Consider the following 55,000-nt stretch of genomic DNA (forward strand, 5'->3'; position numbering starts at 1 on the left):
GGCCAGCTGCCGCTGAGCGTGACGTTGGGCGCGAACACGCCATTCATCAGGCGCAGCAGGCTCTCGCTGCCGCTGCCGCGGATCATGCCGAAGTGCACCGCGCTCTCGAACGTCTCCGGCAAGATCACAGCGTTATCCGCACGGATGAAGTACGCCAGTTGCTCCACCGACTAGACAAAGACCCCAAGGAGGAGAAACAGGTGTAAAGCCAAACACAGCCATCACAGAGATACTGTAGGTGTGATTGCTAACGGACCAGGGAGGATTAGCCTTTATTCTAAATAGGCTTATACTTAATAATTAGCTAATGCTAAATAGGCTTATGTTCATAATAATTATCTACCGGTACAGTGTAATTAAGTATATAGTGTACTGTGCTTATTCTTTTGTAAGTCTATACCTTTACAAGATGTACTTCATGGTGTGCACTAAATTCTTGCACACTAAATTTTACAGTTATAAATCAATATAAAGTAAAAACATTTTTGATGGGAAAGAGAAGAGGTGGTGCTGGTGGTGCCTATTCAATTACAGTACCAGTGTTTCCCATACATTGACTTATTTGTGGCGGCCCACCACAATATCAACATTGACCACCACACAATGATTTTCCAGGTTGTACTAAATTATGCTTAAATCAGGTTAGCATCATAACCACGCTGTGGTAATTTGTTAAAAACTCCAACCACCACAAATGGAATTCAATTCTCTGAAAAACACTGAGTACCAACAACAAAATCAGCCTGCAAAACATGCTGAGATGCTGTGGTGGCAGGCCAGTGCCATGCGTAAACATTTTTAATATGAAGGGAACACACATGGCAGAGCTGGCACCTAATACATACAAATCATCCACATCACCGGATTCTGTTAGTTAGTCCAGGTCATTACCTGTGATGGCATGGCAAACTCGGTCTTCAGACCGGCATACTGGTCAACGTACACGACGAAGAGCTTCAAGGTGTTGTTGGCGATGAACAAGTCAATCTCCTCGTTGTGCTCGTCCTTCCAGGAGGCCTCCGTCACACCAGGTAGTGCCACGCGCCTTTTGAACAGATCTCTCTACTCATACACACACACACACACACACATACATACACACACACACACACACACACACACACACACACACACACACACACACACACAGTACACACACACAGTACACACACACACACACACACAGGTCAGAGGGCCCGTGGCTAATTGTACGCCTATGTCCGCTGACATTACCAGCAGCAGCACCGGCACCACTGCCACGTTCGGTAGTTTAAAGCTTAAATGCATAAAAGGAAGAAGGGTGCCTACCGCAAACCCCCGCCCACCCCCACCGCACCCCCCAGGACTCTGAAGCGACGGGTCCCCCACAGAGGGCACGCGGCAGGGGGGGTCAGATGGGTCAGGGCTCGTAAATGCCAAGAGTGGCACTCCCGCAAGACGGGGATAATTAATTCGAGTAATCTCCATTGATGAAAGAGCAGAAATGGCATTGGGGTTCAACGGCCAGCCACGCCTCTCCTCTCCTCTCTCTCTCTCTATCTCTCTCTCTCTCCATCCTTCTCTCTCTCTCTCTCTCTCTCTCTCTCTCTCCCCTATATTCCCTTCGGCTTTTATGTTTCCTCACTGGGCCGATGCCACCGATTCTTATATGCTCTACGAGGATAAAGGTTATCTTTAGGAATGAATGAGCAGCTTTTAGGGATGGGCAACTGCTTGCTTTGTGTGTAACAGCTACACATTTCTTTTTATTTTCCCCCTATCATACTTAAAGCTGCTATAAGTAATGTTTGTGAATCTTTCGAACTTCGACCCTATCATCCCCAAGGAGTCCTGCCCCTCCCTTTAATGGCAGGGATGCCTACGGTCACCCTCAAGCACATTGGACTTTCTTAATTTAACTTATATGGACCCTTTCAAGAGCATCATAGTTGGCCCCACAAGACTTCCTTTTTAACATTCCATATGTTATCTTAATGCAGAGGAAGTAGATTGGGGCCCAAAATGGAATGTTCAAGCATTGTTTTTGTTTTTATTGTTGAAAGGGTCCATAGTGTATTTAGTATTTAGTTTTGTTAGTTTTCTTATCTGTCTTATCTTCTACTGTCTTTATTGTACAGTGGAGTTTAGTTATATGTTTATACTTATACTTATGTTTACCATTTCTGCTGTAAGTGCATGTTGTGTGTTATGTCTGTATGCTACTGAGACCCTTGAATTTCCCCTTGAGGATCGATCAATAAAGTATCTATCTATCTATCTATCTATCTATCTATCTATCTGTATATCTTTGGAGGCTAGTTTACTGGTTACTGAAGTTGGACTGTGTTGAATTTTTTATTTCCTGAACGCAAAGCTCAGGAGGCTTTTTGGTTCCCTCAGTGTATTTATGTTAAATAATACATGTGAACATGTAAAGGAAGATAGCATAAGTACTTCAAAAATGAATCACTTAGCAACCAGCTTCATTAAAAGCTTGAACTAATTCATTAACTACAGGCATGTAAAAGGGAAAGCATGGCCCTAGCTGTCAAGAGGTGGTAGCGTATTTATACTACAGGTTAATGTGTGTTCTCAAAGGTCACACGTGGTAATGAGGCTAGCTGGTGGAAGCTTCTAGTTGGTACTGTGCATAACGCCAAAGGCCTGATTGATCGCTTTACCAAATCCAACAGCGAACAGAACATCTATGTTAGGGCTGCATCTGCAACTGAAAAAAAAGAGGCAGCTGGAGGAAGGAAAAAAAAAAAAAAAAAGAAAAAACGCACAAAATTAGTAAGCATGATCTTCAAACCAGTGGGCCCCAGTGAGAAAAGGAGAAATTCAGATTACTGCAGGATAGAAATCCTAATCAGCATAATGAGAGAGAGAGAGCTTTATGAATGCACATATTCAAATGGAGCTAATGAAGCTTGAGGGAATGGAGTGAGCGAGGCGTACCAGGGCCGTGGCGTACGCGTCCACAGCCTCTTCTGAACCAGCCGAGGCCGTGCTGTCACCGCCCGCTCCAGCTTGGTCTGTGCTGCCCAGGTCTTCTGACGAGTACACATGCACACGTGTACACACACACACACATACACACACACATACACACACATACACACACACACACACACACACACACAAACAAACACACACACACACACACACACACACACATACATACACACACACACAGACAAACACACACACACACAGACAAACACACACAGACAAACACACACACACACACACACACACACACACACACACACACACACACACACACACACAGAAAAACACACACAGAAAAACACACACACACACACACACACACACACACACACACACACACACACACACACACACACACACAGACATACACAATCACACACACAGATAGACACATACACACACACACACACACATACACACACACACACACACACACACACACAGACAAACACACACACACACACACACACACACACACACAATCACACACACAGATAGACACATACACACACACACACACACACACACACACACACACAAAGACAAACTCACACACAAAATCACACACACAGATAGACACATACATGCAAGCACACACACACACACACGCACACACACACCATTAGTTTACATCACATTTATGCATTCATCCAAGTATCAGTATCATATGCGCATATGAGCTCATATTAGCATACATTTAAAGTCACTAAAGTTATTTAATTAATTAGTTCTTCTATTAGATAGTGACTCAGAATCTTTGCCATCTCACTTTCATGGCACTGTTTCAAATCTTAACATGTAAACAAAACATTAAGATGGAAAAGGCATTGCAAGATCCATCAAATTGTGTCTGGATCACTTGTTAAACACGCATTCTTTCATCAGTCTGGTAAATGCTAGCCTTGGGCAACAGCTGTAAGTGCAGAGACCATTCATTTTTCAGGAGACATGCATTTCTCTTCTTTGATGACTCCTGTTATGAGAAAAAGAATGCACTAACACCAGTTGCCACAGGGTAAATGAATGCATATGATTCCATGCTCAATTCTGTGCTTAGGCACTGACTGACGTCATTCATAAACCAATTAAAAATCAATTACCTCCTCTTTAAAAAGGTCTGTATGTCGGCAGACAGAAACAGTCAACCATCTAGCCCCATCTTGTGTTTCTGAGTTTGGAGTTTGGAGTTGATTGAATTTGTTACCATTTGCTGGTTAATTAGTTTAGGATAGGAGAAACAGATGGGAGTCTCCCTTCTCACTCTCTCTTTCTTCCTCGCCCATGTGCACACACACACACACACACACACACACACACACACACACACGTATACTCTGTACCTTCATTCAGTGGCTGTGGTGTGGGCACCCCCTGAGCCGCTGGCGTGGAGCTTGCAGCCTTCCCCTTGCGTCCCTTCCCTGAGCTGGAACGCTTTGACTTGGACGAACCCTTTCCCCCTGAGCGAGGGGTCTCCGCATCGGCCATAGCGATGCCAGCAAGCAGTAAGCTGCTTACGCTATTCTTCCCACAATGCTGGCCAGCACCGTCTATGGGACAACAGGAAGGTTTAGTCAATGACAGAAAAAAAGGATATTATTGACAGCATGATGTTTCACTTCGGGGCAGTATAGACCCTTTCAAGAGAGTTCCATTATCAGCATCATAGTTGGCCCCACAAGGCTTCCGTTTTAACATTCCATATGTTATCTTAATGCAGAGGAAGTAGATTGGGAACCAAATAGAACGTTCAAGCATTGTTTTTGTTTTTATTGTTGAAATGGTCTATAGTAATCAGTGTTCCGTAATCAGTGACAAAATTTATATACGTGTTCAGTAATCAGTGGCGAGATTTCCTCTAGTGGAACAATGAATAAAAAATGTGCCACTTACAATGCTGATGACACAACTTTGTTCTAGACGTAGCATGGCCAGTAGCAAAAATGTAAATTGGCGAGCTACCAGCACGACATGTGAACAATTTGGGCTTCAAAACGCTACTGCCCAGGGGAACTAGCTAAGAGAACTGGCTATTTGTCACTGTCGCTGGGTGCAATATGTATTCTAAGACTGAAAAAGTTAGTCCAATTTTATATGCTTCTTTAGTCATTAGCGAGCAAAAGCAAATGACACAACAAATCCACCAAAAGAGTGGCCCTTGAAGACCCACACTTATCATGATGAGGAAGAGAGCTGGGGAAATTACAACAGGCCCCTTTCATCCTGGTCACTCTCTTTTCCTGCGGTTTCCATCTCAGTGGAGAACAAGAGTGAGCGGCTCTAATGACCCAAACTGCCCGCCAACTGCACTGCTTCTTCCTTCAAGCCAAAACAAGGAGCCCTCTGCCATTTCCTCACTTTAAACTGCTGCATATGCCTCTACTATTGCCAGAGCACTTACGTACTTTATGGCTTATTGCACTGCACATCTTTTTTTACCTGTGGCTTATTTGTGTACTGTATAAGGCTATTTTCAATGTATATCCCTCTTAATATGTATATTTATTATATGCATGCTTACAGTAAATGAATTATATTCTTGTATTACGTTGACACGAGCACCAAGAGAAATTCCTTGCACTCAGTCAGTAACCTATTTGGCGAACAAAGAATCTGATTCTGATACTAATGCACACTGATGTTACCATGGACCAGAGTCAAATAGCATACAGCAATTGTTTACAGTCTATGGGTAATACCCAGGTGAGGTACTTGGTATAGGTGAGTAAAAGGGCAATTCCACGCAAAACTGTCACATCCATAACGCCAACACAATGCCATGGTATTTAGTTGCCGTTATGGACATGACAGTTTTGCGTGGAATTGCCCAATATCATCCATGCTTTGCCTGGATTTCAAGTCATAACAAAAGTTTCCCTTTTACTCGATACTTGCTTGGTCCACTGGCACAAGCCCTGTAAAGCTATTCATCTGTGGGAAAATGTGGATGTAGAATGTCGTGCCTATCTGCAGTCAGTGGATGAGTCATTAAGACAAACTCCTGCACAGCAGCTCTCCGTCCCACCATCCCCGGGCTTCCCTTAAGGCAGCCGCTTTTTGGCAAAGGTCATCAGAGCAGCAATCAAATAACACAAGGGGCGCCTCATAAATCCCTGCTAATCCCAAAAAAGGCCTCCAAATATAAAGACTTTGAGAGACCACAAACACGTCTGGAGCAGGGAGACCTCCCAGTCCAAATAGCCTAAAGCACACAGAAGCTGAGAGCCAGGGAGAGAAAAGGGGGACTATGCCTCTGTGACCAGATGAAAAAGGAGACGACTGGTTTCTCTAAAGAAGAGCGATGGAAGTTTCTAGATGAAGGGCATATCCTCAGGGAAAAGCCTTAAATACCAAAATGACAGTATATCATATTAAGAAATAATTTCATTATATCATCATGAATAGTAAACCAGCAAACAATCTTTTAGTTATTTTCAAAGCACTAAAAATAAAGTGTCCAAACAATATTTCATTGTCCTTGTGCACAGTTTCTGGCATCATATTAGAATGATTCATTTGTTTAGACTAGCCAACATAAAAGCCTGCTCTTATTCCTGCTCTTACTGAAAATGAAGCCAACGGAAAAAACGACAGCGGCAAATTGTTGAACAAAATGTATGTTTAGTGTGTGCAGTAGATTACTTACTTCCAAAAAACAAGCAGTGTTATACTGCATACACTGGGAGAACAGCCAGATGACTCAATTGAAGGTCTGGAGGCGAAGGCCAGGACGTCAGTCTGTAAGACAGTTAGGGAGGGATGGGGAGGGGGGACGAAGAGTCATTCATAAACTATTTATCTTTTATGAGCTGGTGTTGTCGCCATCCCTAAAGATCACTTGTCAACACTTGCAGTTCCTCTTGCTTTATTGAAGCTTTGATTCAGTTCCTAGGTTGTCATTATTTGAGGATGATGTGTAATAAAAGAGATGGGTTATTGAAGGGGAGGCAGCTGGAGTAAGTAATAAAACATTTACTGAAAAAATAGCCCTGGAACTCTCGAATTCTCCCTGGGTTGAAATGCAGGGGAAACAGTTGACATTGATCAATAACATTAATATGAGCCTCTGAAAGTGCGGTGGAACTTGAGACTGTAGAAATACAGAATAACCCAACAAGACACACCACAGACACAATAGACAATGGACAAGCCTGTGAGATCATGCAAAATAACAGGATTTTCTTTTTAAAGAAAATTACTATTTCTTCCCTGTTATAAAACTGACAGCTAAGCCTAACTACACTCAAACAGTGAGTTTTGACGTTTAGCAGCTAGTGGGTTAACATTATCGTACGCCATACTAGTTAACGTGAATGTAAACTTCCCCCTAAGTTACTAACGTCTCCGTTGACAGGTGTGTTAACGATGGTAAGTAACGTTATGGTAACCTACGTTAGTTAACACCTAATATATTGTCTGTAACCTGCAAATTCCCACTCTTATGTAACGTTAATATAAAGTTAACTGTTACTTGAAATTGACTTACGTTATTAACGTTAGCTAAATTAACCTTGACGTTAGGCTTTCAGCTTCAAGTGTCCTTAACGTGTGTTACCTTTGAAAAGAGAATAAGACTAACCTCACTTTATCTTTACATTTTGACTGTTCCCGTCGATTCCAAATACATTCCCGTTTCAGTCGGCTTTTTCCGACCGAGTTGGTTTAAAAACAGCTGTATTTCAAAAGCCACTGTTTAAGTTTGATAAGGACAGCTAACTAGTTAACGTTAACGTTAGCTTCCTGACAACTTTGCAGTTTGCTACTCCGCGTGTGTATATGTAACCATAGAAACGAAGCACGCGAGAAGAGTGGTTGTGGATGGTGCGGTCGTTTCAGCCCTCGCTCCCTCTCTTTCACACACACACACACACCACCACATACACATACACATACACACACACACAACACTGCCCGTCCAAACAGCAAACTATTTATGGGGGAAGAATGTAATGCATGTCATCAGTAAAAATTGTGGGCACCTCAAGTTTAAACGTGAAGATGATCTCTCTCTGTCGCCCTCAGCAACATTATATCTGTTACCTGTTGGTTGACAGACAAACAACAGACAGAAGGAGATGGAGGGCACGAGCGAGGATCTCACACTGATTAATAAAGAAAATCGTTGGGCTACTTAACGGTCAAAATTCCAATAGGCTACTGGAGCAAGTAGATTCGAAGCGAATTGGTAAGGGTCCTTGCTTAAAACTATACAATTACTATGAAATGTATCTATTTTCCAAATTATTGTTTATTCATATTCCTAATTGTTTAGCTACTTTCTATTGAGTCCTAAAAACATCGGCGAGTTAAAATATTACATAGAGATTTGACTCAGAGAAAAGTCACGTTGCTACTGAGAGTGTTGCACATGAAATAAGATACAAGTGTGTAAATAGGCCTACTTGAGTTCGTTTGAAAATGAAGGCCATGAGGCATTTTTTCTGTGTAGACAGCTAGCTTCTAGTCCACACCTAGGCCTACCAAACCGATCTTTTTCCCCTCCGTCTTCCCTGGAACCATATCAAGAATATTTGCGTCCGGAAACGAATCCATCTCAACACAACACGTTACTTCATATCCCAGGCCTATAGGTGGCACTGTTTCTAATACAGACTTTGACCAGAGAATGTCTAATAAGGGATGTCTAATAAGGGGAGAACCAGAGCCCTTCTAAGGAGAGCCTCCCCACTCTCTATTAATCCCATACAAACCGAATTTGGCTGCAGTTCACCAGAGTTCACCTAGATGGCGATCGCGGGCGAGTCCAAAATACATGGGGTCCTATGGAGCTACATGGCTACATTTGTTGTTTTCACCTATTTAACAACTGAAACCCTCAGATTTTATTTTATTTTTCGCAAAATGGATATGGATTTTCAATCAAAAGTGAAATAATCCGGGAGTCATGTCCTTTCGTTTTCTTACAGGTTGGGTCGTTGTTGCCCATAACACGCTAGCATTGATGCTATGCTATGCTATGATCATGCTAATGAATGACGTCATTGGCACGTTTGAAAGGCTTTTTAGAACAATTAAGTGACTTTAAAAAATATAATACTCAACCAAGTGTATTGTCTTTGCCTCCCCTTTCAAATACAATATTCAAATTACTTGAAAAAAAATTATATCCCGAGAAAAGTGGATTTTGAGGGGTACAGCTCCATAGACCTCCATTCATTCTGGACTCGCCCGTGAGCGCCCCTAGATGCAGTACCACACCGGAAGAGTTCCGAGAGTGAAGGTTCTCTCCTTATTAGACATTCTCTGGGAGAACCTTCACTCTCGGAACTCTTCCGATGTGGTACTGCATCTAGGGGCGCTCACGGGCGAGTCCAGAATGAATGGAGGTCTATGGAGCTGTACCCCTCAAAATCCACTTTTCTCGGGATATATTTTTTTTTCAAGTAACTTGAATATTGTATTCGAAAGGGGAGGCAAAGACAATACACTTGGTTGAGTATTATATTTTTTAAAATAATCTCCTTTACTTTCTTTGGTTGTAGTACGCGAATCGATTCACATTAGTTTTGGCTATCACCGCAAGTGCATAGGCTACTAAACGCTAGGCCTACCCTAGTTCTAGGCTATTCCGTCGCCACATTTATAATATTGCTATAATACCTTCGTTAGTAACAGTTGATACTTTTGCCAGCATCAAATTGCGCATTCGCATAAAGTGCGCATCTAGGCTTAACATGAGTTCTAAGCGTCTTTGTATGCTCATATCTGACTTCACTAGACTATGAATGCATTTATTTATGTTGTAAGACATGTAAAATAAATGAATGACACCGGCACTACGCACAAATTAATTTAATCTTACACCGCACTTCCCTAATAATTTCTGACTAGTTCTCTCGCATCATTGACAGTAGCTAGAATACATCAAGAAAACACAGGGAAAACACTGTTCAGTCCACCAAGTCATGATAAGCTATTGGCGCTGCGCAGCACCAGTTGTGATATTTATCCTACCGAGTGTAATCGTAGGTAATGTCATACATGAAAACTAGTATTGTTTGGCAATACTATAAGTGTCAGTCCAGGGCAGCTGAGGTGTGGCGATGACATCATCAATAGCCTACGCAAGTATGCGGTTTCGCTGTCCAAACGAACTCGCAAGGGCTACGGTTTCAGATGTTTCCACCCTGGGACCAGGTTTCAAAAAAGTGCGGTTTCGGGCAGTGCGTTTACAGGATTCGTTTGGACAATCGGCCAAGACGATGCAAAACCTGTGCGTTTAACCCAAAAAGCGTCTCCGTGTGGACGGGGCTAGTTAGCGAGCTACTTATTCAAATGTAATGTAGCTGCTATGTCTTTCGATCCACTGTACTCCTGTCTCTTCACCCTATCCCCCACTCCCAGCCTTACGGATGGGTGGTTAGGCGCACACAGGCTTTATTCCTAGTGAGAATGTTCCATTATCGAGTTTCATGAGTTGTTCTGCAAAGTTTCAAATAGGAGTCAGACATTGCTTTCTGTCTTGTCTTCATTCTGTAATGACACAAATAGCTTTTTCAGTAGTATAGTAGTCTAACATTGTGGTTCAAATGCATATGCACCTGTAGGATTAGGCTACTTCCAGACATCTGAGTGCCTTCAGAGTCCCAATAAAAAGCTGTCTGCCATCGCTTTTGCAATGTAAGTAACCCACCGCTCTGAACAGCCACAGCCACATTTTCCGAGTGCATTTTCAAGTCCTTTTTTCCCCACCGCATTTGAATTCCTTAGAGTTCAGAAGAGAGCCACCACCGACAAAAGACAGCAGGGGAGTTGAAGTTCATGGCCTGGTTCTGCAATCTTTTATTTAAAAAAGGGAGATTAAACATTAAATCCTCAGTGCGCGCAGCTCTGATAATGTCACTTAGACAGTCAACTCTCACCCCATCTCTCCCTAACACTCCTACAGGAAATATGCCCAGGGCCTGCCATACATGTAGCAAGTACACAAACACATACACACTGATAACCTTAAACACACACACACTCTCTCTCTCTATCCAAGGAGAGTTCACCCTTTGGAATCCTTGTCATGTCCCCCAGGTCTGTCTCTGAATACATTGTTGGACTCAAATTCAATTTAGCCCTCAAGGGCAGATATGGCTCCAGTACACTTACCCCCCCCCCCCCCCACCCCCTCCATTTTAAAACAGGGCACTGTGTTGTATTTGAACACCCACATTGTACAGCAGAAGAGCCAGTTACAAAGGTAGGCCTACGGGAAGACAGGGCACTGAAACAGCTATTCAGTGCAGGAAATCTCATTCAGTTATACAGGAAATGCTTTACATTCAGACAGGCCTTTATTTGCTTCTGACAGTAAAGGTCCTTAGGCAGATGCGTGTTTGAAACAGGCCACAGCGTGGATGCAGTGTGTGTAGGTGTGTTAAATTGTTCCGTATGAGTCGAATAGAGAGTGAGGGCAAGGCAGTGGGGGGCTAATACGCCAGTGACTAGAGACACTGTTCATAGACAAATAGCTTCAGGCCTGTGTGTGTGTGTCTGTGTGTGTGCGCGCGCGTTGTTACGGCCCTAGTGTGTTTCGGCCGTCTGTCTCGTGTTTTGCCTTTGCCCTTGTTTAGGTCCCACCTACTGCTGATTGCCAGAAAGGGAGTTACTAATTGGGGTTGATTGGACAGCCCTTAAAAGACCTAAGATGGCGTTAGTTCAGTGCCTTTGAGCCCGCCAGCATCCACGGTTGTGTGAGAGCCGTGGATGGCTGTGTGTATTGTGTTTATGTTGTGTATTGTCATGAGCTGTTGTCCTTTTTAGATTACTACAGTGGTAGTGTGTGCCGAGTGTGGCAATTACTCCCAGTGGGGAGAGTGGCTACGATGTAGCAAAATACTGGCCTAGTGTGGCCAGGGTGTGCCGGGTTCGGCAAAACTACTCCCAGTGGGGAGGTTAGTGTTTGCATGTTTATGTGTTTGTTTGTTACTATTTGGTTTAGGCCTAGCCGTCTTCATACTTTTGGTGTGATTGTCTGTTTGAACTTTTATTTTGATTTATCAATAAACCGGTCATCTCAATCATTTACTTCCTTGTTTGTGTTTACTGTTCTCCTTTATTTAAGTTAACTAGTTACACACCATATGCCCCTAGGCATTTTAACATCCAGGCGTAACAGCGTGCATATGATGGATATTTTTTTGTCTCATTGTTATGACTTGGCCATGCTATTAAATATTGTTTCTTTGATTAAATCTTGGAACGTCCAGGGTTTCCATACTTGTGTTTCAAGGCCCCCATGCCTGTCCACTGACATCCTCCTGTTCCTCATCAGAGGAGAGAAACACTCAGCCAGCAGTGGAGCCCGTAGTCAGCAGCCCGCCCATGTGATATGAACTGGCATGGATGGTTACCATAAAGACAGCACTGCGTCCCCATGTGGCTCAGTGTCACTCGGTTACTTGTGCGCCCAGGCAGTGAAGCCTGCAGTCCACGGGTCACTCCAGGGCTGTACGCCTGCGTCTCGTCTGATTTATTTGTCAGTTTCAGCGCATATCACTTATCGTTATCATGACCCAATGGGGTGTCACAGAGATTGCTCCTAAGTTAGATTGCTTTGCTTCCTGCAGGCTTAATTGTCTAATTGCTGTGCTTTTTGGGCTTCCTAAAAAATGCCATAATTTGACAAACGCCTGTTGTGTAATTACAAAATCTAGAGGCCTGCGAATGCATTTTTATAAGTCACTACTGCAGTGCTGTGGGTTTGTGTCTTAAAAACAGCAAATGTAATATGGAAAGGTTTTAAACATCAGTTAGAAAGAAAACTGCCGTAACTCCTGAGACTTAGCTTGTTTCTTACCTTCAGGCTTTGTGTTACACGTCCTGTACATTTTGCACTGCAAATTGCAAAGTTTCTTGTTTTTTTTTTCCTCCTCAGAGAAAACATACTTTTCAATTTTATGTCTTTCCCCTCCAGTTGCAACTTGCCTCCAGAAATACTAATGTCATCTTAAAAGTATGTGTTTGACTGAAAAAAGTACTAAGGCATCCTATGGGCTCCAATGTAAAAAGAAAACCCTTTTAATAAGTAATGCCTGGGCTGAAACTCCACTAACTTCTCTCTCTCTCTCTCCCTTTCCTTTTGCCTTTTTAGATTAATGGTGGAGAGTGACTCTTTTTTCACTTCTTCGTTTTATTTCTCAATAATTCATTTTGAGAGGGAAGAAATACCAGTGGGTTACTTGTTCCAGGATCTCAAAGAAGTTTGTGGGGGAAGTTCAAGCTCAGCCAGAGCCTTTACGTGAGATATTGAGCACTTTCAAGGTTCTTTACAGGTTAAGATTTATTGAGATGTCGGTGTGCTCTAACCATAAAATTTGCTTTAAAGTGAGAGGCCCAATTATTGTTGACTAAGAACAACAGAAATAGTGGCAGGCATTTGTCAGAGAGCAGGTGCTCCTTTTTGTTATTAAGATAATTTACAATGGACAGTTCATTAAAAATGTTTTAAAACATGTTTCATTTGAGACTAACCCATAGAGGCCATTTGTGCCGGAGGGAATTCACTTCTGCGATGATCATAAACTATATGATACATAAAAAAGATGGCTTAGCTCTAAAGAATATAAATTCTAATGAGGACCCTCTTATACAAGAGCCTGTTGCGCAAGAGACAATGAGTTGTGAAATCATAACATGAAAAGGGGAAGGCTTGTCAATATGCCTTTCTTTAGAGGGGTCTAGCATATCATATAAAACTACTCCTTATCAATGAAAATAAATGCTTTCTTTCATTATGTTACAGTTGTCTATAAACCAAAGCAGACTTCATTGAATATCTCAGGGAAATAATGCACGTTTGCAAAAGGTATTGAGTCAGTTGAAAGCATCAAATTATGTGATAAGTATGTCAGACTGGTGGGAGTGTGCATGTCTGACAAATATTGTGTTATCAAGAAATGAAAGTGCCTACACCCAATTTAGCTTTTGAAAGACTACAGGGGTGTTTTAGGACACAAAAACATTACATGGTACCAAAAGAACCCCCTGAAAGTTGGCAATACTAATCTAAGCCAAGCCTTAGTTCAAAAACACATACCGGTAATTCTTGATTACTGAGATAAACTTCTCTGTGCAGCAACACTTGTATGTGTATAAGAATTGACTGGTTGTACTGACTATTTGTTTCCAAGATCGTTTGTGATGGTCTTCTCCCACGAAACTGAGCATTCATAGTTTCTCATACACTCTATTCTATGACCCCTCGGTCCAGAATGTCATAAAACAAACGGTTATTAAGATGTATGACAGTGTTGGTCCTGAGAAACACATCCATTGTGTGTGTGTGTGTCTTTATGTCTTAGTTTTACTACTTCTTACAATTGCATCACTATCTTGTTTCACACAAGTGACACAACCCATTTATTTTTACAGCCTGACAACAATGCTTTCGGTCTCACTTTGGTCATGTTCTTTAATTGCATACTGCAACCCTAGTATTTCCAAATTAACCATGCATAGCCCATAAAAGAATTCCATCAACACACAATAAAAATGTAATAGTTTATTTTTTATTGACACACTGAGTTATTATCTACCTGAGGTTCAGAACATCACCACCACCGCAGTCATTAAGCCTGATTACTCCTGCTAGACACCTCTGTCCCTATGTGGTCATAAGGTCAACATTCATACAATTGTACACCGACTCAACACTAATACACAACACATTTTACATATCAAGTAGCCGATCAATAAAAACACCTGTTTAAATAGCACCATTTTAAGGATATTAACAATGTGGAAATAAAGAAGGGGAAAAAAGCACATCATTCAGGAGTGACAGGTTGCAGCCCTGTGGGAGTGCGTGTATGAGTGTGTCGGCAGGCCGGGGCTCCGTATCGATCTGTTGTGGCGTTAAAGGATTAAAAGGTTTGCCGTCCGTCTGGGTTGTTGACAGGGGTTCCGAGTCATTAGTGCCATTAGCATTAAGCCTGCCCATCAATAACTATGTGGATGAGCCATCTATTCCCCAGGGGGTTTGGGGAGGGTAGAGGGACTGCGACACTGCCCACAGCCCAGAAGAGTTAATCAGGAGCAGGCATGGCCCTGCCAGCTCTCCCCTGCACTGTAGGATAGGGTACCCATGATTTGACAGCTTGGCAGCAGAGTATTTTTTGATAGGATTGGGGGTGAGAGTCGGGATCAGTGCTTTGATTTCAGCACAATCAGGGGACTAGAACGCAGTTCAAACAGTCACATCAATGTGATGTGACGACGCGGGTGTGTGTGTGTGTGTGTGTGTGTGTTGAGTGAGTCTATGCGTGTGTGTGTGTTCAGGGAGTCTATGCGTGGGTGAGTGTGTATTTGTATGTGTGAGTGTGTGTGAGAGGGAGCCACACATGCTGTTTTGTGTTGCAATGTAATAAAATGAAATTATACCGTTTGACGGTGTCTGTGTGTGTTCCTATCGTTGACCATCACATTGTTCTCATCTTGAGTGGTTGATGGGGCAGTGTGTGTTTTAGATTGAGTGGTTCCATATTCGAGTGGGCATGCAACTCAACCCCACTGCTGCATACGTACTGTACATACTGACCCTACTGGTGTCCCAGCGACTAAGCAGACAGTTGCTGTAGCAAGTTAGGTGTGCCAAGAGTCTGCCTGCGAGCGGCCCAAGGTGTAGATGGCAAGTGAAAGTGCTGGCACTGGCAGTCATCTGTGAGCTGTGAGGGACTGTAATGTTATTGGAAGTAATGGCCGCTTGAATGGGACGCCCAGTCCCAGGGCTCGTGAGCAGCTGGTGAATTAGTGACACACGGTGACTGAGGCTCTTGGCCAAGCTCGTATACGGTTGCAGCGGTTCCTCAGCTCTGCAGTGTATGTGTGTGTGTGTGTGTGTGTGTGTGTGTGTGTGTGAGTGATGTGTGTGTGGTGTGTGCTGCTGTAAGTGGTGGCAGTGCCTAAAGCTCGTCGTGCAGGCTGCGCCCTGCGGCCGTGTCCACGGCGCCGATGAGGAGCAGCGCTCCTGTGGGCTTGTCCGTCACCATGACGATGAAGGAGTGGTCTGCGTAGAAGAGCTTGGGCCTCTCCACCTCCTCATCCTCCTCCTCGTCCTCCCCCTCTTTGTGACCTGAATGGGGGGCCAGCTCCAGGGACGCCCAGTGCATTACACCTCCCAGGTGAAGCTTCCCCTTCGACCCCCCCAGGCCGGAGAAGTCGGCCTTCCCCTGGTCCCAGGCGTCCGCCAAGCCCAGCGATGACAGGGCAGCCTGAGTGTGAGAGAGAGAGAGAGAGAGAGAGAGAGAGAGAGAGCAGTAAGATGCCATTCAGTTAACACAAGGTTCCTAGACATTATGGACACAGCAAAAATGACATTTTTAAAACCCTTTCCAATTGTTTTCACTTCTCATTGGTAAAAGAGGCTTAAACATATTGGGGGAACACTAATATTGTTTTCAATATGTTAAAGGAAATAATTTGAGTGAGTAACACAATTCCTCCATATTTTGGGAGCTGTGTAGGCCAGTGGTGAGAACAGTTTTTTCTACCTCCTAACCCTGCAGCAAAGGATTGTGGGAAACAGCCCTTTCTAGGGCAGGTAAAACCATAACTGCAGAACAATGTGTAAAGAAACAACTGGAAGGAGAGGTGGTGAATCAATACTCTTTGAGCTATTCCTCTGTCTCACACTTAGTTCTCAGAGTGCACATATTCCTCAGCTTTTCCCCTGCTTCTTAAAATGGTGACAGATGCCCTTGTTTTGGAGCTGCGGTACAAACTGGGCGACAGCAGCCACAGTGGCTGGCAGCTACGGAGGGATGTAGTGTGTGTGTGTGTGTGTGTGTGTGTGGGGGGGGGGGGGGGGGGGGGGTAAGAGTCCTGGAGAAGAGGGATGGGGAGCATGAATAATTTAGAAACGATCCCCCTGACCCGCAGCTCCTCCGTTTGTTTTTCTTCTGATATGAATTCGGCAGGGAGATGCCGGCTGACAGGTACTTTATATCTGCACAGATGAGGTCCGGCATAAACAGCACTCTCCTCCTCACCACAGAAAGGTGAGAGAGGGTGGGAAGAAGAGAGAGAGAGGGAAGGAGAGAGATAGGCATACACACACACTACACACACAGCCTATCTTATCACGTTTTATGTTTCTGTACTATCAATATTTCAATGTGTTTCTATATTTCCATGTTTTATGCTTTGGCAACGCTTTTTTTATGTTTAAACGATCATGCATATAAAATGTATTAAATTGAACTGAGAGAGCGTTACGGAGGGAGAGAGAGCAAGAGAGCGTTGAAAGAGTCCAGGGGAGTTCTGAGAGAAAGAGCTAGATAGTGTCAGCAGAAGACTAGACAAGTTTGGACCATGGTAGAAAGCTAGACATTGTCAGCAGAAGACAAGTCTTGGCCATGGTGGGAGAGAGCTAGACAGCATCAGAAGACGAATAGGCCAGTTTTGACCACGATGAGCTAGACAGCATCAGAAAACTACTAGGCCAGTTTTGACCATGGGAGAGAACTAGACAGCATCAGAAGACGAATAGGCCAGTTTTGACCAAGGTGGGAGAGAGCTAGACAGCATCAGAAGTTGACTAGGCCAGTTTTGACCACGGTGGGAGAGAGCTAGACAGCATCAGAAGATGACTAGGCCAGTTTTGACCACGGTGGGAGAGAGCTAGACAGCATCAGAAGACGACTAGGAGCGTTTCCATGAGCTGGAGAGTCGGCCCTCTGTGATGCTGCCAACAAGTTGCCGTTGTCAACCAGCCGCCTTCATTTGACATGATAATGAGTAATGTTATTAGACAGGGCACAGACCTTATCTTCTGTGCTCAATCGCCTGATATACTCCACAGTTAAGCCATTCAGCAGAGAGGCTGCATATAATTTCAAAGGCTTCACTGACAGACACAGCCTAAATATGTCCATACTACTGTACATGCAGTTTGGTAGAGTGGCTGCGTGACCATCCCACTTATCTTTAGGCCAGGTACAGGACAAAGTAAACAAAGGCAAAAAAAAGAGAATGATCGCACACCGGCGTAGTTCGCCAACTTTAATTAAAAAACGGCAACGCTTCGACCAGGCAGTCTTTAATGCCTGCAAGAACACCCTGCCGGGTCGAAGTGTTGCCGTTTTTTTAATTAAAGTTTGACAGTGCTCGGGTGTGCAGACATTCTCTTTTGTTTTATCCAAATATGTCCACACACAATAATGGCCATTAAAATAGTGAAAATAATGTGGTTTCCTCAAATATGCAGTCACCTCAACTGTCAACCTCAGAGAAAGCGAGTGATAAAGAGAGAGAGGGGGGGGGGGGTGTTTACAATGATTGTACATGGAAATGTAGCCCTATATTGTGGCCATATATTGCCCATGTACAACTGACACATGTTTTCTCTTCTACTGTATGTATGATTTTTTTTTCTTCTTCCTGTTTTTCTGTTTCCTTTTTCTTTTATTTGAGTTCTACTGTTGCTGTGACTGGTTTGGCAATACAGTGTATGATTTGCCATGCTAATAAAGCACAATACAGTGTATGATTTGCCATGCTAATAAAGCACAATTGAATTTGAGAGAGAAAAAGAGGGAGTACAGTGAGACAGAGAAAAGGAGTGCGGTCACACCAGGTTGTGGTCAATCTGCACTAACCTGGTAGGACCTTGCATAGTCCTCTGCTTTCCTTTCACAGATGTCCCCACATGCGCGCGCGCGCACACACACACACACACACACACACACACACACACACACACACACGCAGTCCTGCTGCTCTAATGCACTTGTATTGTCCTCATCCATTATTTCTCCCCTCTTCTCCCTCCTTCCTCTCTCTCTACTTCATCACTGTCTTCCTCGGCTGCTGTGCCACCTCGCCAGCATGTTCATCCCTCATCTGCCCTTTCTGCGCTCTGTTTTATCCCTCTCTCTGTACCTCTCTCTCTCTCCCACTCTCTCTCTCTCTTTCTCTTCATCTCTCCGGCACACTCCCTCCATCTCTCACCCTCTTTTTTTTTTCTTTAATCCGCCTGTCAAACTTTGCACTTGTTCTCCAGTCAACAAAACACTTCTTCTTCTCTACACCCCCACCCCCCTGTCCTTCTCACTCTCTGTTGTCATTATATTAAATGTATGTTCTCATTCAGGATTATTTTCGCAGGACTGCAGTGTCGAAACAAACGCACTGGAAACGACAGCTGTCACAACAGCTCAAGACAAGCCAAAATTACCATAGCTAATGAGCACCACGTTAAAAGATGGATGCTACATTCCATTCAGGTTCATGCACATAGGCTGCATAATGTCTGCTCTGTAGTCCCTGTTGCAGGGACATCGGGCTCTGCTGCTCGCTCGTGGCTTGCGCATTGGCTGAGAACGGAGAGCGCACTATGCTCCGGTGTTGTTACCTCATGGCACTATTCAGGCGGGACAGTCGGAGTCGCTGCCAGCGAAATACATTTAGCAACTGCATGCCATTACAACCCAGCTCGTGTAAGATTCAGAGGGCCTGGAAGGAGGCAGAGTCATCTGTTCTGTTTTTAAAGAGAGAGGATGAGAGAGAGAGAGAGAGAGATAGAGAGAGGAAAAAAGTGAGATGGAGAGAGAGGGAGAGGCAGAGATGTGCTGGCTTGAAAGGGAACTTTTTGCAAACTTCTTCAACGTGGGCAGTGTATTCGTGCATCTTTTTTTTTTTTTTTTTTTTGACGCACGCCTCATGAAGATTTCAGCTCTGCCATTTGTGAAAGATTCAGCAGCGGGACGTGCAATGCCACATGGAGTTGCGGCCCTGCTCTGACTTCTCCCCTCCGGCTCTGGCGGGCGGAGGCTCCAGAGTGCTCTGGTCTGCCCGTGCAGGCCTGACCTATAATGGCTTGTCACAGCAGCAGGAACATGGCATCCAGTTTCCCTGCCGCGCTCCCTGTCACTAGCCATTACCCTCACAGGAAACCTGAACAGACTAGTCACCATATTGATTAGGCATCTCTCTCTCTCTCTCTCTCTCTCTCTCTCTCTAATATATATCTTTCTATCTTTATACATATCTCTATAAATATATATATATATATATTTCTCTCTCTATAGTATCTCTCATTTGTTTACTTGTTTTTGAAGATTAAAAAGAAAGAAACACTGCTGAATTTACTCACTGTGAAGGCTTGTGTTGTGAGGAGGTGGGTTCATTTTAAAGTGCAAACAGATTTTAAATACTGATCATGCCCATCGCACTTTGATAAGTGGGAGTGGGGGTTGATGGCAGGCAGGGCATGAGGGAAAGCCATGGGGAAGATACCCATGGTTAAAACTGAGCCCACACACATGCCTCTAAGACCATGTCCAAGTAATAGACCTCTGAAGTTCGCCTACAACAAATCTTTGAGATCTGGTATCTGGCGATTTTTCCAATGGGAAAATAACATGGGGATTTTTAATTATCGCACCTGTTAAACTCTCGCGGGGACGAAAAAGTCTGAAATGCAGCCTTTTTCCTGAACACACTTTTGTCCTCTGCCTTTGAATGGATACTGTGATCTCCGGTAAATGTAGACGGCACACTTTGATTTTTGCTACCGCAGAGCTAACTTGCAATGCAACTTGCAATAGGTAGTTAGCTTCAATTATTCCACTGCTTGGTTGAATTTCCCATTGTCCTACGTAATTTAGAACGACCATTAACCATATGTTATTTGCACACCTATGAAGTAGATCCATTTTTTTTGCCGTATCACACTTGTATATTAATTCGCCGAAAGTTTAAATGAACTGTCACGTTGCATCCAAGCTGTAAAATGCAGACGTTCAGAACATGGCAACATTGTAGCATATGACGGAGGTGGCTTTTAGCTAGATGGATTACAGCAGGCTAAGTAAAATAGCAATGTTTCAAAGCTAAAGTTCATCAGAATCTTGGGATATGCCTGCTTGACAACGGGAGAGATAGAACTAACGACTGGCCTTTGGCCGTAGCAACCATCCATTTAGAACTAGTAACGGCAGTTTGTCCTGCAAGTTGAGAAATTAGTTGATATGTGTCGGAAGAAATTAGTTCTACAAACAAGACAGTTTTAGCGATTAAAACGTTTAAATTGTAACAGGAAATTAACACAACGCAAGTGGCAACAGTGGAATAAGCGGGATAATGGACTCCACGGTGGTCTGTTCACAGAAATTAATGCACTACGAGGTTTAAACGGCCCTCCGCTTCGCGTCTGGGCCGTTTTACAACCTCGACCGTGCATTAACTTCTGTGAACAGACACCCGTGTCGTCCATTATCCCTTACTTAACACCCGGATCTCCTTATATGGGCAAAGATGGCCATTTCGGTTCTTTTTTGTAGGCGAACTTCAGAGGTCTATGTGACGCTACCAGTGATGCAGGCGTGATGGAGCAGTGGCAACCTCACAGACTGACCATCGGTTGACCCGGGTTCGATTCCCGCCGTTGAGAGTCCGTGTGGCTTTAGATAAAAGCACCTGATAAATATCAGTCAACTTCAGCTACAAGTAATGCAGAGTAAGGTTGAAACAGTTGGAGTAAGGTTGAAGTTGGTGAACAGTTTTATTGGTGGACTATCATTGGCATCACCCTCTGAGTCACAGCATAGCACAATGTATCAGGAGTGTTTGATCGACCTAAAATATGAATTTTGACATGAAATGGTCTTGATGAGAGACGGCCTTGTTGGGGATGACAAGAGAATCTTCTCAAGATTTCTTTTCGCAAACTGCATCAAATCCATGCTGCATAGACAATCCTGGCTTTCCGTCTTCCCACTCACAAGCCGACATAAATCTCCTCCGCCATAACACTCTCCTGTACAGGGCTGGCAGCGTGAGGCTGCAGGCCTTCACAAATCTGAGATGAATCATCATCTACAATCTCCTCCACAGCCTCCATTTTAGAGTATGTACAATTTGTTTTTTAGCCTGTTTAAATGGCAGAGAACAGACAGGCCCTGTGGCTTTGATAAGACACAGCACACGGCGAGCTTGCCTCCCATATTAAATGGCTAGCGTGAATGTTTTAATTAATTTCTGGCAAGACTCGAGTCTGCTTAGGAAACCTGTTGAGAGTGCAAAAGAGGAAAGGAGCAGAGGCGGGGGGGGGGGGGGGGGGAGAGAGAAACCCAAAAAATGCTGAGGGGGGGAGAGAGAGAGAGGATGGTGCTCTACGGCTGCTGCTTCTCAACTTTGGCATAGACGGTGTGTGTGGTGTGTGTGTTGTTGGGGGGTGTGGTGTGTGTGTGTGTGTGCGTTGGGGAGTTGTGTGCGGAGGCAGACAAATAGAGAGCGCTGTGATGCGTCACCTCCGATGACGCTCCTCGCTAACGCAAAAGCACGTCTGGCAGATGGAGGCGAGGTGGGGGGGTGGTGTGTGTGTGTGTGTGTGTGTCAGGGTTGCAGTGAGGGAGGGCAATGTGGGGACACACACAGGGGGAAGGAGATGACACAGACAGAAGCCAGCTCTGAGTGTGAAAGAGAGAGAGAGAGAGAGAGAGAGAGAACCTCTCTCACAGCTCATGGAGTGGGGAGGCGCCGAGCTCAGCAAGAGAGCTCATGTTTTCCTCTTTTTCTCTCGCTCTCTTTTTCTCTCTCTCCTTTCTTTCTCTTTCCCTCTTTCTGTACAACACTCTTTCTTCCCCTATTCTCTCCCATAGTAAAACTTTCTTTTCCTCTGTCTCTTTCACTCTATCTCCAACACCCTGTCTCTTTCACTCTCTCTCTCGTTCAACTCTTTCTTCTGAAGTTCTGCACTCTTCTCTCTCCTCCCACTTTTTCTTTTTTGGGTCTGTTCTGTTCTTCCTCTCTCTCTCTCTCTCTCTTCTGCCCCACCACCATCTCTTCTTCCCTTTATCTCCATAATTCATCGGCGTCTGCTGAGGCTGCATGCTACACAGCTATATGTCCAAGTGAAGCATAAACATCAACAAGATCAACATGAAAAGGCGTGACTGCCGCCCATGAATAATGCAGGAGGCAGAGAAGACACTGGAGGGGCTGCTGCTCACAACAGTGCACCGTGCAGAAGTTGGGGACACAGAGGGGGAGAAAAGTGTGGAGAAACGTGAAGGTTGGAGTGTGTATGTGTGAGTGTGTGTGAGAGAGAGAGAGTGTGTGTGTGTGTGTGTGAGAGAGAGAGAGAGAGAGAGTGTGTGTGTGTGAGAGAGAGAGAGAAAGTGTATGTGTGAGTGTGTGTGAGAGAGAGAGTGTGTGTGTGTGAGAGAGAGAGAGAGAGTGTGTGTGTGTGAGTGTGTTTGTTTGTGTGTGAGTTTGAGGGGGGTTGGGGTACGGTGCACGTGTACGGTGTCAGCCTGGCGCCCCAGATTCCACACACATGTTTTATTCAGTCGCCTAAAGAGACACCTCGAAGAAAGAAAAAAAACAAAAGTGTTGAAATGGAAAAATGAAACGTCTTCTCAAATAATTCTCCGCCTGTATCACTAATGTCTTATTCACACATTTGCACTGTCTCTTAGGCCCTGCCACACCGTCAATACCAGAATATATTTCCCTCTCCCCAAACAGCCTGGCCAGTCCGAGTTTACAACGTTTATCAGCTCATGAAAAACCATGAGTGCTTCCGCCCAATTTATTTTTAGCCTTTCCCTACAGTAATTCACGCTTCTTCATTCTTCACCCCCCCCCCCCCAAACACACACACACACCAGTGAACAAACACCTCACACCTTTCCACACAGACATTATGGCCTGCCATTCCGCACACACATTAATTAATCAACCAATAATGTGTGAGACGACGATAACCCTCCCAAACTCCAACACCACCTCCTCTCTTCCTCTCCTTCCCTCGCCCTAACATCACCTCCTACTCAACTTCCTTCTCCCTAACATCACCTCCTCTTCTCCCAAACTCCAACCCCACCTCCTCCTCTCTTCCTCAACTTCCCTCTCCTTAACATCACCACCTCCTCTCCCAAACTCCAACCCCACCTCCTCCTCAACTTCTCTCTCCCTAACATCTCTCCACCTGTGTGTTTCTGCAGTATGTGCGCCTGAAGGAAAGTAACAGAGGGGTTACAGAACTTTCATCATTGGAGTAGCTGAGTGTGTATAAGGGTATAGTGTCTGTTTGTTTGTTTGTGTGTGTGTGTGTGTGTGTATTTAGAGGGGAGTTAGGGGTCAGGCACCATGACATGAGGGAGTCTCACGTCATGCACTGTGTGCCTTTGTCTTTGCACACATGGGTGTGTATCTGTGTGTGTGTGTGTGTGTGTGTGTGTGTGTGTGTGTGTGTGTGTGTGTGGACATCTTCTAGAGGGGACAGAAGTGCTTGGCGGCGTCTCGGCTCCATCATCAGGCTCCGGTGGTGCACCCGGCGCGGCTTTGGGCAGTGCACGGAGGCGGCCCTGACAGGCGGAGGTGTAAACATTATTAACGCGCCGAGATGGGGCCATGTTTGCTCACCTCCAAACCAATCACAGGAGATGGGGGAGAGAGAGAGAGAGAGAGGGGAGAGCGAGGAGAGAAAGAGAGGAGGCAGGATGGACCTCACCAAACTCACAGCACAACCCCAGGGGGGTAAATGGAGGAGAGAGTATTACAGAGCTTTCTGTAGTGCTTCCTGACCTAATGCTAATGCTGAGAGAGAGAGAGAGAGAGAAAGAGAGGGGAAATATAGAAAATGAGGAAGGGAAAAGTGGGGACAGAGACAGACAGAGGTCAAGGAGAGAGAGTCAGAGAAATGGAGAGACAGGAAGAGAGAAAAAAGGAGGATGGGAGAGAGAGAGAAAGAGAAACAGATAGAATCCAGGAGGGAAAGGGGGAGAGAGTGAGTCAAAGAGAGGGGGAGGGGTACAGAAGAGCTAAGAGCTATAGGTGGAGCATGAAAGGCAGACATGATGGAATAAGGGCAGAAGGTAAAGCGAAAGAAAGCAAGAGATAGCTGCTGCTGTAGACAGTACAAAGTACAGAGAGACATGATCAAAAAGAGAGGGAGAGAGAGAGCGAGGGAGGGAAAAGGAGGGCGGGTTGTAAGGGCAGAACATGAAGACAAGATGGAATAAGAGCCAGAGAGAGAGAAAGAGAGGGAGAGGAATGGGGAGAGAAGGAGAGTGGGGCAGGCTCAGCAGGGAATGCTGTCAGAGGCTAATACTGCTCCTTTCATGTCAAGTAGTGAACGATGGAGCGCTGGCCTCTGGCACTCAGCAGCAGCAGAAGCAGTGGTAGAGATGGGCATAAATGTCTGTCTGTGTGTGGAGGGGTGTGTAGGTGTGGACGTCTGCGTGTGTAGTGGGGTGTGTGTGTGTGTGTGTGTGTGTATGTCTGTGTCTGTGGTGTACGTGTGTGTGTGTGTGTGTGTGTGTCTGTAATTGATGTGTCAGTGTAACTGTCAGGGTGCACATGCTTGTGTGTGTGCGACTGTGTGTGTGTCTAAAAGTGTCAATTATGTCAGTAACTATGTGTGTGTGCACATAGAGAGAGGGAGTGAGTGTGTGTGTGTGTGTCTGTGTCTGTGAGCAGTTCACTGCGGCAGTTGGAGGAGGGGAGGGGGGGGTCTTGTCATGGTGAGTGCGATTTTCCAGCTTGTAGATTTGAAAAGGCCTGACGTGCCCCTATGGAGGGACCTCCCTCTGATGATAATGTCAAAAGTGTGTTCTTCGGGGTGGCCAGACACGCTACAACATGGCAGCCTGAGTGTCGGTACACATCCGATGTTGCGTGTAGTTCTCGCCAGCAATCCGTTTAGCAGCTCCACCTCACGCACACACACACACACACGTATGCACGCACACACACACACACACACACACACACAGTGAGAAACACACACACACACAGACACGGACTCACATATACATTCACACACACACACACAAACACACACACACACAGAAACAGACACACATTCACACACTGACACACAGAAACAGACACACATTCACACACACACACACAGACACACAGAAACAGACACACATTCACACACACACACCCTTTTTTTGTGGCTTAACGACACAATGTCCTCACACCCCAGAAGCCTTTCAGGCCACTCTCCTCCCGGGAAATAGCTTCACCAGGCTTTTCCTTGTATCTGTCATGTCGAACTAACCTCCATTCCTGTCCGTTTCTCTCCCTCGTTTTTTTCTTCTTTCTCGTTCTCTCTCTCTACCTCTCTCTGCAACTCTCTCTATTCCACAAGCACTCTTTTCTCTCCTCCTTAACTTCAGCAAGACTATTTCTCCTTCTGGCCGTCTGTCTTTCCAGTGCAGGTTAACGCCTTACAGGATGCTGCTGCTGAGGCACCTTCCAGACTCCTCCTTACCCAGGATAGCGCCCCTCATCTGGGCCGACCCCCCAGCCAGGGGCCCCCCCACGCTCCAGGTGGACGCATGCCTGGAGGTGGCCCGCCGGCTGCGCCCTTGTTTCGGACCGCGCGGGCTCCCCAAGCCCCTGGTCTTCCGCTTCCTCCACGGCCTGACCACCCCGCCAGTCCACGCCCCAGACACGGCCTCCGTGCTGGGCCACATGGAGCTGGAGGACCCGGCATCCCGCGCCCTGGCGTCCGCAGCCATCGCCCAGGCTGGAGAGGTGGGGGACGGGGCGGGCATGGTGCTGCTGCTGGGCGCCAGCCTCCTGGAGCAGGCCCAGGTGCTGCTGGTGCTGGGGCTCACCGCGCCGGAGGTGGAGGAGGGCTACCGGCTGGCCTGCAGGTGGGCGCTGGAGGTGCTGGACGGGGGAGAGCTGGTCCGCTCGGCCCTGGAGGACCCGAGGGAGGAGAGGCAAGTGGCCGGCGTCCTCAGGGTCCTGCTGTCCACCAGAGTGCCGGAGATGGCCGACATGCTCGCCGAGGCCGTGGCGCGTTGCTGCGTCCAGAGCTGGACGGAGAACAGACAAGGGCTCGTGACCTTTGAACCCGACGCTATCCAGATCACGAAGACCATCAGTGAGGGGCCTTCCGACCAGACTTCAGAGGAGCTGCAGCAATGTCCAAAGGAAGAGAGTGAGGAAGAAAGTAAAGGAGAAAACGTGGATGAAAAGAAAGAAGTCACAAACTCAACAAGGCAACAAGTTCAAGGAGAACTGGAGGGAGACACAGAGAAAGAGGAGACAGATGCGGAGGAAGAGGGGGATTCGGTGGCATTTGAGGAAGAGGGGGATTGGGTGGCATTTAGCTCAGACAAAAAAGAAGACAAGCCAAAGAGAGCCCGGGAGAGCGGCATCGTAGGGGTGTCCGCAGGAGTAACGGAGGGACAGGACAGGAAGCAACAACTCATAGATGGGTTTCTGTGCGACTACTTTGGCCTGAGACACTCGGAGAAGGTGCCCTCAAAGCAAGCGTATGAGCGCTCGGCGGGGGTCTACCACGAGCTGGAGCCGGACGAGGAGGACTGGGAGATCCTGAGCCTGGCTCTGGAGGACGTCCATCTGGAGGGAGAGGAGGGAACGGACGCAGGACAGGGACTGGGGAGGTGGCAGACGGAGGAGGTGAACCTGCTGGAGAGGCTCCGGGCCCAGGAGGACGGGCAGGAGAGGGAGAGGAGGAGGAGGAGGAGGAGGAGGAGGGGCGAAACCATGAGATGGGCAGGAGGCGTAGGAGGCGCGGTGCTGAGGAAGAGCACGGCCGCCTGCAAGCGCCTCTTCAAAGGGCTTGTCCGGCTTGGCAGGAAGTACCTGGCGCCGAGGGGTCGGGGTCGCCACACGGCGGGGGTCCAGAAACACGGGCGGAAACTGCACAGGCTCATGGGAAAGCTACGCGGGCCTGGCGGTGCGTATGGGAAGCGGCAGCGCCCGGCGATGAACGCCCGCGTCGCCAAACTGGACCCTCAAGCGGCTAGGCCCGTGCAGGCGAGCATAGCCAGTCGGGACGCCGCGGGCGAGCCCAGCCAGCAGAGCGTCACGATCACGCTGCACAGCCCTGACCGGGATCTTTTGGACCGCTGTGAGTCGGCCATCCGGGCCTGCCTGCGGCTCTACGGTGCCATGCTGTCCGACCCGCGGCTGGTGTCCGGCGGGGGGGCCGCAGAGGCGGCGCTGTCGGTCCGGCTCTGCGAGTGCGGGCTCCGCCTGCCGGGCCTGGAGCAGATGGCCGTGCACGGCTTCGCCCAGGCCCTGCTGGCACCAGCGCGCGTTCTCGGGGAGAACAGCGGGACGCCCGCCGACATGGCCATCACCCGGCTGCACGAGGCGCTCCGCCAACGCTGCCCACGGGGGAAGGGGCCCCACAAGAGGCTGGACGAGGAGGACGGTGACCTGCTGGAGCCACTGGTGTGCATAAGCAGCGCCCTCAAGAAGGCGACAACAGCGGTGCTGTCCATTATGTCCGACCTCCACAGCAAAACCCCAGGAGAGAAAGGAACCGATTCAGAGAGCCCAGAATTCTCACCGGCACCGGAGCCAGGAAATCAGCCTTTCCAACAGGCATAACAACGCGACAGGCTACAGTCCCAGAGATCTGATGATTAATAAATTACATTACATTAAATTAGATTGATTTTGATTGAGGAGGATTAAATATATGACTGAAAGAAATAATGTTAGTGTAGTTTCTTGATGAGGTAAGAAATCTATACTCTCTTTGGGTCTGGTCCAGGCTGCTGACATCCTTGTACTGCAGAGAAAACTGTAGTTTTAGCCCTTAATGCGTTTACAGAAAGGTAAGCCAATAGAGGACATATGAAGGCAGCCAAAAAACATAACACTGACTGGGTTTACATGGACCTTATCCTGGTTATTAATGGGTTTTGAAGTTTTCTGATTTTGTGTATGCACATGCTAACATCATATCCCGATTTCAGAAATCCGAAAGAAACCTGTAGTAATACTGCAGTATACACCAAAGACTGCACCACAATAGCATGTCGTCTTTTGTAGCCAGTCTTTTTGTAATCAGTTACCGGGACACTAGTTTTTAATCAAGTGATATTATTATTCAGGGATATTAAATATTCAGGGATATTAATAACCAGACTTCCTCTGGATCCATATCCTGAACATGATCAAAGTCTAGATAAGCTTTATATCCAAGATACCGCAGTGCATGTTCACGCAGTCATTGTTGGAGTAGAAGATACAAAGTGAATGGCAAAGCAAAAAAAGAACAAGATACAGTATGTAATGTGTGAAACAGACTCAGATAATGCACACACTTGCTACACATTTGCATTATTTATGCTAAGGGCACTCACAGCTTGTCCTTATCACTTTTAGAAACTAACCATTTTAAATTTGTCATTTTCTGACAGCTTTTTTTTGTCACCAAATGTGCTGAGCACATTGTGGGCAAAAAAGTCCCCTGTGCTGGTGCTTGAAGGCTGAGTGAACAGGTGGCATTCACTTCCTGCAGGGAGAGGGCATTTACTAAATGTCAAACCTTGAGAGGCTGTCGACAGACAATCCAAACACACATCAAGTAATTTAAAAGAGAGATAAGTACTAAACTAATGTCAAAGTAGAGAAGGGTCAAATTAATTGAAACAGGAAGGTAGAAGCAGTACATGTATTTATCCACTGCCAACTGTGCACGCTGCCAGTTTTATCTCTACATATTAGTTTTGGTTCTTTCAAGAGGGGTCTAAAGACATATCTGTTCAGTATACACTTAATTAATTAAGTGGTTCTTATGAGTTATGGTTTGTATATATGGTATTTGTTTATTTTCATTAAGCTATTGATCATTGATATTACATTGACATTATTGTTTATTATTGCTATTTTCCTTAATGTAGTACCACATTTTAAAACTGTTCACTGTTAATTTTAACTATTGTATTGTGTTTTATTTGTATGTTTTGGACAAAAGTGTCTGCTAAATCCCATAACCATATTAAATACACAGTTATTTTAGCCACACTCAGTCAGGACCACACTCAAGTAGTAACAATTTACAATATTGTGTGGAGAATATTCAGAAGTGCACACCAATGGCTCTTTTCCATTAAGGACGGGGCTGGCCCAAGGCCGGTGCGTAGCCTCTGTGTTCTGTTTCCATAAGGAACTGTAACATAAACAGTGCTTAGCAATGACACCGCGCGAGCATTATGTCAAATGAATTACAAGGATATTTAAACAAGTCATAAATTGTAAGAAGCAATATCCTTAATTCTTTTGCAAAAGTTTTTATCCACTGCAGTAGTGTTGTCACGATACCAAAATTATGACTTCGATACGATACCTGCCATAAATATCACGATGCTCGATACTAAAACGATACTACGGCGAAATCCTAAGATATCTGGAGAAGAAAGGACTCATACCTCCTCCAAGTGTATTGAGTCATTTGTGTTGAATTTAGTGCACTTTTATAGTGTGTAGGTCAATTCTGGGTTCTAAACTTCCTACATAATTATTATTTTTTTATAGTCAGTAAAATAGTAGGCCTACTTTGTGTGATTAAGTCCTTTATTGTTTGTTATAGTTCATTTACATTGTGTTGTGGCAATAAAGTAGCTTTAAATAGCCAAACTAGGCTAGATCAAGGTCAGTGTTAAAATTACTGCATGCAAATCACTGAATGCTATGCAGAGGGGCCTAATCTTTAGGCCATCTGATGTACAGTATAGGCTACCCTAGGCCTTCCCGTGTTCATGGGATTTCTTTGACAGTTGCAAAGGGGAAAATATGAGGATAGTCTTCTTTGTGCCCAGTGTACAAGTACGACGTTCCAACCACTCAGGTCCTCGTCAGATAGGCCTACACCATTACCTGTTGCAATATATCTGTGTACATTCCTACATTACGTCTATTTCTTTGATACCATGATTTGCTACCATGTACTGTAACAATAAGCCGCTATTATTAGGACTCAACACGCTTTGGTGGTGTTATGCTGTGGGCTTTAATAAGCGCATTTCGGGTAGCCTATCCTACATCTGGGCAATAATTATTGAACAAATTGCAGTCTACATGCCATGACAAATATTACCAGTAGTAGGCTGCTACTGACCGAACATGAAATAGATCGTTTACAAGTTATGGTAATGTTATTCTGGCGTGAACATTGTGCTTTCATCGCGTTAGCACCCTTGATTACAGCTCGTTATGTCTCGTCAAAATGATTACAGCTCTGTCTCGTCAAAATTCATTGATGAAGGAAGGTTCGCTTTACCCAGAGAACCATACTCGTTTCACTTAGGCTAGACTAAAACATAAGAGAAGAACTTGGCACTAACCATGTAGTCGTGTTTTCTATAGCATATTCGTTAACCTGTCGTTCTTTGAACTCTTTAAAAATGTTGGGATATATCTGCGAGGTGTTTAGCCAAGTTCCATGCGTAGCCTACTGCTTTTAAATTACTTTGTGTACCTGATGGCTTGCCTTCACGCGATGTATCCGAAATAGAAAAAGCACACCTTTTGTTTTATCCACAAGGCCTAGAACTGTCGGCAAAGAACTATGTTGACGTTGGCTGCGCACTCACTCACTCAGAGCTGCCTGCTTGACACGCCCACTTGCCTAGATGCGTGCAAGGAGCAGTGGGAGCAGCAGTTGACACAGACACAGAACGTTATTATTTTAATAAAGTATCGATTCTAAAAACGTCTGAAATCGTATCGTTTTTTGCGTGAAGGCATCGCGATACCTTTTTAGTATCGATACACCGTGCAACACTACACTGCAGATTGCATTTCTTCACAAATGTAGACCCTTTTACTGTTTATAAACAGCGATGTCTTACTCCAGGGCCGACCTGAGGACGTCTGGGCCACGGCCCCAGTCCGGCCTCAATCATGGAAATAGAAAAAGTCTGAGGCTTTACCCCAGACACCGGGGTTTTACCCCATAGTGCAGTGGTTCGTAAACTTTTTGTCAGGCGATCCCCCCAAAAACATGGGCCAAGTCTCGTGACACCTTTCTCTAACCAGGGGAATTTGGTTTCGAAATGTTGCGAAATGGGTATTGGAAGCAGAAGCAGAATATGTTTTTTCTCACAAGTAGGCTATGTCAACACCAAAGGCATTAATGTCTATGGCAGCCTTTGACTAAATACCTTTAGAAAATTTCTTCAATAAAATTTCTTTAATCGAGGCTGCAAATCATTTCGCGACCCCTCCAATATTTTTGGCGACCCCCAGTTTAAGAACCACTGACATAGTGGAAAAGGGCCATGAGTGTTTGTGGCCGATGTCTTTCAGAGAGGAACTTTAGTTGGAGGTGACTGGTAAATAAGTTAATAAGAGCATTATCTGAAGAACTGGCAGGCAGTCCATTGCACCCTACTGTAAACTCTAAATGAAGAATTTGGTTCCAAAACGCTATATCTTTTTTCAAAACATTAAAAAGTCAGGCTATTTAATTGTGTATGTCAGGTAATATCAATCAAACGGAAATGTACTGAAAAATATTTATGAAAATGGATTAAAATGCTGGATACAGCGTTTTGGAACCAAACTCTTCAAATGCTACACTGGTGTACAGTAAAGATGCGTGGATGGGCTATTATTTCAACCGTAACCGCATAGCAAAACTTATCATCCATCCGCCATCCATCCGCACCAACGTTTTTTGACCAATTTTCAAAACCGCACCCGCCCGCCATCCGCTGGTTGTTTTAATGTATATGGGTGATGCGGTGCTGCTGACGTAAGGCTAGAAAGCTCTTGCCTGTTCTAGAAAGACTGATCCAATGCAGCAAATATATTAAAAGGCTAAAGTCCTACATTGGCTATGTTGTAGCCTATCCCCAGAATATCAGCAGCAAACTCAGTCTCTGTCTCGCCAAAGTTTCCAAATAAAATGCACATCGGCCTGTAGCCTAAAATTTTATCATTGTAATAAAAAACGCAATTTGGCACATCATTTCAACATGCTGCTATTTAGCCTACTAATTAATGCCTATTGTACTTTATTTTTTGCAAAAAGAAAGAAATCCTTAATAAAATAACAAGTCATTCACATTATAGGCTACTTTACGCACTGTCATGTCAGGGTGACACTATGACAAGCCTGTTCTGAAGAAGACTCCCATTCATTTTGACTGCATGGGAAGAGAGCGTGTCTTTTTCAGACAGACAGCGCAATTCATTTTATAACAGCAGGCCGATCGGACAAACTATGGCGCCTCGATATTAAAGAAACGCCGACTCTATTCATTCCGAAAGTCCACCGCACAGCAGTGCAACGTGCATGTTCACATTTTTAGTAACAACCGCCAAACTTGCTTGCTTGCCTTACACATCTAAGTTTTCCCACTATTTTTCTTACCTTCTTTTTTCCGCTGTGGATGTTACTGAGCTTGTAGAAGTTTTAGCTCTTACGTTCTGAACATCTCGCACTGCCATTGCCCGATGTCAGTTCTGAGTCATATCACTCCATAATCTGTCTCCCTTTTAAATGCCTATTCCCTGAATGGTAGGCTACAATGACTATGTGTTTTATATATACCGTATTTTCCGTACTATAAGTCGCACCGGAGTATAAGTCGCACCAGTCAAAAAATGTGTCATAAAGAGGAAAAAAACATATATATAAATATATATATGTTGCACCTGAGTCGCAGGACCAGCCAAACTATGAAAAAAAATGTGACTTATAGTCCGGAAAATACGGTAATATCGAAACAAAATAACCCAGTCAGTCTTATCTACGAGATGTTTAGGCCTCCTCCAATACTGGCAGCTGGGCAGGTTGCAGATTTGCTTAGTGGCCTACCAAGGCTCTGCAACGAGATGCGACATGGGAGATGAATCATCGGTCAACTTGCACTGTAGCCTATTCTACTTTCTTATTGCACACTGGAGAGGAAAACATGCTGGTAGGCTATGATAGGCTACTTAATTTAACCTTTGTTACCTTTAATGTGTGTGTGTGTGTGTGTGTGTGTGTGCGTGCATGAGGGGTTGCTCAGTGAAACATCGGAATACACCAATTCCGCAACACCCTCTCTGATAGATAAACAAAGCAGCATGCATAGAAGCAACTAGGCCAAACTGCCTGATGAAAATTTGACTATTTCAAAGTGTGCTCGTTTTTTTCGGATGTAGCTAACACAATTTAACAATGTATAGGCTATATTTTTTTCATTTCATTGGTTCAACCGCCACCCGCCCGAATTTAATTAAAATATTATATTTCTTCACGTCATCCGCCCGATCCGCGGTTTAACCGCGGAGTCCGCGGCTGTAACCGCGAACCGCGCATCTCTAGTGTACAGTGCCTAGAAAAAGTATTCACCACTCTTATTGTCCCCTTTTATTGCTTTAATAAATGGAATTCTCTTTCAGACTGAACCAGATTGTCCTTCAGGATTTCCATATATTTTGCTGAATTCATTGGATAAACTGCCTTTACAAGCCTTCCAGTGCCTGATGCAGAGAAGCATCCCCACAGCACGATGCTGCCACAATCATGCTTCAAATTAGGGATGGTGTGCTTGTGGTGATGTGCAGTGTTTGGTGTCCACCAAATATAGCATCTAGTCTGATGGCCAAAAAGCTCAATGTTGGTCTCATCAGACCAAAGAACCTCTTCCATTTGACCTTGGAGTCTCCCACATGTGTTTGGTTGAGATTTGATATGAGCTTTGTCACTGTCCCATAAAGCGTTGTGTTGTATAAAATTATCCTATGGGTTGTAGACATCATGATGAGAGAACGAGTTTGAAACTGTAAAGCATGTATTCATATAACCTTAATCATAATCAAGTAATACACTGAAGTTATTCCTAACCATAATACTCCTATAACATTTTAAATAACAAGTTTAACTAATACTATTAACATACTGAAGCTATTCTACCAGAATTCCCCCTACGTGCGCTCTGTATCCCTATGTCTCTGTTTGCTGCCCTGTGTCTCATTTTGTTGCACTGTGTCTCATGCTGCCTTAGCCTAGGCCTTTTGAGTCGGCCTTGAGGCTGCAAGATAACGCTTACACAGGGCGAGCTCTACTCATAACAACCAGTAGGAGAGTGCAGGGGGGCGAACGATATTTAACCCATGCACAATGTATGACCTGTGATCACTCTATACTGTACACCCCTGAACTTTCCATAAACTTAAGGTGAAAAGTTCGTTTGGGGTAGTGTTGTGTCAGCATTTTGGAGGGGTATAAGTAAGAGAGTTCTACCTTTGTTCGGGAGTGCGATCGTGCGATCCACTCAGGCTTTGCGCTATGTAGTCATTAAAGGAATTTTTGCACGGAACTCTGCCGGACTTTTGAGCCTTCTTTTTGGGAGAAGTTTTTGACTTCAGCACTTATAATGGTGTATTTTTGTTACGTTGTGGGCAAGATGTTTGGACTTAATTTCTGGCCCGAGTCTGAATATCTGCCACGACATTTGGCGAGCCTAGCCAGGAGAGATAACGAGACACCCGAAGCTTGGGGGGACCAGCCTGCACTACAAGACACCAAAATTGAATACGAAGTAGAGCGTTTTGTTTTCTGTGATTTTGTTGAGTGTGTTGGAGTGCAGGACTCCACCCAGGTTGACGGTAAGAAATTGTCTCTCCTCCAAAAGAACCTAGTTAAATTGTTAAACATAAAATTAAGAGTATTGAAAAGAGTCGCTGGCAGAGTTTGGTGCAAAATATATGTGTAATAACCCCGCATGTGTGTGCTTATGTTTTGTAAACTAACAACCGTATTGTGCAGTAGTAGGCTATGAATGAGAAATTAGGAGTGCTGTTTGGCATCAGATCACAGTTTTTGTGCTTATCAGACGATGACCTTGAATATCCCGGACAGAAAAGTGCCTGAGCTCAGTGAAAAAAAAAAAAAAATATATATATGGTTAGAAATGATTGAAACTGTTTGGAAGTGGCGGCATAGGTTATCAAAAGGTTGATTGATGTGTATACCATTAGAAATTAAGGCGTAAATAATTAGCAAGGATCAGTTTTGAGAGCGTGTGGGCGACATCGGGTGTGCGCATTCTCATAAACCATAAACTTTCCTGTCGACTGAAAATGCATGACAAAAGATATAAATAGGTCTTTCAGTCTTCTGCAATCCCTTTGTATGTCCTGAATTACATTTGAATAGCTTAAAAGATGTTTGTCTCATCTTTCCCCATGAAATAGGTGAACCATAGTCATACAATTTGTTCCAAGTTTTTTTTTTTTTTTTTTTAAATCTCTTTGTGCTTATTGCCCCCTCCCTATATACTGAGCCTTAAAGGAGCCGCACCATTTTTATACCATACCAATTGGATAGATATTTGAAAAGAATGTAAAAAAAAAAAAAAAAAAAAAAAAAAGCAAAAGTTTAAGAAAATGAAACAAAGCTGAGCCTAACATCTGAGAGTAAATGTGGATGAAGAGCAATGGATGGTTAGAATATGGATGAAGAGCCTATTAGAAAAAGCTTATTTGTGTGTTTAATTGTGTCTTGCATAAATGTTAGCTACTGCTGTGCTTGAATACCAGCTGTTAATTCGCTTTTGTAGCTGTAAGTTAGTTCACTAATTGACACAAATCTAATTATATCCCTGATCTTTGCAAATGAAGTGTAAGATTAAAGGGCTTTTGTGAGACGGGACGCCTCTGCTATTAGCTCTTGACGAATAATGGGTCGGGTGAGAGCTATAGTTCAGAACCTAAAAAGATATAATCGCGATGAATTCCGCACGACAAAGATGTCGGATTTCGGGATTGTCGCTTGATAGAATCTTAATCGCGGACTAACGTTTCAGTGACATAAGGGTCGCATGAGAGAAGTCACGCTGAGTACTGCGGTGGGCTGCTCATAGACATTGATGTTGTCGTGGGATAGCTGCCGGCAGGTAAAAATTGCCCTAGTCGCTCAGTAAATTTTATGTTTCACATGAGGACAGGTTTGCAATAGTAATTGCTATCCACTCGAGGCGCGCACGGGTGGAGAGGCTGGAAATGGCACACCTCATAGTAAGCTAAAGGATAAGAAGGTATTTGTGTTGGTATTGAAGGGCATTGGTGCGGGGAATAATTGGTGAAATAAAGGTGAATCAGATGTGGTATTACTGCACCTTACTGTAATTGCTTTTACTAATTTCAGTCATTTGAAATTAGAAAAATGTATGCTACAATTACTAGTGTTGCTGAGCATATGTTGTTATGAGTTATTGTTGAGTTTAGTTTGTATTTTCGTTGGTTATTGTTTGTTGGTTATGTTTTTTGAAACAAAGTAATAGCCTGCCTGGTGTGTTGTGGTACTGTCATTGGTTAGTGCAGCGTAAAATCAAAAGAAAAAGCAATTGATGGAAAAGAGAACATTTTGGCTGGAGAGATAACTTAGAAACGTGAGTGATATAAAACATTTTTAGAAAAGGTTGATGTAATATCTCATACTAACCAATGTAAGTGCATGCAAACCGAGGGCAAGTAAATGTTTCTGTGTGTCTGAGAAAGTGAGTTTATCTAACTTCTGATTGCTGTAGAGGTCTCCGCCACTGAGCCCTGACTCCCCCTCAAGGAAACCGGGAAAAGACTGTACAGCAAAAGTTAAGCCCAGTGCCTTGGACAGAATTTGTGCTGTGTCCAAGTGTATAAGCGGGTGTACCCGGGTTGAGGTGGAAGCATGACTCATGTGCGGATGGACACTGAATTGAGAAAATGGAATTGGAACTTTTGACCAATTATTGTGTTTAGTCACCAGTTTCAGTTAACTTGATAGAAAGGAAAGGATAGTATAACAGAAAAGAACATAAAAATGAATATTGCATTCTAGAAAAAATCATAGTCTCAATTGTTCCGGTCAATATTGGGAATCACAGTCGTTTGCCACAATTATGCCATCCATCTTCTGAACTTAAAGTGAGTTTAATTGAAATGTTGAATACAATTTAACTGAAGAACTAAGATTATATACAATAAAATAAAAATGTTTTAAAAGGTTATCCTTAAAATAGTTACCACAGTGAAAGGAATGTACTGAATTGATAAATCTAAGAAAAAAAAAAGAGTAGAGAAAGGAAATTTCGAAAAATACTTTGATTAAGTTGTTATTAGGATAAAAATCTAAATTGAAATAACAAATTGACTAACTGCACAGTGTAGTGTCTGTTCTGAGATACCATCATAATTTGGGGAATGATATGAAAACCAGGGTATTCTTTGAAACAAATAGAGTTAATGTTTTAGATAAGGCAGGGTACAGAAGCAGGGAAAGATTAGAAACTAACCACTGACTAAACACAGTTTTGAGTCTGTCTACAGGCTGTGTGCCCTCTGAATCCGAGACCCAGGCCCTGATTACAGCCGACCGACATGTCACCCACACCAACGTCTATCCATGTGATACCAATGCTAAGACTGTTTCAGAGACAGTTAGCCACTGCTGCCAGACTCAAGGGGGAGGAGCCACCTCGACAATAGGAGTGGACCACAGCAAGAGGGAGGAGCATTTGCCTTCGCCTGATACTGCTCACTGGGCCTGACTCCTTTTCAACCGAGCCTCATTTTGGAAAAAGGAGTGAAAGAACACAAAAAGGCAAACAGCCTCAGCAAGTGAAGTAAGAGACTACCAAAAATACACCAACTATGGCTGGAACTGTCTTTATGGCATTCAAAAAAAAAAAAAAAAAAAAAATCATACTCATCAATCATGAGTGGGAGAGGGACTATGAGGTCCCCACTTGATCAACAAATGTCAACTGTCAACCAAGGTGCAGCAAATACCAATGCAACAAGTCTCGATGTGGCAACAATTAAAGAGACAGTATGATCGTTGATGAAAAGGAATGAGCATGGTGTGGGATCTCATCAATCTCCAGAGTGGCTGTCAGGGCTGGATCGGACCAGAGGTACACTTCAGTTGGACATCCACCAATATTCAAGTCACAACTAAAAGACGACACACATGTACTAACCCCCACCACACCTTAAGAAGGGACAGAACGATTGACGGCATGTTCTTCAAGGATACTGAGGATTGAAATGTAAGCCAGGAGTCTTTAAGGATGCTCTGGCTCAAAATTCAAATCATTTTTAATCCATGGTTCTGGTTGCCAGGCCAGTCCAGAATCAGTCTAAATTTGCATTCATGGCTTTAGGATGCCATGGATATGAATCCATAGCCAGTAATCCCCAAGAAAGGGTTCAATCTGATGTGTCATTGAAGAAGATGCTCTACTAGGGCTTAGAATAATACACATGGTCAACACACATTGATGATTAGGGAAACTGAAAGGGCAAGTAAAGGCCAGAAGAATTAAGTATTCTTCAATATTGATCTAATAACTGATTAAGGAGTGATGGTATTAAGAGCAGTAGGTAATAATGGACACTTTGCTGTGCTTCCCAAATCTCATAAAGAGTGAGAGTATGGCTTATGACAATCTATATACAGTAGGAAAAACTACAAACAATAATAGTGTAACAGTTGCCTTATAAAAACAAAACTTTCATTATTTTTAACTATGATATGATAAATGTCATATGCTGAATGAACAGACAAAGAAAATTTTAACAGAATAAATTTGATAAGCATTAAAACACTGTAGTGCTATGAGACATGTGTAATGTTGTGGCGCTCTATAAGTGAAATTAAATTGAAATTTAAATTAAAAGTAACAGAATAAACCAAAAAATCGAAATAAATCTAAAATCATAAATAATCGCTTTATAATAATCAAAAAACATAAACTATTTACAAAATGATAACTCTGTGAAATAATTAATTAGTTACAAGGAAGGTGGAAATGCGTGAAAAGTTGGTAGGATGATTGTGATCGCTTAGTATTGATTGACGGTCAACATGAGAAATAAGGATGTGGGTAGTAGGGAGTGAAGACCCAAAGCAACAATATTTCAGAATAACTAATAGCATAAAACCTTGCCATCCTACTGGAACTGTTGGACGCAACAGGGTGGGGCAGATTAGCTGTTACTGATTCAGAATGAGGCTTGAGTGAGTGACAGGTGAGTGAAAGATGTAAGAGTGAGTGTGCATGCAATGTGTGAATGGAGCGACGTACCTGGGGTCTTAATCAGACTGACAACCAGGAGAATACGAGACCTATCCCACTTTTTGTTGACATTGAAAAATGTCAAAAGGAGGGAGGGATAGGAAATTTGAATAACAGTATGTAGACATTGATTGCTACGAAATATTACTGTTATTAACCATTACTAACTATTAACTAACTACTATTACTAACTATTAATCTAAATATTAATCTAAATATTAATCTGTGTGTCATATAATCTAACATAATCTAACTAACTTTGGTTAAATTGTTTTACAGACTTGATAACGACTTAAAGAAGGACTTATGGGCTAAATCTAACTGATTGTATGAATTTCTTCATCTGAAAATCTTCCAAGTTCCCAAATGGTTTAGGATTTGTGTGGCTGTATGGGTTGTGTGCTGTTTCTTTTTGTTCTATTCTGCTCTCTCTATAAATCTGACCAGGAGCGCTACATTGCTTGAGCGAGGTGTGAGAATTTGAGAGTCTGGGGGAGTCCACCTGTAACTGTTGCTTTCAGCTCAATGCGGCTACAGTCATCTACTCCAGTGGCAATGTCACACAATGTCCACAGCTAGATGACTTCAAACTACGACCAGAACCCTGCAACCAGATGATCTCAACTCAAAACCTCTACACCCAAATGACACCAAAGGATTTCAACTTCACTTCCATCTCCAGTCCACGCCCCAAGCCCATTCCCTATTCCTAGCCCATTCCCTACTCCAAACCCATTAACATACCCCAAGCCCATTCCCTACTCCAAACCCATTAACATACCCAAGCCCATTCCCTACTCCAAACCCATTAACATACCCAAGCCCATTCCCTATTCCTAGCCCATTCCCTATTCCTAGCCCATTCCCTACTCCTAGCCCATTCCCTACTACAAACCCATTACCACCCCAAGTCCATACCCTGCTCCAAGTTTAATACCTATTCCAGGTCCAGCCCCAGTCCTAGAACAAGATTGCGCTGGACTGGGATATGCGATAGCATGAAAGGCCAATAGGGAATTCTGAATTAAAGCCAAAGAAACGCGATTGACATGAGAACACAATCACCTAAATCCAACAAACGGCTCAGATGAGGAAGATTCATACACCGCATTGTACACATCTAGGGACGGTAACACCAGTTTCTGATCTTCTACTCTAAGATAAAACCATCAAGGAAGAAACAAACAGCATAATACCAAAGAAAGAGAAAATGCCATTATAGAAGTAACAAAGATCCCATTCATGACCACATTAATGCCTGTAGCATAAGCAGGGCCCACACCAAAAGAACCATGAAATGAACACAAGGTACCAGCAACAAGATCAGTAGGAGAACCAACAACTCAACGACCAACTATGCAATGTGACTTTGCAGCTTATAGATTTAACCGTGCTGGTGAAGACCATCAACAAATGGCTTTTTACCTTCAACAAGCAAATCATGAGTGTGATACTACATTAAGTAGTCAGTATGTTGTTTTTAAAGACCTATTGTACATATGTTCAAAACTATCCATAACTCTTTTGTGTTGAACGAAAAGATACAATCAGTGTGTATGAAAAGTGTGTGTGTACTAGTACTGCATTATCTTGTGGGTGTATAACATCAAAACCATATGTTGTGTGTATACCATGATGACTTAGTCAAAAGCGAAAATACGACACGGAAATGCATGTTCACTGACATGTTAATGGTGATATTCCTTCTTACCTCTACCCATTTTTGATACTCTTCAAGTGTACAAAGTCAGAGACAGTAGCCAGTATAAGAATTAAGAATCAGAAAGGAAGGATAATTTTTTAGTTTGTGAGACTATGCAAGTCTCAAAGGAGGGAATGTTGTATAAAATTATCCTATGGGTTGTAGACATCATGATGAGAGAACGAGTTTGAAACTGTAAAGCATGTATTCATATAACCTTAATCATAATCAAGTAATACACTGAAGTTATTCCTAACCATAATACTCCTATAACATTTTAAATAACAAGTTTAACTAATACTATTAACATACTGAAGCTATTCTACCAGAATTCCCCCTACGTGCGCTCTGTATCCCTATGTCTCTGTTTGCTGCCCTGTGTCTCATTTTGTTGCACTGTGTCTCATGCTGCCTTAGCCTAGGCCTTTTGAGTCGGCCTTGAGGCTGCAAGATAACGCTTACACAGGGCGAGCTCTACTCATAACAACCAGTAGGAGAGTGCAGGGGGGCGAACGATATTTAACCCATGCACAATGTATGACCTGTGATCACTCTATACTGTACACCCCTGAACTTTCCATAAACTTAAGGTGAAAAGTTCGTTTGGGGTAGTGTTGTGTCAGCATTTTGGAGGGGTATAAGTAAGAGAGTTCTACCTTTGTTCGGGAGTGCGATCGTGCGATCCACTCAGGCTTTGCGCTATGTAGTCATTAAAGGAATTTTTGCACGGAACTCTGCCGGACTTTTGAGCCTTCTTTTTGGGAGAAGTTTTTGACTTCAGCACTTATAATGGTGTATTTTTGTTACGTTGTGGGCAAGATGTTTGGACTTAATTTCTGGCCCGAGTCTGAATATCTGCCACGACAGTTGACTGGTAAAGAACACAGGCAATAGTTGAGTGATCTGGTTGTTATGGTGTAGCATAAGTTACCTGCAGGTTCAGTGATCTGGTTGTTATGGTGTAGCGTAACCTACCTGCAGGTTCAGTGATCTGGTTGTTATGGTGTAGCGTAACCTACCTGCAGGTTCAGTGATCTGGTTGTTATGGTGTAGCGTGACCTACCTGCAGGTTGAGTGAGCTGGTTGTTATGGCGTAGCGTAACTGCAGGTTGAGTGAGCTGGTTGTGTTGGTGCAGTGCTGCCTACCTGCAGGTTGAGGGCGCTGGTGAGGTTGACCTTGGGCAGGGACATGGCTATGCTGGTGGTGGCTAGTTTGCTGTGCCAGCTCTGCAGCTGCTCCAGGGTCAGCAGCTTGTCCAGGCGCTCCAGGCCCTCCACGTGGAAGGGCAGCAGCAGCAGCATGCTGGACTGGCCCCCCCACAGGCCCACCTCCAGCACCTGGACCATGTTCTCCACGTCCTCGTAGTGACGGTACACACCTGTGGGAGACACATGCAGTACCAGTGATGAATGAGTGGGTGAGTGAGTAGATGAGTGAGTTGATGAGTGAGTGGGTGAGTGAGTGAAAGTGGGTGGGTGAGTGGGTGAAAGTGGGTGGGTGAGTGAGTGAAAGTGGGTGGGTGAGTGAGTGAAAGTGGGTGGGTGAGTGTTATTGAGTTGGTTATATGGTTATATGTTGTCATGCATAATGCATAGAGTGTTACAGTATGTTATTATTTTTATTTTGCTTTGGAATCCTGTAAAAGAACAGTCATGCTTATAAGGCCATTTGAATTTGAATAAGTGAGTGAGTGAGTGAGTGAGTGAGTGAGTGAAAGAAAGAAATGGTGAGTGAGTGGATGAAAGAGAGAGTGAGTGAGTGGATGAAAGAGAGAGTGAGTGAGTGGATGGATAAAAGTGGGTGAGTGGGTCCATGTTGACTAATGGGGAGTATAATTCCAGCCATTCTGGGTCCAGGTAATTTAGTCTCAAGCTCATCCTCAAGCAGAAGAAAACTACAGGTCAAACACAAATGGACGGCCAGCTAGATGAGGGCATTTAAACTGACAAAAAGTGGATTAAAATTACAGATGACAAATAAGGGAACTTAAGCATGGATATCAAGTTGGCCAGATCTGCAGGAACTGATACTGGTGCTGAACCTACCATGGGCTTATACTGCCCTACACTTAAAGTGTAAAAAATAAGGTAAAATCTGAAAAAAGATGTTATGACATTTTCACATTTCAAAATCAGTGTTATAAGACACATGAGATCCCTGATGCTGGGGAATACTGAAATAATATGAGAAGGTCTCTTTAGAACCATTGATATTCTCCAGTGGATGTGAGAAAAACCATCTGACCCGCCATGACCTTGATTCAGACGGAATTAAAGATGACACTTCTAAGTGGAAGGTGTGAGTGGTGTGGTGAGAGTATCACACAGCATTCAGAGCAGAAACATTTTTTCATATATTCCAAGCGCAAATCATGCACTTATATATTTATTACGCTCTCAAGCACCACATCAAAAGTTTAAAAGTCCTCTCGCCACTCTCACAAAGGTTAGCAACATAAATGTTAACAGCTTTGCTTTAGAAATCGAATCAAAGGCGAGGTGAGACACCGACCGGTGTGTGTAGAAGCTGAAAAGGCCGACATGATTTAAACGGCTAATATGTTTTTTCTACCTTCACCGTTGTTTATTTCCCAGGACAACTGCCAGGCAATTCTTTTTTTTCTCTCTCTCTCTCTTGCCATATTGCTAAAAAGTCCAGCATGAGAAGAAACAACATCAATTTTTTGAAAGATGGATCAATGAAACCATGCGGCTCTGGGCCAGAGAGGAAGTCTACAGAAAAGTGGCCTAAAGTGTGCTCAGTGTGATTTCGCCCAACTCCTAAAAAAAACAAAACAACAAAAAAACACTTTGCCCACAGAATCTTTAACAAAAAATACACACCGACCGTCACAGGAAGTCCAATTTGACCTTTTTACTAAAGCGATGAACGTCTCAGGAAGAAAAAAATAAATACAAATAAATCAGATTTGGAGCAGAAACTGCATGCACACGGTAAAGGTTGACACACCTTGCATCATTTATTCTTCCATGCACTCCTCTGCATCTTAATCTGTGAGATGTGTGTACAGAGGAAACTGTTCGGCAAAGACAAGTGGAGTACTGGATGTGTTACAGATGCATAGGGAGGCCTACAAATGCATTGGTGACCCATTAGTATGGCTCATATGTTTTTCATTACAAGGAAAGCAAGTCTAAACTGTTGCTAAGTTGAATGCGGATGTGTTATAAATGTGTAAGAAACTTTGCACACTGATACATCTGAAATGCTTTATTAAAATCTTTACAATGCTGAGAAAATGTAATTACAATGTTAAAAAAGAGTGTGGACGCCTAGGATGCTGCACAATTGTGTGTCATTTTGCATTTTATGTTGGAGCTGTTTTATATTAGCTTTTCAAAAAAGGCCATCACCAAGAGGAAATAAAATTACAAGGCTGAGTTTAGGAGAGGTAGGAGGTTTTCTAAAGACCTGGACAGAGGACGTCCATGCTTATCCTTATTAATTTCACTGGCCAGTGTTATGCTAGCTATGTTAGCCCAGGAAGCAGCAAATGGTCCACTGACATCTTTAGAAATGTCGCCCCATTGTTCCTGCTGCCCATAACATTTTGGATACTAACTGAATGAAGCTACCCTTCCAACTCTGGGCCCCACGGTATAGCTGCTCCATTATGGAAGACATAATGATCATGATTATTTTGTTCAATACTATTTCATTAGATGATTACTAATTACTATTTGATTACTAAATTACTAAATGATTTTGGAAATATCACCAATTTTTTAAACAAAGGGGTGTGCTGGATTTAAAACTCAAGTTAATATGAGATTATTGCAAAATGGAATGCAGCTAATCATTCTATTTAAATTATGTTTGTTAACATTGGAGGTCATAATTGACGATTAATCGTCCCCTACCCCATGGTTAAGAGTGAACATACCTGACCGATGCATCATGGGAACTCTTGTGTACTTGACTCCTAGGAAATTACGCAGGTCTTCGCTCGACTCTGCAAAGCCTCGGTCCCACAGACCTACACACAGACGAGACAAAGAAAAAAAGACAAGAGACATGACCTCAAGAGACCTCTTTCTCTCCCTCTCTCTCTCCCTCTCTCTCCTTCTCTCTCTCCCTCTCTCTCTCTCTCCCTCTCTCTCCCTCTCTCTCTCTCTTTCTCCCTCTTTCTCTCTCTCTCTCGCTCATACAGTAGGCCCACAGCAAGCAGCACTACAGCGGCGAAATATGCGCCAAACTATTTTGAACAAAACCACAGGGTCAATTATACACAAAGATACAAAAGAGGGCAGAGAAGACATACAGAAAGAGAGAGAGAGCTAAAGAGCACATACATGAGAGAGTGAAAGAAAAGAGAGGGAGAGCTAAAGAGCACATACATGAGAGAGTGAAAGAAAAGAGAGAGAGAGTAGGGAGGAAAAAAGGGGAGGAGGGGGGGGGGCAATGAAGATTGGGAGGGTGAAATGAGGAGGGCCAGAACGCGTTATTACAGTCCATTAAACTCATTACCTGCGCTAACAAAGATGGGATTCGATAAAAGAGACTATTAGCGGGGATTACGGGCACACATGCATTTCCCGGTAGACTGTCTGTCTCTCCCCACCTCGCTTACTCATCCCGGGCGGCCACACCGGTGGAAAAAGCCGGCTTCTGCAGCCGGCCACCAAACAAGGCGGGGGAAAAGGGATGGGGTCGCCAAAGGGGTTACGACAGGTCTACCTCCTTCTGTTGTATTTCATTGCATCAGAAAATGAAGTCCATATGCTCCGCACAAAGCAGGGAGATGGAATGGGGGTGATGTCGTTTTTGTATTTTACCACAGTACCAAAACATTGGGACACAACTAGGAGCTGAGTTGGGGAGGGAAGACAGTCTTTGTCGCATGAATTACTGACTGAATTATGTCCTGTTAAAACCACATAGGCTGGCAGTAATGTGTGGTAGAGTTTGCAAAATAGTCATTGTCCTCAATCCTCCTGTGACCTCAAGGGGCATGCTAATCAGCTAATATGGTGTTTTGATGCTAGCTGCAGCTGAGATCACAGAGATCGGCATTGCTGCAAAATGACAATGACAATTTTTTTACATTTTTTACATTTTTCACACACCACACAATGCAGCGCCGGGAATGTAAAACGAAAACAGGATTGATTACACCACCTGAGTCATGACGAGAAACTGAGAAATCTGACATCGTCTGGAGGAAAAAATGCAGAGAACACACAGGCTCTCTGGTTCGGACCGCAGCCAATCCTTGCGTACCGCACCTTGGCATGCGAATGGATCTGAAAGGGCCTGTGAAAACGCGCGAGGAGGAAGTCTAGCCTTTCGCTAATTATCAGGCCCTTATGAAACATTATCCTCTTGAAACATCAGCGAAAACAAACACAAAGTTATTACCGCCGGAGCAAGTCGGGGACTGAGAAGCAGGCAAGCGAGTTCCTACTACCTGACTACCCGAGTGCCTGGAATACCTCAGAGGATTTAGTGTCATCGCAAACTTTGGCAGTCGCTCAAAAGCAAACGAGAGAGAGAGAGAGAGAGAGAGGCAACCGAGATCTCTGGATGGACCCCGAGCCCAATAGTCTGGTCTAGACATGCCATGGAGTCAGGCAACGAGTTGGATGGCACAACCCACAAAGCCAATGGAGCTAAAGAAAGGAAGCAAAAATCCCCTTATTAATAAGCATACCCTAAAAAAAAAAACAATGCAACAATTGTATCGCTACAGTCTCGGAAGAAAGAAAGAAGAAGAAGAAGAAAAACAGTCGCACCCATCCCGTTGACAAATATGAACCCAAACCACAAAAGACTGCAAGAGAGGGGGGGGGAGGAGGGATGGGGGAAAAAAGAAACCAACCCCCAGGGAGGACAGCAATGCCACCTTCCCCTTCTCTCATCGGCTACTTGATTAAGCGAGGCTGCAGAGTTCAGAGAGAGACCACAGGGCTGTTATTATAGGTTAAAATGGGCGTGCATTTGTTGGCGGTTTATATTTTCGCCTTTGTTGCGCTTATCTGTAAACGGGGCTGCGGGCAGGCTGCAGTCAGTGTTGAAAACCAGCTCTGTTTCTCATGTCTCTCTCTCTCTCTCTCTCTCTCTTCCTTTGCATTGTTTGTTTGTCTCTGGCACAAACAAAGGCTGAATTAATGAATAAGGGTGGACTGCATTTCTCTGGGTAGGCCATACCCAAGATCCCCCCACACTGCATGTCAATCTGTCCCTATTTCTTTCTACTGCTCTACCTTTCTCTCTCTCTTTCTTTATCTCTCTCACTCTCTGACCTGCAATAGACTCTCTCTCTTCTTTCTCGTACTCTCTGTCTATCTCTCTCTCTCTCTGTGTAATTGACTCTATTCATGTTGGTCTCTCTATCCCTCTCTTTCTCTCTCTCTCTCACTCTCTCACTACCTTGATGTTAATCTCTGTCCTCTTTACTCTTCTAGCTTTCACACGTCTCTCTTTCAAACCCTCCCTCCCTCCCTCTACTCTCGCTCTCTCCTCCACCATCTCCTCCTCTCCTCTCAAAGCCTCAGTGTTGAATGTGCTCTTTGCTCCTCTTGTACCCTGCCCCTCAGTGTTGAATGTGCTCTTTGCTCCTCTTGTACCCTGCCCCTCAGTGTTGAATGTGCTCTTTGCTCCTTTTGTACCCTGCCCCTCAGTGTTGAATGTGCTCTTTGCTCCTCTTGTACCCTGCCCCTCAGTGTTGAATGTGCTCTTTGCTCCTCTTGTACCCTGCCCCTCAGTGTTGAATGTGCTCTTTGCTCCTCTTGTACCCTGCCCCTTAGTGTTGAATGTGCTCTTTGCTCCTTTTGTACCCTGCCCCTCAGTGTTGAATGTGCTCTTTGCTCCTCTTGTACCCTGCCCCTCAGTGTTGAATGTGCTCTTTGCTCCTCTTGTACCCTGCCCCTCAGTGTTGAATGTGCTCTTTGCTCCTCTTGTACCCTGCCCCTCAGTGTTGAATGTGCTCTTTGCTCCTCTTGTACCCTGCCCCTCAGTGTTGAATGTGCTCCTTGCTCCTCTTGTACCCTGCCCCTCCCTCTGCCGCTTGCTTTTCTTCTCCTCTTTCTCCCTCCCTCTACGTCCTTCTCTAATTATCTCACTCTTCTTCTTCTTCTTTCTCTGTTCACCACGTTTCTTTCTCCTCCCTCCCCACCTCTTTTTTCCCTCTCTTTTTCTTTCTTTCTCTCTCTCGCTATCTCTCTCTCTCTCTCTCTCTCTCTCTCGCCATCGTCTGAAGAGCAGAGGGAAAGGGAAGTGATGCTGAAGTGCTTTTAATTTTAGCCTTCAATAATTAACAATGAGGAGCGAGCAAGGCAACAAACAACACTAGACAGCTGCTGGGGCCGCGCCAGGAGATGCTACCAATAACAATGTCGCCAGGAAGCCTTTTCAGCTTCCCATCACCACCACCGCCACCCTGATGCAAATGGCCCCGGACAGAAAAGATATAACGGCTAGTAACCGAATTACTATAGAGCCATCGACCACCAGGATCGTTACCATTTTACAGCGACGAATTACACCGACACCACCACCACCACCACCACAACCCTCCCCAGCACACTGTCGTCCTCCAGTGCTGAATTGAATTTTCTCATAATCATATTCACGTTCCTCAATCCATTGCGCGATCTAATTTGTGTGTTTCATTGCAGACTTAATGGGCGCCGAGGAAACTTTGCACAGGCTCGTACTAATTTTTGTAATTAAGTCCAAACATGAAACAAAAGGGAAATTAATTAGATTGCTTATCAACATACAGTCGGTTGTCGCCGTTGTAGTCTTCGGGGATGTCTATTGTAGAGGACTGCTCTGAAAGTCTCTCTTCTTTCATGCCTGTTTTTCTACCGTGTGAACTGACAATACATGGCATGAGTAAAGACAGCGAAGGAAACGTTTTAAGGACCATGTTAGAGCAGCAAACTGGATGACTTTATGCATAGACGTTGAAAGGAGACGGGGTTGTTTATCTTGTGAAACAAGAGAGTGATCCGCACACCATGATGCGTGATCCGTTGTTTATTTTGTGGAAAAGAAAATAACAACCAAACAAATAAAATAAAAAAGAGATGAGTCTAGACTTGAAGCAAGAACAAGGAAACACAGGGTCAAGGCGAAAGCATTCTCGAGCATTTTTGTCGAGGAAGAAAAGAGGAAGGCAGAAGACCTTGTCTTGTAGAGGCAGGAAATCAGAGACCGTGGGCAAAGGTAGATAAATAAAAAATAGCGGCCGGTCTAAATATAGAGGTTAAGATAAGATGGAGAGCAGGAGGAGAGGTTGGCGAGAGGGAGGCGCCGGGTCGAGCATACTGAGTCGGAGTCCAGCGGCTGGACACAGAGTGCTGCAGGCAGAAGGAGGTGTGTGTGTGTGTGTGTGCATGGACACTTGTTACTCAATTATTCACAGAGACATATCACAGCCCACAGGAAGATGAATAAGCCTTCACTGATAGGCCACACACTCATTACTTATCAGTGGCATTGGCTACCTACGATCGAAACACACACATGCATGCATGCACACACACACACGCGTGCAGGCACGCACACACGCACGCGCACACACACACACACACACACAAACACACACACTTCCTGGAGAACTTAGTTGTTATTTGTTGCAATGCCTTGTCATTAAGCCCGCAGACACACAATCATGAGAACACAATTATACTGTTTGCCAAGGATCCAACACACACACACACACATATAGAAATGATCCTGAGGACAAAGAGGTCTATACGCACTTAGAATAATGCATACACAGCCTCATAGCTGTTGTGTTAGATGTAGCAATACAGATAGAGTGATTGTAAGGCAACAAATTTAAACATCTCCTTTTAAACATCTTTCATTTAAACATCATCTTTCTCTCTGACGCGCACACACACGCACACGCACACTTTCTTTCTTGTGTGTAATGTAATGTTCATTAAAAAACTCAGCTGGGGTCTGGTTTGGAAGACACAGTCAATTCAACACAAAGGAAATGAACTGAATAAGAGGCAGAGCGCTGCTGCTCTCTCTGCAGGAGGTGCTGTGTTGTGGAGGGAGCCTCTCCTGCTCCCAGCCTCTTACCTTTAAACCTCAGCGCGTTGCCCAGGATCAGGGCTCCGCTCTGGGCCTGCGGCTCCTGGCTTGGCTGGTGGTCCACCATGACACCGCCGGTGGCTCCCAGAACCCAGGCTCGCAGGGCGGCCGAGTCCGACTGCCTCCCCCCTGCAGTGGCTAGCGGCACGTGGTGCAATCCGTAAACGCTGCGGGCCTTCTTCAGGAAGTCCTGGTCCGGCCCGGCGACCTGCTTGGTGAAGAGGGCCGAGGCGCCGTGGAGGGAGTATGCCGTGTTGTTGGCCTCCAGCATGGACTTCAGAGCCTGGGGGAAGTCTGCGGTTGTTGCTGCTACTGCCCCCTTCTGGCCGGAGGGCTTCAGCAGCTCCCGGATCTGCCCGGCGGTGGCGCCCTTGGAGGCTTCGCCCAGGCCGTCCAGCGAGGAGGCCAGCATCAGAGGCGAGAAGAGAGCGTTGGTCTTCTGGGCATCGTCACCGCTGCCCGTACGCAAGGCGCGGTACAGCCGCAGCCCGATGGACCAGCTGGCATGGTGGCCAGCTGAGGGGGCACCCTGCTGTAGCTGCTGGGGGGAGGCGTCGGCTTTGGGGAGGCCAACCCCCAGCAGCAGCACAAGCAGAAGAGAGAATGGAACTGGTCCAGACGCAGCAGGCAGCATGGCAGTAGTACTGTGAGAACGGAACAGGGAGGTAGGCGTGAGAACATAAGCAAAGAAGGCCAGTGTATGTATGGCACAGTCAGATAATCATACCAAAAGCTTCTCGGGCAAGGTCATGGGCAAGATCTCTGTGTACATCTTTAGATCTCATGCATTATTCAAGCTGTGCACAACTAGTTTTTATGTTTTGTGGCACGGAGCTGTCGACATTACTGAAACTGTGTAATACCATGCCATGACGTGAGATTTATGGCTACTTAAATGTTTAAAGGATAACTTGTCATAATGCCCAAAAGCTGCCTACATGATAACGGAATAATTGACTACCCGAAGCTATACATATTAAGAAAACTGAGCAGCGGGTAGCCTACTTTGTTCTCCTAAATAAATTACAGGTTCTCTGTTACACATGTGTTGTGATACAAAGCAGCCTCAAAAAAGGCTCGAAGCGCGCTGATTTATTACAGAAAAGCTGCGCTGAGTCTTTAATCTATAGCAAAGAGCTTAGAATAATTAAATCCGCGAGTCTTGCAGCTGAGTAAAGCGAATCATGTCTATTCATTCAACAGGCTACAACCTTGACATCATCATTTCAAGACAGCAAAACGCTTGAGTATGGGAGTATGCGCGTTGAATTGCGATCAGAAAGTGGAAGATGTCTGCGTAAATTTACCGTAGATTTATTAAAACGGTCCCGTTTGCTTCTCCGGCCGACCACGTCCACTGGTTGCGTGTGCAATGAAAGGGTCTTTATGTATCTACAGACGTGGCATAGGAAGTTTTTTCCTACTGCTTCCCTGAACTTCTTACGCCAGATCCTACTAGTCCATTCCAGGCATTTTCCTGAAATTTATATCATTCCACTGAAGTAGCTGCAGGCAAATTGAGCTTTAAACTAATTGCCTTTGGTACAGCAACCGATTTTCTACCTTCAACTTTTGTTATCATAGTCATTACAGTTAGCGTCAACAGTACACTTCATTTGTTGGCTGGGCGGTTTTTTGCAATAAACTTCTGCATTTGCGCGAGCTTCGACTCGGAGGAGGAGGAAGGGCCTGATTTCAGTGGAGGGGTGTAGTTACCTGGCTGGCCTGGTGGGGTCGCCAGCGTACTGCAGCGTATCGGCGCTTTGTGTGGTCGGGCTTTCCCTGAATCCCAGCCACTGGGGCGAAGGATCATATTGTTCTTCCAGCTTCCCTCACGTCCATCATGCCATACCACTCCGTTCTCACATTTCTCCAGTTTTGCGCCTTTCACCAAACTGAACGTCGGAGAGGAACTTGTTTAACATTCACACGGAATGTGATATTAGATAAGACACACACCAGTACGAATCAATAGACCAGTGCGATGCAACAGCAGACAATCGATTGATATAGCCTACAGATAGCCAAAAATGGCTGAAATTAGAAGCAGCAGTTGGGAAGAGAGAGCTGATAAAAGTGGAGGTCTGCCAATGCATCCCAAGCCCTCTGAACATGACAAGTCATAGAATGAGCCAATTATTCCCACTCTCGCTAATCAATAACGCACTTGGAGAGATAGCCATCAGCAAAAAAACATCCCAAGCACAGTGCACAAACACACACACACATACACACACACACACACACCTCAGAGAGAAAGAGAGAGGGAGAAAGACAGTACTGGATTCTGGTCAAACCACAGCTGTCAACACCAATCCACAGCATCCTAACGCAGAGAGACACACACACTTAGTTGAACAAGCGACGACCATGTATGCATGCTTGTGGACATACAGTATTCTCAAGCCTTTTCCTTTGGATTACTGTTTGTGTCAGTCACAGAAAAGCATACATACTGTACACTCATAGACAAAAACTGAAATACACTTTGTCATTATTGAACACAAAAACACTGAATACATGCACGCACACACACACGAACACACATACACACACATACTCTCTCTCTCTCTCTCTCTCAAACACACACACACACACACACACAAGCATTCTGTCAAAAAACACAGAACACACACTCAGAAGCTCTCCCTGTCAAAACTCAGAACCCCCAAACAGAAGCACAAACACACACACACACACACACACACACACACACACACACATACTGAGCCATACAGTATTCACACACACACACACTCACACACACACACTCACACACACACACACACACACACACACACACACACACACACACAAGCACACACACAAACAAACCAAACACACTCACACACAGTCACCCTGGCAGGGCTGATCCCACCTTAACTGGTCAGGGGGGAAGCTGTTTGTTTGATTGAGTCGCTGGTGGGGAAATGCGCGCCTGTGTAACCGGAGAGCTCTTAACCAGCAGCAGGGGACCCATAGCCCCAAGGCCTCTCTGAGCGCATCACAGTCAATGGTCCCCATAATGAGGTCCGACACACACGAGCAGCGCAGGTGATTCATCCGAACGGGACTGCGCGCAACGTCTAAACGAGTCCCCAGGGAAACAAGCAAAGGTGGGGGGGGGGGGGGGGGGGTGCATGAGAGAAAGTCACGGATATTCTGCAGGAAAAAGAAAGATATTTTTTTCCTTGTTGCTTGCGCTCTGCTTGGCCTTTTTAAACTGTGCGCCACCCGCATATGTATTGCTGAGCCTTTCACATCCTCCAAGCTACTCCCCCACCACCACCACTACCAGGGGTGTAGTGGGCGTTGGACGCGGGGGAACGCCGTCCCCCCACTTCTTGGAGCATTGTTTTGAGCATTTTAATATGCATTTATTAAGTGTTGTTACCAGTGATAACAACGCATCACGCAAACGTCTCCAATTAGGCGTCTTTGTCATAAAATTCGTTACAAGAATGTAGCACTCCACCATGCGTAAAGACATTAAAAAACTATGCAGCTCGTCGTTCCGCGTTACCCGAAAGTAGCTAGAAAGTGGCTAGATTAGCCTACACAACTGCCGGTATCCAAATTTAGCAAGCATCTTCATGGCCCACTGTTGCAATTCCTTCGTTTGTGTTTTGCAGAAAGCAGGTAGGCTAATCCAGTGGTCAAAATGACACGATAAGCATCTGTGAGTAATTTGAGTGATTTTTATCGAGGGAGCTCCAATATAAGTGAACGGGTATACTGTAACCATAAGTAATGACCCAACGGTGAACCTGAACAACTTTAGGAAAAACTTAGTACGATTGGTGCAGCTACTTTCATCCAAACAAAAACTTTTCAAATGACTGGCACTTGCCTGCCAATGTTCTTTCTGTTATTGTTTTTTGTTTTGTTTTATTGACTGTGCACCTCTGCATTTTAATCATTCGCAATGACATTCATATGACGCCCCCTCAAATTGAGCTACAGTAGGCTACTGCCCACACAGCGTGTTGAATGCGTGTGAATTCTGCTTGTGCTGTGCTATTGTTATTGCCATGGTTTACGTGTGGTAATGAATGAAGCCTTGCCGCGGCATGTTATGCGTCAAGGAGATTAGACTACGCTATTACATAGGCTACTCTACATTATGGTTTGTCAACAAAATGAAAAGCTACAGACCACTTTGGTGGAAAAGTGTAGTTTTGGTGGAGACATTAGGCTACATTTTGAAGCTATTCCATGTCATTTAATCATTCCATGTCATTTAATGTCGTTTTTTTTAATTCGGTTTCATGTTCATGAAAGCTGGTAAAAATTTGGCCTTGGCCTTATGCACCGATGTATGTGGAGGTGCGAGTGTGACAGTTTTTGCAATGACGTCATAAAAATAGCGTCCCCCCACTTTAAAAATCCCCACTACACCACTGACCACTACTACCACCAACCTCCACCCACACACCAACCTCC

General features: G+C 44.5%; 2 protein-coding genes across 2 annotated transcripts in view; both read right to left on the reverse strand.

Annotated features, from left to right (window-relative positions):
* The window catches only part of dnah2 (dynein, axonemal, heavy chain 2), a 252,822-nt gene extending 251,535 nt beyond the window's left edge, over nt 1-1,287 (reverse strand). The window contains exons 1-3 of the mRNA XM_076289590.1: nt 1,234-1,287; nt 892-1,062; nt 1-170 (exon numbers count right to left, since the gene is read on the reverse strand). The exon at nt 1-170 is cut by the window's left edge and continues 59 nt beyond it. Coding sequence (XP_076145705.1) covers nt 1-170; nt 892-1,062; nt 1,234-1,287 — 395 coding nt within the window. The remainder of the gene's footprint in view (nt 171-891; nt 1,063-1,233) is intronic.
* Nucleotides 1,288-14,534: 13,247 nt separating this feature from the next.
* On the reverse strand, nt 14,535-51,195 carry serpinh2 (serine (or cysteine) peptidase inhibitor, clade H, member 2). The gene is made up of 4 exons (XM_076289635.1): nt 50,546-51,195; nt 45,390-45,482; nt 42,631-42,863; nt 14,535-16,208 (listed from the first exon to the last, which is right to left on the reverse strand). Exons 1-4 carry the CDS (start codon nt 51,189-51,191, stop codon nt 15,900-15,902), a joined length of 1,281 nt encoding a protein of 426 aa, XP_076145750.1. The 5' UTR covers nt 51,192-51,195; the 3' UTR covers nt 14,535-15,899.
* Between the last annotated feature and the right edge of the window lie 3,805 nt (nt 51,196-55,000).

The sequence above is a fragment of the Alosa pseudoharengus genome, unplaced genomic scaffold (genome assembly GCF_046254945.1).
Source record: "Alosa pseudoharengus isolate Yale_2024_CS ecotype anadromous, Long Island Sound unplaced genomic scaffold, YU_APseudo_1.1 YU_APseudo_1.1_scf_17, whole genome shotgun sequence".
In the NCBI taxonomy this organism is placed as follows: Eukaryota; Metazoa; Chordata; class Actinopteri; order Clupeiformes; family Clupeidae; genus Alosa; species Alosa pseudoharengus.

Excerpts from the sequence above, each read along its gene's own strand:
- serpinh2 (XM_076289635.1), bottom strand. The coding sequence starts at position 51,191 with ATGCTGCCTGCTGCGTCTGGACCAGTTCCATTCTCTCTTCTGCTTGTG. Across the intron at positions 42,864-45,389 it reads TCCCATGATGCATCGGTCAG|GTGTGTACCGTCACTACGAG; the intron begins GTATGTTCACTC and ends TGTCTCCCACAG. Across the intron at positions 16,209-42,630 it reads CCAGCGCCCTCAACCTGCAG|GCTGCCCTGTCATCGCTGGG; the intron begins GTAGGCAGCACT and ends TCTCACACTCAG.